The following is a 70,964-nucleotide window of genomic DNA, read 5'->3' as shown; positions in this document are numbered from 1 at the left end:
GCTAGTTGATATTCTTTTTGAACTGTATACTTGCTTCAAAAGCTTTATCCTATTTTTCCTTCCATGGCTGCTTGCTGCCCAGAGCCCGTGACCACTTGTTTCCTTATCTTGTGTGCCCCCTTCACTCTGTCCACAGCTTTTTTGGCAGCGAGCTCTGCAGACGCAGGACTTGTCCAAGTCCTCCTCCCAGCTCTCTCAGTAACCTTTGCAGGAAGAAGTGTCCCATTAAATGTGAGGTGTTAACTGTTCTCCTGCCTACATATTCCAAGATGTTTCCTGCTCATATTTCAGGAGCGGTCTGCAGTGTTGCAACCCCCACTGGGGCCGTTCTGTCAGTCCAAGCATTTAATTAGCTAATTACAACCTGCTGACATGAATACACAGAATATGGTGTTCGAAGAGCAATTTTTTTTTCAATTCATTTATTATTAACCCCCAGTAAACATCTGATATGCTCTTCCCCGAGGGGACAGAGTGGTAATTGGTCCCTTGAACACTGAGTTCCCTTTCTAATCTGCCTGAGCTGGAGCCGAGTGTCACCATCTGTCAGTGTTTGCATATACAGCCCACCGTGCGTTTCACGTGGTGAAAGGGGAGAAAGAGAAAAAGGAAGCAGGGAAATCTCAGGGAAGGGTTTTGAATGTAGTCAAGTCCCAGCTCCTCTGCCTGTCACTCACCGCTCGCACATCTGCACCATCCCGGTGGGCGGTACGAAGGACCCAGCTCAAACACCCTGCCCAGGGTGCTGCTCTAATTGGGCTGGCTCCCCTTGGCCGCACTTTCTTCCCTGCTTCAGCAGGCTTCTGTGTAATGTCTGAGGTAGGGTGGAAATTACTCTCCCCTCCAGTGCTCTGGCCAAAGCGCTACAAAGCCACAGTCACTGGGTTATGCTTCTGCAAGGATGCCTTACAAGTATAAGATGTTATGAGCATCTGATCCATGGTAAAGCATCGTATTTGGAGACTCCCTCAGGATCTACCAAATGAGGCTGGGCTGATCCACTTGGTACTTCTGGAAGGAAAGAAACTGATGTTTACCTTTAAACAGCTACTACAGCCCCCTTCAGTGCTGTTATTCATGGAGCTGTGGCAGTGCGAGTCTCACTGCTCAAAGAGCTGGGAAGGGCTCCTACGGCAGGCAAGCAGGCAGGCAGGCAGGGGGAATGGGGAACAGTGGGGCTGTCCCCGCACAGCAGGGTGCCTGCTGCAGTGCACCCAGCATGCACAGCCCAGCTTTCCCCTCTGGCTCAGCTGTCTTGCTCCCATCACACAAAACTGCTTCCACAGGTAGAAAGGCTCGAACCAATCTCCTCAGTATTGACTCAAAGAACCTCAGAAAAACTGCCAAAACACTTGTTCATGGTATTTTAAAGCACCTGGACTTCAACTATATCCACACTGCTTCAGTACCTGCTTTCTATGGATGCAGCACTGATTGCTAAAACACAGTAAAATGATGGGAAATATCTAGAACATGCAACATTTTAAACTTTGATTGTGCCAGTAGAGACATTTTTGCTTAATGTGATGAGAGTCATTCCAGTGGGTACTTGCCTGCAGCGTTTCCACCCTTGTACATGTTACAGTCCCACAGACGTACAGCATAGGCAAGGTGGAGGCTTGGAAAGAGGCAGGTGAATCTGGGAAACCACAGGAGTGAGGGATCTTCACTTATAATTAATAAAATCTAATTTATAGTCTCTTCAAATGTTCTCAAGATTTCAACAAAACAACACATCTGTTTTGGGCTTATAGAAATGTGATTTGCCCATGAAGAAAAAACAGCAAATCCAGAGGAAATAGGAAAATAAATACAAAATTAATACACAGGGAAAATAAAGTTTTGTGACAAAGGGGAATACAGGAAGACCAAGTACCTTGAGCTCACCGGTCAAAAGGCAGATGTCTGACTGTAGACAGCTTGTCTCAGTGCCATCCTGCACAGATGGGGGAAGCTGGTGGTTACCCAGAACTTGTCCTGTACACAGTGAATCAAGCATGGGCAGGTGCAGGTATCATCACTGAGCCTGACTAAAACATGTGTGTTCAGTGCTGGGAGCATAAAAAGAATTACAGTGCAGTGGCTGAGTGGTTTAGACAGAGTCTAACTTGTGGCTAGACTTCATTGTCTCCCAATGTCAGTTATATCAGTTCCCTGACTGACTACAGCATGGCTCTTTTTGTGGGTGTCTATGAGCACGTAGCACAGAATACACCACAAAGCAAATTAGCAGCACTTTCTGCTGCAATGTAATAAGTTCTAGTTATTTCTAGTGTAAAGCATATGATAAAGTTTTTGCTTTAGGAGACCTTGCTTTTTAGAAAGCTTAGTTCGGGTACTAGCTAGTGACATTTTGGCATCCGGAAAGATCATTTAAAGCTGCTGAGGGCAAAACCTCTGTCACACACAGTGCTCACGAGGAAAATCTAAGACCTAAAGCAGAAGGCCAGAAATGTTACTTTCACCCTGTGTAAAGTGCAGAGTCCACTTCAGCCTTTATATCAAGGAACCGGCTTCAGAGGCATTTGGGGGTTGGATGTGGTCCATCTCCTCCTGTAAAAGGGTCCATTCTGATATGTCTTTTTTTTGCCTGTGGCCCAGCATAGCACAGTGCATGCACGTCTGCCTTTGGGAAATGCTTTTTCTCCAGGACCCTGTGGATGGATGGCATGAGCCTCAGTGAGCAGGCTGGCAGCAGGACCTGCTGACAGGAGCCCTGTAAAATGTTTCCACCACAAGTGCCCTGTTTTGCCCTCCAGTGGAGCTGGAGAGACAGCATCCATTGGGAAAGGAGCAAGTTTCATGTTTTTGCCCTGGGGGAGGTGGCACATCCGCAGCAGTAGGCAGGGGCAGGGGCTGCCACTGATGGTGATGGCACGTGGGAAAGCAGCTGCTCCTGGCAATTCAGTAATGCCACCCTGGGTGTTGAGGCATCCGTGACACAGCTCCACAGCCCCACTGCTGCTCTTTTCTACATGCAGCTACCCTGGGGCTAAAGCAAAGGGATCTCAGCTGCCCCTAGAAGGCTCAGGCAGGCACCAGGCACTCACAGACCACATTTTTAAGCCTTCCTTCCAAGGGCTGGGAATCTCCATGCATGACCCTGGTCTTTCTGGGTGAGTAGAGGACAGGGTCCTTGTCATGGGCAATGGTGCATTTGTGTTAAGCAGGTTTTGGGTAAGTGCCATGCACAGATGGATACAAAGCATTTCAGCTGTTCCTGTGTTGTTTGCTGCAACAAAAGGACATAATAATTCCACTGAATCCTGCTGATAGTGTAGAAAATGTTTCTCTTTTTTAGCTGCTCTGGCCTTTTGTTTGTTTGTTTATTTGTTTATATACATTTTAATGCAGCATTATTCAAACAGGCTGGTCACTGACAACTGAGATCATGATGGCAAAGACAGTTTAAAAAATATCATGAATTAATTATTTTCTCCCATGCTGGCTGTATCACTTATCAGGCCTTCAATGGGAGCACTGGCCCAGCTCTCTTACCATGTGCATGCTAATGGCTTGCTCCTCTATTATCCCTTTTGATCAGACACAGGTGGACAACAAGGCCTCCTCCTTGTCTGTTGAAAAAGGTGCACACTGTTGTCAGGGTGATTATATCTAATTACATCCTGGTTAATTATCAGACATGAATAATTATAGCAGAACTACTCTCCTCCAGAGATAGGTGCATCTTCCAGATGTCACACTGCAGTCTCCACAGGGCAATTTCCCAAGACCTTTTGTCGGGGTGCACCGGATGCAGGAAGGGGCTGCCAGGGAACCGCTGCCAACCACTGGGGAGCAAACAGTCCAGTGGTCTTCATTTGCCCTCCCTGACCTTACAGCTAACAGGGCTGGTTCAGTTTCTGTTATTTACACTGATGGTAGAGTCACACACTCCTACAGCCAAGCTCAGTGCCTGTGCATGCACTGGGACATGCATAAGAGAAAATGCCCCCTTCATTGCCACACAAACACTGGCACACTGTTGGGCTCACTACCACCTAGAAGCTTGGGCACAGCCATGTCCCATGTCCCTTGTCACCACAACACTGCCCAGTGCAGGAGGTCCCAGGCCTTCTTCAGAAAGTGGAAACCTTGCGTTTCCTGGCGGAGTCGTAAAACAGGTCTAAAACCTCCAAAAAGACTTCTTGTTGACTGAACTATTGTGTTAGCTTGGTTATTACTGCTGAGACACTTCTTGTCTTTCCTTGGTCTCATCTACTGGTTGATAGCTGATAGTTGGTAGATCAGAGTATTATTTAGGCAAAACCTAAATAGGGAATGAATAGATGCCATTAACAATAGCAATGCCTACCTCCAGTTAAGTAAGTCTAAGGCGGAAGAATTGTCACTGCACATACTTTTGAGGTTAAGTGAAATGCAGCCATGAACCTGTCATCAAATGTGTTAGAGCCACCTACCATGTAGACACCCATTGTGCTGTGGGTATTCAATACATGCCATTGCTCCCACTAGAATGTTTTTTAAAACAATCTGTTGGATTTGGTGTAACATATGACTGTGCAATTTCAAAGGCTACTCCAGAGTCTGCACTGTGTACTAGAGCACTGAAGAAACAGCAGCACAAGGAACACCCTAGAAAGTTAGATAAACAAATGTATGTTAACCATGCACAAGTTTATCAAATCGCTTATATTAACCACTCCTGAATATTTCATTTCATGCCATAATTGACTGGCTATGAAGAGACATCAGAGACCTCTGTCTTCATTGGTCCTTAACCCAACATGTTACATCTTCATTTATTGGAAAAAAACCTCAAAACCCAAAGTAAAACAAAGTAAAAAGAAACAGGTATCAGCTTCCAAGTTTCTTTAATATAATTCTAACATTCTTTTTATAGTATAATTGTCAAGCCTCACATTGTGTCTCAATATGTTCTTGGGCTCTAAAGATACATCTACATGGAGATTGGGTCTGAGGTGTGCTTTTGAATCATTTCTCCTATGGTCCCCATATGCTAGACTTTGGTTCACAGTGTGGAGTGTTCACTTCTACCAACTAATGCATTTACTGGGTGGAAGTAACTCACAGTATGCACCTAAGGAGCACCACTGAGAAGTCACTGCTAATGGGCTGTGGGATCAGTGCAGTGCAAAAGCCCTGAGGTCACAATAGCATGGGTGGCAGGTCCCCAGCACTAACCATTCACTCCACAAGCCCACTCCTATCATGACAAACCACTTGCCACTACAGGCTTAGCAACTGACGTCTGATGGCATCAAAACCAATGATAAGTGTGCACAACTTTTTCTGTTCTTAATCAGCTCTGAAATTGCTACTTTTTCAATTCACTTACTCCACTCTTGCTCCTGAATTGGAACACAGGCCAAATAGGCTATCTGCAATCTGTATATGACAACCTACCTTTACAATTTTTATACCATATCCCCTCTTTTTCACCTTTTTTTAAAAGGCAACATGCAATCTTTTCAGTCTCTTCTGATGTGGGAAATTTTACATGACTTTCTCCATTCCTGTCACCTTTCTCTGAACTCTTTGAACTTGCTTTGGGGAAGGCAGATTGTGGAACTTGGGAGTGGTGGGTGACCAGTCCTGCATATATTATCCCAAATGTGAATACATCATTGACTTACATTATTAATTGCTTGCATTTTACACATTATTACCCATCCTGTTCCTTTTGCAGTCTAATGTCTTGCCTGACCAATAAATTAGAGCTGTGCTCTGCATCCAAATGATCACTGAGCTGTCCACAGTGACACTCAGCTGCCTTTCCCAAGCCACTGCAGGTAATTGAGAGCCCTGTAAAGCATATGAGCACATCCATTTTTTTCTCCCCTTCAGTGTGCAACACTTTGTCTGAACAGAGCTGAACCTTGCCTGACACCGTGTCACCCATTCATTTTGTTGGACTAGCCTCCTCCTATGTTTCTCACAGACTATTCAGAATTTGACTAATTCTGTATTCCTTGCAGATTTGGTGGATTCACAATCACCTTTTTCCAGATCTTTCCTGAATATCCTCAGCAACCCAGAAGGAAGCATGGAACCTCAAATAATCTGAAACGCAATTTTTTGCATTTTGAAACATAGATATTTAAGCCCACTTTTTGTTTTCTACTTCAGAGCTAATTAAAACTCTTGTATGAACAAACATTATAAGGGACTTTTGTATTCCTTTCTTTTTTTCCCCCACCCATATAGGTGCAAGCAGAGGAAACAAGGTCCATTAACATTAGCAAGAGGAGGAATTTTGCCCCAAGACCATTCCAAAACGCTAAGGATGGCTGTGGTTCCCAGTGGTATCCACTAAAAACTCTGTGCCTCCCAGGGGTAATTTCCCTTTATTCTGTTGTAATTAAAACACCACCATTTTCCTTTATTCCTCTGTCAGCCCACATTTGCCTGAGGATTCAGGAGCACTGTGTGTCTGTCTCTATTTTTACTTCTGTTTTATTCTGAGGGAAGAACAGTGCACGGTATGGTGTTGCCCAAGAGTGGCAGACTCAAACATGGCAAGGAAGAGAAGGACAGGAAAGGTGCCAAGCCTGAATTAAGCCTGCATGCTGCCAGCGCAATGCCACATCTTACAGATGTGTCCTGGAGCACGCACACCCCAGTGATAATTTCACAGAATTAATTTTTCCAAAATGAAAAAAAAAAAAAAATAAAAAGACAACAGCACAGAAAGGACGAGGCAAATTACCAGCACTAATCAGGCTCCCTCTCTCTCTTCCCTTTCCCCTTGTATGATAATTATGATAATTAACAAGCTAACAAGCTTCTAGTAAAAACAGTTCCAGAATTTCAATGTATAATTAATATTTACATCCATAACAAGATGTCATTTACGGTGCATGTTGATTTTCCTTTTTTTTTTTTCCAAGAGAAAATGTGCTTTAGACTCAGAAAAGAAAAATCCTTCTAGAACAGGCACTAAAAAGGCATCCCAAATTCAGAAACCTTGCACTTATTTGCTATTTATTTATAAGGGATATGCAAGTGGTTTAACATCTGGGTTTCTCACAAATTCTGAGTACATATTTGTAAACAGATGCCATTTTCTTCTTTTTCTTCACATATAGAAGGCAAAAAATCCACCACCATACACAAAATAAGAAAACAGATGCATCTACAATGCACTTGTGTTCCAGGTGGGTCCTCACACATTATCTTGTATCTTTATTTAGTGACCTAAGAAGCCAAGTTCAGACAACCGGTCATTTGCAAAAAAAAATATGGGCCCTTAGTATGCAAAACTGCTGCTTGGTGTTGCATATCTTCTCCAAGAAAGCTGGATCTGTAGTTTTCCACCTGCTGGGGAATACAGAGCAGGAAGCAAATGCTTCACTAAAATAGGCTCAAGTTTCTCAGTGTTCATGCTCAGATATCAGTGATGATGGACAAGAGCTGCACAGAGAAACAACAGCCCACAGCCATTTGAGTGTAAAAGTATCACCTGTGGGCAGCAGGATAAACTGGCTCAACAAACACCTTAAAATTGCTACTTCTGCTTTACAGCTGAGTCTATAACTTCAGAAATGAGGGTGATACTATCCAAAGAGCAGGTAGCAACTGAGTTCCTCTTACCCATCTGTATGTGATGACTGTCATCTGACCCTGTAGCAAATGGTTGTCCTCAGACCCTCACAACTTGATGGCATTTCAGAGGAGTAACTGAAGGAGACAGGACAACGATAGGACAACAATTTAAATTGCTTCAAAAAAAATAGGTTAAATGATGAGGCAAAGCTCTACAAAGATACAGAGAGAAGCAATGGGAGATACAGCCAAGTAAAATTCTGTAAGACTTACTATCCTTATTTGTTAACATTTGATCCAACAATGTATATTCTTGGGCCAGCTGGTTTTCAGGCTTTGTCTTCCCCACGAGTGCAATAACCAGATTCTCAAAGGAAGCATGGGCAGCTGGGTGAAGGGCTTGTTCCAGCAGCCCTGTGTGGGGTGGGAACCACCTTATCTCTAGCTCCCCCTGGTGGAGACCACAGCCCATGCTCCTGGGGTATCTGCTTGGCAGAAGGGTTGGGAATGGGGAGCAAGAGGAAGGAAAAGGGAGGGAATACATACCTGGAAAAACGAGGGTAGTTTGGCGTCTCTCTAAGACACAGGTATTCATAAAAAAGGAAAAGTACTCTATAGATATCCGCAGCCTACGGAGAAACTCTCAGAAGAGAGTCAACAAGTTGTTGTTTAATTTGGAACTGAAGGTAGATTTCTATGAAAGTGAAGTTGGACCTGAACTCTGGCATTACTTCTTTGCTAGATGACATGAAACATGGTCTAGATATATAGTCAAGTCCACGGAACCTGAACTAATTAAAACAATTAATTGAACCAGCTGCTCATACCCCAGCTGTGGAGGTGTGCATAAGCATTCATCTATACTAAGTCATTTTGCTGTACAATACTTCATGGGGGAAAAAAAGAGTCATGAGCTTGTGCTTCTTGCAAACTACAGATCCCTGCCGAATGTTGCTAGTGGAGTCATCTTGAGGCTGTTTCCCAAGTGAGTGGCAGATTTGAATGAATTCTCTCCAGATGGATTACATCCATCTTGTCTGGACGCTTGCACAAGATTGATTAAACATGCACAGAAAGAACAGAAAAAGGTGTTGTGTACAAACCCAGAAGATTCACTCTAAGCTCTGACTCCTGTAGCTATTTCAAGCCTGAAGGAGGGTATTTTGCCATGATGAAATGTAGAAGTATTGTACAGAGGATGCTCAACAGCTGTTGGACCACACATTTGATTAATAAGAGCAAAATAGCAACACAGGAGATTTAGACTTCTTCCATGAAACACTTCACCTGGTACCATATGGCATTCTAATTAAGAAACTAGGACACTACAAGGTAAAAGGTCTTAGATTAAACTTGTTAAAAATTAACTGATAGTTCTCAAAGTGCAATTTGAAATGGGAAGTCTTTACCATGGGCATCAATCTCCAGTAACTGGGTGTGATTCTTATATGTATAACATACATTATAAATCTATTTTTATCAGGGGAAAATGTGTTTTAACATTGCAGGTGGCATAAGATAACACTTTTCTATTTATCTATGTGCAATTTCAGAATTATGGTAGGAATTAGGCAGTTCAGATGGCCTTGTCAAGCTATAAAGTATTGTGATATACTGGAATCCCTCTTTGCTGTGGAAACTGAACCATTTCTCCACTGAAGAATCAGCTACTTATTGTTTCTCTTACTCTAATCATACTTACTAACTGTGCACTGATCCAACAGTGTTGCTTAGGCAATGAATAGTTCAACAGGGTAGAGCTATACAGGGGTAAATTACTAGCAGCAGAGGAAGGAAACCTGCTGTTGGTACGGAGAAGGTTGCAAAACTGTTTTAAGAGTGACTAAATAATAAGCTTCATATGAAAAAGAGGAAATACAAGCACACTTTCTTGCAGGAATTTAATTTGAATCATGTAACTCTCTAAGTACAGAGATAACAAGTCAACCTTGGCATGATTCAGAAGGAAAACTACCAACTTGAAAAACAATTTGAATGATTTAGAGACCTTCAGCCTCTTATGACTCTTCAGAAGATGAGAAATAAAAATAGGATGAAGATATATAGATGCCCTTATTATTTGTTCTGACATTTATCTCTTGTGTTCTGCTAAGTAGTTCATAACACTGTATTAGAACATGGTGCAAAGCTGGTCTGTGACTCTGTAGGGTCATACTGGGTCTGCCTGCAGCCCCAGGGTACCCTTAAGGATGCAGCTTTGGAAGGGACTGGGTGGGCAGTCTGTAGCTTGCAGTGCAAACACAAGACCCCTTCCTCAGATCCTGGAGTCACTGGGCTGTTAGATCCCGTTATGAGAAAATTCTGGTTTGAGACTATTTTGGCTCACATTGGACCGGCATTAAATCTCAAACACAAAAAAAATATCTCACAGGTGGATAACTGTGCTTCTTACTCAGTGGTGAAGTATAAATTTGGTATGGTCTCTATCATATCCTTGGAAGATGTCCAAAAAGCTTCACTTACTGCACATGCAAGCTTTATTCTTACAACAGGCAACACAATTTTACCAGGAGAAAGAAGGCCACTGGCTGCTTTCTTCATCCTGTACAGTTAAGGTCTTTTTGACAGCCTGGGCTCAGGATATGGGGACTTGGGAAAGAATGATTTGGATATTGAAATTAAAAGCCATCACTGAGCTGCATATCCAGATTTTCAAAGGGCCCCTGTTTGATTGAATGTGTTTTAAATTAGACTAGAGAAGGAAACAAATCTGTTCACACAATACATAAAACCTCTACTTTGTGTGCACAATGCAAGACTCAGAGAATCAAGATGTTCTCATGCAAGGACATGGTTGTAATAGGGAAATAGCTCAGTCATAGGGAAATAATGCACCTGAACATGTTAATTTTTTACTGAGTGGTGCCTACATTCAGACAGTTCTGGAGATGGGTTAAGTGAAGTGACCAAAAGGCTTTCTTTGTCATGTGTAAAGGCATCCATTTAAGGAGCTGATTCAGAGCATTGTTTTAAATTCACCCTCTCACATACACTCACTTATTTTGCAATAGCCTCCCCATGAGGACAGGTGCTGAGCCTACAGAAATGAAGAAGAGAGAATGGGCTTTATCTGCAGTTAATCTTAAACGCTTCTGGATCAATTGGACACACACGTATGCTTGCTCAGGGATGGCAGGACCTCTGATGGGCATGGGATGGGAATGCATCATGACACAACTGCCTCCAGACATGACAGTACAGTCTCCTCTTGGACAATTCCCAGCACCTATACAGAACCAGGAAGAGCCAATAGCTCTTGATGATCTTGCTCTAGGTGGAATTTCTATGACAGTGGCTTCCTGGAACCTCCCTTCTGTTCCCAGGAGAAGATGACATCTTCCCTGCCCCTGACTCAGTCCAAGACTAAAAACCATCCTTTATTCTCTGCTGGTGGTACCACAAACAGAGCTTTTAAGTTAGGAGCCCCTCATTGCTAACACATGTAAAACTGAACATATTCCTTAAGAATCAACATAAGTTTTTCATGTTAATATGGAGTCTGTGTACACCAAAAGCGGGAGAGAGGAGAAGAAAGGAAGGAAAGCAAGAAAGTCCATATCCAGAACCAGGGACCTTGACTACACCCTTCACAAAACATAAGGACAGGTATAATTCTCCTCACTTTACTCATGAGAAAATGAAGCTCTCTGTCACGCACATGCTGTTTCTTTCTGTTTGCTCCTCTCTCAGAGACTTCTTTCTCCAGTCAGTCATTCTTGCTGTAAGTTTCTTTAAATCATAATGGAATAATATTACAGATTCTGGAGTGCCCTTTGTCAGGGGAATTCCTGAGCATCCAGCCCCTGTTTGGTGGTGCTGAGAGTTGTCAAATTAACAAAGGATCATCTAAAGATAAGATTCTTTGTTTGTAGTAGAAATCCTGTTTTAGCAGCAACTACTTTTCAGGATCCCTACAAAAAAAACCCACGTATGTTTCTACATTCATGTTACTGGTTTTTTTAGTTTATGTCATATAAGATTCTGAATTTATGAATGCCATGACCTGTGCATGTGCCTCAGTGGGAATTTGAACTGTAAGCTGCAAGATTGCTGCCCTCAACCTTAGTAATCCCAAATGTGTAAGCACCATTTGAACTAATTTCTCCAAATCCATTCAATTTTTGCACTCTCAGTGTACAAGCAGCTCTTAGTCACATGCAGAAAGCTGCACACATAACAAGCGAGCTCCCACTAGAACGGGAGCACAGGAAGGTGACAGAGACGCAGATGCAGCAGATGCAGCCCCTAGCCGTTTGGCCATGTTTCCTGAGTGTGAGCATGGGCCCACTTCCCACCTGTCCATCTGCAGCAGGTTGTGCCTTCTGGCCTTTTCTCTGCACTTGTGTGGAAGGAAAAAACCCATTACCTTATCTTCCTACAGGCCATTTACATAAGGGAAATTCAGGAGCTTTTCATCAGTCAAGACTTGCCAGCATTTGAGTCAATGGCAAACCTGATTTATTTTTTCTCCCAGTAGGTAAGAATTACTTCTGTGCAGAGCAACAGAAGACACCCTCCACCACCCCCTCCTCGCTGCCTATTTGTTTTCTCCCAGTTAAGTCTGTGAGGAAATCCTCCTGGTAAAGCCAGTTAATAAGATTAGATAAATGTCTTTGAAACCAAAATGCTGATATAAAAATCCCAACAACAGAGCACCAGCTGGCTTTTCTTTTGCTCATTCAAAGGCAGCTGGAACTCCACAGCCAGTAACGTGCAAACTGGGAGTGATAATCAATAAGCAGTGAAACAAGAGCAAGATGCCTCTGGAGGAATTTTCCCTTGGTGAGAAAGATGGATTAACTCTAATTCTCAAGGCAACAGAACAAAAACCATTTGCCTAAATTCAGACATAATTTAAATACTGCTCCAGAGAAATGTGACAGCCTGAAATAGCAGTGAAACAAGATCCTTCAGTCACAGCCAATGATGTTATTTAATGTTGGTACTAGCCTTTTATTTTTAATGTTGGTACTAACCTTTTTTTAAGGGTACTACCTACAAGCCACAAGGTGGATGGTGTCTACAATAAGGAACACATATTAATGATGTATAATGATTAAAGGCTGTTTAGTTAAGGACACCAGGTGAGAGAATGATATTGCTGACTATTATAGCTCTGTGCATACAGAGGCGCACAGTTCTGGGCAGCTTATCCAGCAGGGTGTTGTGTACACAGCAAGCTGAAGACAGAAACATTAACTAAATCACAAGATTTCGGACCATTTATCTTATCATCACACAGGGGAAGAGTTTAACTTTCAAGCAGGCACACCTGCTCTCCCTGTAAAACTTCAGTCACACCATTACAGAGCATGTTCTTGTTTCTTGTTCAAACATGCCGCTGCAGGAGCAGCATGGAGCCAAAGGTGGGCGTCCATCTCTCTTTGAGCTATCACCAGCCTTGCATCTGCACATCCTCACTCACATGGGAACACCTGCCTTGGCTTGGGGCACCAGCGCATGGCAGCAGCAGACAAGCTCCATTACCTATTCACATATACATTACATTCTCATGAGAAGGGTGCTAGGCTAAAATTGAAGACGCTTTAGAGGCTTTTAAAGAAGCAACACAAAGTTGTTTGCACGTCTGTCCAATGGGATAAAGTGATGCAAATTAAATTTGTGAATTTAATCAAATTTGAGAATGTAGTGGGATGTGTTTATTTAGTGAACTGAGTTGAAAATCTCATTGACCTGAATTTCCAAAGAAACCTGAACTATCTTCAAGATAAAATTTATATGAAATGTCAAACCTCTGACCAAAGGGATAACTGCATGTACAGCATCAAACCCATGTGGATGAATGATCACCTTGAGAAGAGTACAAAATTAAGCGAAAACCACATAAATGCTGGAAATTTGGATTAGGCTCTGAAGAAGTCACATGAGAGATGAAAGTGTTCCATCAAAGTTGAAATTATTCCAGTTTATCTCACCTCAACCTTACTCAACAAAGCAAAGTCAAAAAAAAAAAACAGGCAATAAATATAATGGAAACCACAGAAAATGAGGCTCTTCAGAAGTTAGAGACATCACAGATATCCTAGCATAACCTGAAATCTGCATGAAGGCTTCACCATCAGGCATTGTGGGGAAGGGCAATGTAAAAGGTGGAAGCAAAGATAGGATGGATAATGGGAAGGAAGACACTGCATCCTGAAAACCTGTAAACTAAGAAAGGGACTAAGTAGGAGCCTAAAATAAAGCATCATGGGAAGCTGTAAGATCAGTGGCAACATTTTTAACAAGTATTTCAAATGAGAAAGGAGCAAGGAAGATCTAAATAAGTGCATGGCATTTTTTTTCCAGAACAAAAAAAACAAACCCTGCATGCTTACCTAAGGAAAGCAAAGAGGAAAAAGACCTTTATTTGTTAGATTATCATAGAACAACCAGGACACATCAACAGGAAATGCTACAAAGGCAGATGTGGTCCTAGTGTGCAGCACATGAAGTAAAGCCATTGCATGCAGGCAGGTGGGTATTTCTGCTGTTACGTTAGATGGCAGTGCAACCACCTCTGCAAGACTGGTCAAATGGATGAGGAACTGAAACCAGAACAGGTGCAGGGAAAGGCTACTGGGTATATCCAGGAAATAACAAACCTATTTTATTAGTGGACACTAAAAAATCTGGACTTGTTTAGCCTAAAAGTATAAAGACTGAAACTATATGGTTCCTTATTGTAAATACACCAAAGTGATGTGTAAACAACAGATAGAAGGAAGAGCTACCCAAACAGGGGACAATGCTGGCACAAGAACAAATGAATATAAATAGGCCATGAAAAAAAATGGATACTAGAAGAGGGTTTCTAAGCAACCTGAACAAGGTTCTGAAGTAGCACAACAGCAAACAGGAGAGTGGGAGACAAATGATTTCTGGTATTTGATATGGCTCAAAAGATAGTGTGCAATCTGGTTGGCTGTAACAAGAGCATACAGCACCTAGGAGGCCCCTTCTAGTCCCATCCTTGACATTTTTATTTTTTTTAAAGGCTTTTCACTAATTGGAGGGGAAACTACATATACAAAGGTCAGATTCAGGATCTTTGGAAAATTTGTATAAAAACACCTGAATAAATAGAACTTCTATTAGGCCAGTTTGTAAAAGTCAAAAGGAAACGATAGCTTCCTCTTGATTGCTAACAGCTGCAATCCCTACCATCCAGCAAGGGTGTTGGCAAGTGAATCCTCACCATCACAGACCCACCAACCTACATGGCCAGCACACTGATGCTCACACCCTGTTTCCTATGAGTCTGCAGAAGCCACAGCTATAGATCATCGTGCTGCAGATGCAGGGATGCAGGGCTCCCTCCATCCTGTCTTTCCGACAGACAGGACTGCACCTTGCTTGAATGTTAAAAAACATCCATGGCATAGATTTGACACAGTCCATGATAAATTTATCTCCATGAATCAAGTAGATGTATTTGCAGAGGTGGTTGTTCACTCCTGATCTGTACACAGCACCACACACTGATGAAATCACACATCACACAAACTGAGAGATCTAGTTCAGTTCAGGTGATATATAATCTCACTTACAACATCTAATCACAGCCACAGTGCAAATAATAAACAAAATGCAGTTGTAATGCTCAGGAAAGATCCCTTTCCTGAGACCAGTAATGTCTCTCTTGCTCCAGTACATTATCCTGATTTAAAGTAAGGGATGCTAAGAATTTCTATTGGGCATTATCTCGTATTACCTGGTACAGATAGTCAACCAAAAAAAAACCCAACCCAGCAATAAACCCCCCTGGATTTACACATATGCAAATCACATGGAAGACTTCATCCCTCCCCAAAAAAGGACAAAAAAAGGGAAAAAAGTAAAATAAGAAGGACAACTACAGGTCAGGTTAAATTGGCCAGTATTTCTAGCATGAATAATAGGCTGTAAATAAATAATCAACAATGGTGCGTGGTAAAGCTTTAAAGCTCACAATGTGATTCCTCATGTCAAGCAACTGCTGATTAATATGAATAGAAATTAACAGCAAACTGGAAGATAATTGTGGAGCAGCTCTGTCTATCCTGGATCCAGAGCGCAGGTGCTGGGCCACATCTGCCCCTGAGGGTAGCACAGAGACCATTATTCTTACCCAGAAAACACCCTGTCCCACTTTTACAGCAGAAGACTCAGGAGGACATAGAAATGCTATCAATTTGATGGCCATCAGTTCAGTAATCATCCCATAGCCATCTCCCCAGAGATGTATTTAGTATCAGATGCATTTTTCAACCAAATAAATATTCCAGACTTCAGTGTTAATACACTATTAAAATGACACCGTCCTGCTACATGGAATACGATAAATTAGACCTCAAATATAACAGGCGAGACAGAAATAGCTATTATCCTCTCCGCTGCCCTACTTTCTCCATCCCCACCTACCCTCCCAAAGAAAAATATTTGTAAATGAAGCAGAAAAAATGCCTCCTTGTAATAAAGCCTGTGTTTTCAAGGTAGACACTTGCTCTGCTGATGCAGGTCATTAAATATCAAGAAATGAGTGCTGAGAGGATATTTTCAGTTCAGAGTGTGGTGTCGAAGAGGTGAGCTGGGTTTGCTTTATCTTCCTCCTGTCTCTTCTTCCCCTCCCTCTTTGCCCACCTCAGTTATCCCTACCCCTTCCCTTTGGTGCTGTATAAACCAGAGGGCAAGGCATCCAGCTGCTTCCACGGCAGAACAATGTTTGGGCAGAGTCCATGTTGACACAAGTGTATTATATCCTGAAGGGTCAACTGCAGCTTTTTATTTATTTATTTGTTTTTGAGGTTACTTTTTCTTTACCAATTGTGTAGAATTAACATTCCACTCTTGCACTGATGCTATTGGTCCAAAATTCATGAGCTCATTATTGTCACAATGATTGCTCCTGCTGGTTAAAGAGTATTATTATTTTTTCCTATTAAACAATTAAAACCCTTTCCCTTTCTTAACATTTAATAGAAGTTACACCTAGAAGGTGCACCTCAGACTCGTTAGACAGCCAAGACCCCCCTTTTCCCATCTTGGGCTTTTCTGAGCAAGGATTATCTAAGCTAAATGCCAAACACAAAACTACAGTATATCAGCCTGTGGTCCAAATGCTGGCTAGCTAAGTACCACAGTATCTACACCCTTGTGAGGTGAGAGCTGTTCAAGGGCTTGGTATGCTGTTCATGACCCCCCTCCACAACACATCATGCTACTCAGTCCTGTGGTCCTTAGGAATGGTAAACTTCAAAAGGGAAAGCCTATAGAGTACAGCCTGTTTGAGAAGTACCTTGGTAAATGCATCATCTGACAGCTCTGAAGGAGTTTCAGTCACCTAGAGGCAACAGCCCATCCAAGACATTCTGCTTGACTGCCATTTCTGGGAAGCAAAAACATTCCTTGCCTTTATCAGAAAAGGTCCCTCTCCAGAAAAGGCACTTAAGGTGGAATTTAGCTGGTGAAATTTCTTGCAGAGAGGTGTATCAGACACAATTCCACCTATTAGACAAGGAAGTAGCATTACCAGTAAAGCTCTTCCCAAATTAGAGACTGACATTCTCAGGACAAGAGGCCCATGATCCTTCTAGCTATTCTATGCACATTTTCCCCACACCTTACATTTTTCTCCTCATGACAATATACTCCACAGTCTATTAAAAACCAGACTATGTGATGGTGCTTGCATTTTTCCTGCTTTAATGGGTTCTCTACTAAAATCAGCAAAAGGGACTTTAGAAACACACCCCCAGCCACCCCACTTCTAAATATTGACTGCATGTCAATAGTTCAGTGTGCAGACATTTCAGAAACAAACAACAAAAAAAATCAAACCAATTAAAGGAAAGATTTTTGGCTTTAAAGGAAACTTCCAGCATTCATTTTTCCAGGCAGTGTCTTTGTGTGTTCACTCTTCCAAAACACAATGCTGTGGTATCTCAGAGTTTCTGAAGTGGCAATGTAGGCACTGTACTCTTATGTCTCATTGAGTGCTTGTTCAAAACAGCTGTATGCTCTATATAAAACATGTTTACATAGTAAATGTACTTCCTGTAGACACAAAGAAATGTTAATGAATAACCGTTCCTGCATTTCAAATTTTGCAGGGCTGTGGGAAGGATCAGTGCATGACAAAATAGTTAATGTTCACCCACTTTCTGGCACATGAAATCTGTTACTACAACTAATCCCTTACACAGAAAAGAAAACATGGAAAACAAACTGGCACTGGCTGGTTCTGCTATGCTTTTCTTTTTTCTTTTTTTTTTTAGAGAAACTGTGAGATGCATATACATGGGAGAGGAACAGAGGAGGTATTCAGTGGAGAATGCCAGAAGGCATGGACTCCTTTTGGTAGGCTTTAATTGTATATATTGTCTTGGATTCTCACCTTCAGAGAAAAATGCCAGTTTGATCTCACCCAGTATTCACTACCCATATTTACATCCTACTGCCTGGGGCCCAGAGAAGGAAAACAACAGGCATTTTCATTTCAGTCAATTTCTATCTGAAAACCTATATGACTTAAAAGGCTTAAATAATAGACCTTTCTTTATCCTTGAAGATTTTTAAAAAGCAAAAATCAGATGACTTAACCTACAGTATTGCCTCTGAAAAAGCCTCAAAAAGAAAACTGATTTCTACTCTAGGTGAAGTTCTTTCTGAAACACAGAAATATTTAAGCGTCAAGTATTTGGTATAGAGCTGTTAAGTCCCACACATGATACTCAGCTCCCTGTGAAGTAAGCCACTAAATTAATTAGGCTTTGCTATACAGCAATTTTATCTGCAATATTCTTCCAGTTCCCTGAAAATACACAAGCCTGAAAAAGCAGCACAGATAGGAACCAATCCACTTCAAGGGAAACAAAAAAGCATGGGGCAGATCCTTAGTGGAGTAAAGGATCTGCACTGATGAAGATGGGAAAGGAATAGTTTATGCCAGCCAGCAATCTGCTCTGCATCTGCAGACCAATTTATGAAAAAAAGGTGAGACACCATACATGGAGCAGATGCATTATTGTAGTATAAGGCAAAACCAAGCTCTGCTGGGGATGTTCCAACATTCCTACACAAGATTTCACAGTGTACAAGTTACTTAATGTGAAAGAAAATCTTTTTTAACTGCAATCCCTCTTCATGGTTTGAAAGTGCTACTGTGGACAAGATTTTCAAAGGCCACCCAACAAGCAATGTTCAACTAATATCTTTTTCATAGGGTGGCATATGAATAGCACATTTCAGTTTTAACAGACTGAAAAATCATTAACACAGCAATAAGGCTAAGACCTCAGAGCAATTTTCTCAATAAACACATTCCTTGACAATTATTATTTTTGTTAAAAAATGTATTTTGCTTTTGAGATAAGATTTTTCATGATATCACAGCAATTAGCAAAGGACAATTTTGAGTTATCAATACCTTCATATGTTTTGTAATAAAACAGTAATGCGTAAAAATAAGCTTATTTATGAAATCCACTCTCTTCTCTATGAGGAAAGGGGCAGTTGATGAATTTATAGAAAAGCTGAAAACTTCTCAGCAAATAATGCAGTGAATGTGATAAACCTCTAATTATAAAAATGCTGTTTGCAAAACATTTTTTTTCAGAGATGTTCAATTTCAAGGATCTGAAACAAATGAAGAGAAAAAACACCAAAAGCAGTGGCCACAGTTAAAGACACATATAACAAAGCTGATGAAATCAGATGAAAACTTGATTTCTTCATACACATTCTAAGAGGTAAGAAAGATGTCAGGATGCAATGCCATTTTTGAATTACCAAACACTGCCACCATGTGTTCATTTCAAAGACTACCAGTCTGCTTGAAAAGAGCTTAATTATAAAGTATTAAAAGATATTAAAAGATAAAGCAGATCAAATTTGTTGCTCTATCTATTACATATTTCTGTATAATGCAATAGTGATGACAACCTCAAAAAAAAAGGTTGCAAGTACTTCTAGATACTTGTGTTACACATGATTATGTTTGTACCACCATCATGGAGAGCACCAACTAGAGCATGTTAGTGAGAGAATCATGGACAAGCCAGATGCCTACCATAACTGATGTTTCATTCTATTTGTGCAGTGCTCATCTCAGTAAACTTCTAGTTCATCTTTATGATTCGTAGAAGGTACCAAAACTCACAAATGTTCCCACAACTGCAACGTAATTATTTCAGAGATTGGCTTTTATTAAAATACTTATGCACTTATAAACAAAACCATTCATATAATGATGGTGACAAAGGACTCGGCGGACATCTTATAACATTAATTGTCACTCATTCTTATGCAAGCAGCAAAGGATCTCTACTCTTACTTGAAAACTATATCCATTCCAACTTGAATTAAGAGCATTCTATTTCTTAGTATTTCATACAATCTCTCCCCTGAAAACTCCCCTTGAGGTGTAAGGCAGGCAGGGGAACTGCACTACTGAAAAGCTAGTATGATTACAGATGCTTCTCTTCTCATCTAACCGGGATATTCAAGAAGAGACAAACGAATTCCAATGATTTAGTAAAAAAGATGGATACCTGATTTTTCTTTCTGACACGTTTTTAAAACTTCTGTCACAAATTATTTGACTTGGGATGTCTAACATTAGCTTGTAAGCTTGTGAAGTATGAGGAACAAGTATCAGCTAATTAATACATATGGACTCAGATATAAATTGATTAATTGAATTCAGAAGAAACAACTGAAGAATCTTTACTCCTTCATCAGCATCATCCAGGTAAATGAAATACTTCAACAACCTTCCTCAGAGGATGCTGTAGATTCCACATCTATGTGGAAGGCCAACAACTAAAACAACTGCAAGTAACACTTAGATGAAAGAACACCTTGTAAGAAAACATTCTTTGGTACAATTTTAGGTATTTGAAATTCGAATCATAAAATCACAGAACCATAGAACGATTTGGGTTGGAAAGCAGCTTAAGATCATCTAGTTCAAACCCTCTGCCATGGGCAGGGAAAACTGCAGGAAAGATTGAATTTTGAAAAAAGACTGAACAGCTACTTGAATGGCTAATGGATGACTACGCAGTTTTGGACAGCTCAGCTCCAGAATTCATTCTGATTAGGACAAAAAGAAGTCAGAACACTTGCATTTAAACACGATGTGTTTTGTCAGCATTACTCACGCGTTTATCCACTGGATGCCTTTGCTTATTCCAAGCTTCTTTTGCTCTTAGGAATACTGAATGTTCACAGTCAAGATTCTTTCTAATATCTTAAAACTCAGATTGACTCTACACAGATGGCAAAGATTACCTGTCATGGTTTAAACTGAAGAAGTCAGTTCTAAGTAACTGAAAAAGGACAAATCCTATGATCTTCACCATGTCTCTTGCAATCTGTTCTTCAATGTGCTTTGTAGAATATACACTTACTCTGCAGCTCTATTCTGCGAGTCTTTTAACACCAGGGAGAAACTATAAGCCCTGCATGTAGCTCTACTGGCAAATGACAGCATTAAGTCAGAATAAATTGGATTGTCCCAGCCTGTTCTAGATTTGTTCAATAGATGGTAGAAGTATACCCATCAGAGAGCTTCAGAGGTAGGAAAACAAACTGGAAAAGCATCATTGACAAAAATACCAGAAGTCCATCATGTTTCTTACTGCAGATTTAAAGTGGCAAATCCCATCCATGGCACTAATTAATAAAAGAGAAACTATCAATGTGCTCCATCTTAAGTAAAAGCATATGAAGAGAACAACATGCAGGAAAGTTTACATATAGGACAACTTATACTGTTGAAAATATACATCTATGGTTCAGTACATGAACATACTTCGAAAAGGAGAGGGCAGGTCAGCTGTTAATGTACTTTTAAACCATGACTGTGTTTGGATTTCTTGATCTCTTTCCTACAATAAATATGTAAAGCTTAAATATTTCTTTTGCCTTACAACATTTACCACCATCAAAGCAAGTGTCATCATAAATGTCCCTACCAACCTACACTTAGCAGATGTTAACATGTCTGAGCAGTCAATGGGTACAAAATAAGCTTGCAAAAATATAATCAGCATTTGCTAACTCAGACTTCAAAAAGAACTGAAATTTCAGACTGTGGCTCATATGCTGCATTTAATTCATTACTCCCTATTCCTAGTTTTTATCTTTCTTAGCTAGTTCACACTTCTTCACACCATGTATTTCCACAGTAACAAAAAAGACCCATGGAAAGTGACATAGTTGTATTCCAAACACACACAATACGTTGCAAAAGTAACATAAAGGAAGAGATATTCTCCATCCCCCACACCAAATAAACCAAACTAGAAATTCTCTCACTGTAATTTCTAGTCAAGAAACACTGCAAAGAATCTTATTAAAAAGCAATTGCATCTGCGATCCTTTGTAGAGCCAAACATTCTCCAGACATTACCCTCTGGTTTTACTCTCCTCAGGAGAAAGCAAATGGATAGAAATCGGTGGTCTTCTGTGAATCTGCTCTTCAACTGCTGCACTCCTTTGAAATTCTACTCTTTGGAGATGAGAAAGGGGAAGAATTCATTTTGAAAAAACAAGTTATTCAAATTAATGTTGTGTGCAACAAGACAGTAACTTTTTGAACCATAATACGTTTCTGACTGTGACTACATTCTGAAGGAGATTAACTTACTAATTAACTAGATATTTATTGGGTATGAGCAGATGAAATTAAAGAAAAACATATTGTGCAAAAGTTATTCCACCCTGTCTCCTTTAAATCCTAGTATATCAACAGCTGGTTACTATCGTATCAGCTCTCTCAGTGCAAGATCTGATTCTGTTTTGAACTAACAAGCATAGCTGCCAACAAGCACTACTTTCTGCTAAACGTTCATCATTTCTAAACCATCATTTCGATCAGTGTGTAACATAATTTCCAGTATATTTTAAAGCAAAAAATTACTTTTTGCATTTAAAATTTTCCAGAGCTTTTATTCATACAATTTTCTTCAATATTTTCAGTAGAAAAATACAATAATAACAATAGAAAATTACAAAACACCAACCAAACAACAAAAAATGCAAGTTACAAAACATATAAAGTAGAACCTGCATCATTCTGATCTAGATCAGTAAATCTTTTTCACTGGATTTAGCCAACAGTCCATTCTTCAGAAGCCTGATCATAACAACTCCAGTCTCAACAGTCACTTTCAAATAAAAAGAATAAATTTTGCATCCAAACTTTGACAGCGACTCATGATCTCTGACTTTGAATTAGACTCGTCAAACTTGAGGATCCCATCATTTTTAAGATATAACAATGTCCAAATAACCTTAAAGCCATTATGTAGTTAGCTGCATTAACATTAGCTTTCTGTCACTCATTCTCTTGATTTTTATCAAAGTCTTGTTTGTAAGCTCCAGGGTTTCATCCCACTTATTTTTCTCAGGGCTGGTGTATGTTACCAAGTTCTCAGTATACTGCAAGACTGACTTCAAAAACCTACAAGAAATAAAAGAAGAAAAACTCAAGAAAAAATTTAAAAGGAAAAATAAAAATATCTCAATGCCTAATAGAAAGCAGCTAATGTCTCCAAATTTCCAAATCTCCCTCAGGATGGTTAATACATTAAAGATTTCTTCTACTTCTGGAAGAGAACCACTCCCTCATTCCCACAGTACCAATTCATAATTTTCAGAACTGCAATTAAACACTGCCATAGAAAGAATGCAGTGATAAAATGTGTCATAGAATTTTCCCCAAATGGCTTCCTTTCCTTTCTCAGCAAATGTTTCACAACACCTATGGTATCCAACCAGCTGTGAATTCACACACAAGAACTAAACAATTTTAAATACGGCTTTTATATATTAAAATATTTTTTGAGTGATTGTTCTCTATCTATACTAAAGAAGAGTCTAGTAAAAATTAAAAATGTGAATAACTGGACCATATATTTTCAGTTAAGTCATTTCAGTTCTTAAGTAAACTTTGTCCGAGGTATGATGATGACTATAATGATAAGAAGGATAACAATGTACTAAAAGTCATGTTGTTCTTTTTATTTTCTTTCTCTACATAATTTGTATTACAGATCAAAAAGGAATGTGTAAAGTTTCCTGTTTTTACAAAGTAAACTTAAATACTCACTTTAGATACTGCTGATAATCTGAAGGATTCTTCTTACAAACCAAATGAATGTTGACTAGTTCCACAGTCATCAACACTAAGATGAGCCGCAACACTGGAGACAAAAATTTAATGCTAGAAATAAGAGAAAATATTTTAAAATAAACAAACTAACCCCAAAGTAAATACAAATCATTACAATAATAAATTCTTCTGCTTCCATCCTAAATAGCTGGATATTGTGGCAGACAAGAGCAGAGATGACTATGAAAAGTCCTTCAGCAAGGAGCAGAGCAAATATCAATACTATAATTAAAGACTATAAATGATGAAGCCTCAAAAAGAGGAAAAGGAAGAGTAACACATATAGTTAAGATTCCAAAGGAAACCTCACCAGCACCTATTAATCCATAGATAACAAAGTGGAATTCAACTGATTTGCAACTATGTTTCACGAGCTGTCAGTTTAAGCTATGCTTCTTAAATAAGATGGTTAACATTTTTAGGAACATAACCTGACCAAGAACACAATATTAACAATTTTCCCAGTTTTTAAAGTAGATTCATAAATCCCTGAAAATAGGAACAAAACTAATGGAATACTAAAAAATATCTTGTATCTATAAAGATGCTGACCCAGGTAAAATGATAAAAAGCAGAAATAAAGTAGGCACGCTGTTGAAAACTGTTTAACCTATTACATTCAGGTAAAATTTGAATGGTATTTATATGCTTAAATAGGAAAAACTAGCAACTAAAGAATTACACAGTAGCATTTATACTTTTATTTGAAAATTTATAATTTACAGTGAAATAATCTAGCAATGTTAAAAATCCCCACAAATTATTCTCCAATTTGAGATTTTGTTGTCATCTCAGTACTACTACAAAACAGATGTGTGGGTTGACACTTTACTCTGAAATGGTTAACAAGAGCAAATGAGCACTGTTGACGTTAAACTTCTAAGACAAACCACTGAAAGCTAGCAACAGCAGCACGCAGCCACTTTCTCATAAACCTAACCACGAAGTAAAGAAAAACCATCAGCCAACCTGCTCAACATTCGTAGATAGTTATGCCTCTGACGAGAGCGCAGAGTTTTGTTCATCCACTGTTTGTATCTCAACTCTGTGCTGGCAATAACTTGTTCAGACACTTGGTGGCACCGTGTGCTTATTTTACGGAGTACCACCAGTATTTCCAGAACAGGTCTCGGAGAATAAAGGGTGGAAATACGTATATCACAAAGCTCAATCAACAGCCTCCAAAACAGGAAAGAATTGTTAATTTCAATCTTTTGTTAGCTGGATTTAACATGAGATACATTTCAGATTCGGTGTGGTTTGATTAATCATGTTTTAACTCAGAAAACCTGGAAACAGGTTACTGCTACCTCATTGACTGAAAGAACACAAGTATCTATATCGATTTAGTAAGGGTCGTGATTGTGTTCTCTATCGCTTTACTGAATACACAACTGCTGGTGATAAATATGTTCCCCATTTCAGATCAAAGAAATACAACCACAGTAAACAAAACTGCCTGGCTGAAATGATATACTGAACACATCAAATCACAGCAGGGTTGTGGTTGAAGCCTCCCACCATAGTTCAATTCACAATGAATTAACATCCACCATAATAAAACTCATTCAAACAAATGGCATTAATCAGTCCTCCCGTTAGTGTGTGGTCCTTCTTCTGTGAAGAACAAGAAGCAGATTTCACATTTCACAAAATGCAAGTGGTGGAGCTATTGTTTTAATCAACACCACACCAGAATATGCTTTGTTGAAGCACTCAAGTATCTTTCTGCTGTCATATTCTGATCTGCTAACCTAATGTGTCACACATCACTTTAAATACTCTGTTCTTAGAGAAATGTCTCTTAATCTTCCTCATGATCAAATTATCTCTGAGACAGCAAAACATTAATGACTAAAAGTGATAAACAGAGAAAACTCTACAAATGGTTCAATACTTTAGTAATTGGGCTTCTTTTTCATAAATAAGTGCAGAATGGTAGATAGAAAGCAGAAGGCACAAATGCTATGTTAAGTAAAGCAACAGATAAAGTCTTCTTTGCACTATCCTGTCCATGCCTAACAGGTCTAACTAGGAGAGTTTTGTTCCAATGTATTTATCCAGTCACAGGACTCCTAAGATTTCTGTAAGAGTGACAACTAAAAGTGTTTTGATCATTATTCCAAGTCAGATATAATTGGAACTAACATACCTCCAAGTCTGACAAGAGTATAACAAGGTATCTTCTATTTCAGAATCTTGATACTAAAGCGTGTAAGAATAGAATTATGTAGCTTCACATTATTTTAAATGCCACACACAGCTGTGACACCAAGCATATTAAAATCAATTTCCGATGCAGTTTTAGCACACAAAACAGAGTAAAACCAACTAAATATAGTCAGCACATAAATATTTAGAGCATATAGCTTCCCCAGTTGGCAAGAATAATGGCCATTTTTCTAATGCAGATTTCCAAGCAAAATCTCTACTGTAATGATGTCCGAAATCTACAATTTTCATTTTGAAGATGATGCTTGGCTGCATTCTTAAAAAGTTTAGGTTAAATCAGCAGCAACATCAGAAAAGTGCATACAATATTTCAAGCATTGTTCTAAAAACAGGTCAATGAGTAACTCAGGTTTGAGAGTGCTTGTGTTGTGATATGTGGAGAAGCTGACAGTGGGAATCAGTAGGATGTGAAACTCACCTCTCTGTTAGGACATTATTGATTGGATCATCTGAACTACAGCAATTCTGGGGTATGTATTGATGCAACTGAGAAAGAATTTCAGATATCATAAAAATTAAAGTACTAGCTTCTGTATTTCCTTCCAATCTTAAAAACAAAAGGGAAAAAAAATTTGAGATTATAAAATTGTAGTACTCATTATTTCTCAAATAGCATAGATCAAAATGCAGATTCTGGGGACAGTTATATTCAGTGTTCACTGTCTGATATTATGATTCTTTTTCCTTCTACCTTATGAGCATGAGTTTGTTTCTCCAAATACATCCAACTTTTTTCAGTCTCAGCATTCTTTTGAAGCCCTCAGCCCTCTTAACACTCCATTCATCAAAATCCTGCAGTATATTGAGTATGTGGTAGATACACTGAATTTTCTTCTCTCAGCTATAAACAAGTATAATTTCCTTCAGTGATATTACTCTTGATTTCCTCCTTTTCAAATAACAAGAGAATATTACATTCTTTTTATGAGTAATACCTCATGTAAAGTCTTCCACTGATTAGGTTACCAAGCCCTTTTCAGAATCAGCAAATGTTTTCTGCTTTACATCTGGCACAACATTTTTTTTTAATTGTGAAACACTTAAGCTTTAGTTTAACTTCCTAAGAGACTCTTCAGCATCTTTTCAGAAATTGAATATGGAGTCACTAACACCTTTTTATGTTTCAGATGTCTTCTCATTCCCCTTAAGTTAGCATACTGTTGATTGTATAGTATCTGTACTGATGCGTATAGCACAGATTAAGCTAAAAAGAGCAAAGGGGTCTTCTCACAGCCCCTGTTGTATCTATTATCTACCTAGTAAAGTATCTGAAGAGACATTCCATCATCTCAAATACCATTCTTCATCACTACCTTGAGAATTATCTTTTGGGTTTTTTTTTTGCATATACATACCCTTTAATTGTTTGAACACGCTCCTCAGGCACTGTTGGCAATTCAGGCCATAAGTGAATGCTCTTCATACATTCCAGTACCTCAAAAATGTATCATGAAAAAATGTTATGTAAAGTATAGCCTTTGACAGACAGGACAATATATTTTATTTTCCTTAGTGGCATTTTTAGAAAAAACTGCAACAGGCAATAAGGTACTTATTCAGTAGTCATAACTGTGTAAGCTGACATCAGTTGTTAAGGATCATGTAAGGTCAAAATGTCTTGATGTACACTTTTATGCTAAAACATCATCTGAATAAACTGATTTACTACAGTTTCTTCCCTTTTTTTAATATAAACCCATGAATTTTGTAACATTCAGTTTGAATGCTGTCAAAAATTAAAAGCACAAAGTATGCTTACTGCAATTTCAATTCACTAGAAGAACATATTCAAGCAGTTTAATAATTCATAGTGATTAGCAGAGAACTGTCACAGCACTTGAAAGCAGATTTTGCTCCAATGACAGAATCTTAATCAGTTGGCTTTCATACACTAAAAACCTTAGTCACAGCATAATCTAAGATGACCAGTGACAGTGTTCTTAACATAAGAAAGCACAAGGAGATTAAGAAAACTACAGAACAGCAAATATTCAGGCAAGAATAAAACTATTCAGTGATCTATAGCACAAACACAGCATCAATTACATCAACAGTAGTGTGCTTAATTACATCTCATTTTAGCAACTGTAAATTCTGAAAGATAAAAATAAAAAGATTACAAAAAAATATGTAAGATTTTAACTTGATACAATCAAAGGGTGAAGACAATGATTTAACCATTCTTAGGGATTAGCAATTTTAAGGGCTGAAATGCTTTCACAGTTGGAAGTACATACCTGTTTCTTGAGTCGGGGAACTGGATGAAATCGAGAGCAGTAGCAACTTGCACAGTTCATCAGTGGTTTTATGACCATGTGTTCCTGATTTACAAAATCACACACAATACACAATGGTTTCTTTAAATTGTCCTAATCATATACAGACCTAGATTTATACTAAATTTTATGCAAGCCACCTATAGTACTGAAGTCAATAAAGACTTCCAAATGTCTGAGGGCTGAAAGCAGTAATCAGCACAGCAAGTGTTTAGTTTAATTTCTTTGACACATTTTAACTATGAAACCTGACAGCAGCTGACAGAAAAGCAACTAAGTACTCCTCTATTGCAGCAGCATGCAATATATCGTTACACTAACAAGAGCTGCAACTAATAAATGGAAAATTTATCTCACAGGTTGGTGTATGATATTGAAAGAAGTCATCCCCAATATTATGAGGAAAATAGGGTGAACATACATAATAATTGCTAATGTTGAGAAACATGCACTGTTAGACAAAAGGTGTTCACAAATTCAGAGCTTGCAGATAGATACAAGTCACACCTCCATTAGTGAGCCACCATTATATAGCGTTCCTGAGATGAAAAAATCTCAAATGTTACATACCTCTGAGGCTGAGCTACAGCTATTCTACCAGCCTTTCAGATAAATCAGCATATGAACAGGCTACGTATTGATACAATTTGAAAACAAAATTAAGTGGAATCACTAAAACTTCTGGATCAACCATATGAATCAGGAGTGTTTAAGTAAACAAATTAGGGTACAGTGAGAAAGTGTAATCTTTAGGAAAACTGCCTGTATTTATTTCACTACAAAACTACAAAAAAACATACTTTCATAATCTTTATGTTGAGGAATACCTCATTTCCAAGAAAAAAATGCTGTTCAGTAAAGATTCAGTCGTAAGACATTTTGAAATCGACTTGGTACCCAAAGCAAACGAAAAAAAAAAAAATCTGAGAACATACTGATCCTACCTTAAAAGCAAACATGTCCTCATCTGAGAATCTGCAGAGAAGAGTAATTGCAAATGCAACTATCTGATTAGCTACTTCTCTGGGAAATGCTTCTAGATTGATCTCTCCATGGCTTAAACGATCTCTTATACGAGGACCCTCTTGGTGGTTCAAGAAATCCCAAAGAAATTCCTGTAGAAAAAACAAGTGTATAGAATTCTATTCCATGTATATTCACACTGAATAGAATACATTCACTATATAAAATACCTCTGAAAGGTAAGTATGTGATCATGTCTATAAGAAAGGGGCATTTAGATAGAAAAAACAATGCAAACTGTACTTGTATTATAAAAAAAGAGGGGAGACTCACAAGAGAAAAATAACAAAACCAAACAAAAAAACTCCAAACACCCAACCAATAAAAAAAAAAACAAAACCAAAACCAACCAAAACCCCAACCAAATAACAAAAAGCAAAGCATAAACTTTTAAAACACTTGCCATGGCCGGCTCCTCAAGAACTGCGGGGAGCTGGTTGAGTTCTTCATTATCCAAATGCTTTGCTAGCATCTAGAAAAAATGTAATTTGAATAGAAGCCTATTATTGAAAGCCAAACACTCAAAGAGAAAACACCAAGTTAACTGGTTTCCCTAATTTTAAATAATTATTTCCACCACACAAGAACCAAGTTGCCTAATTATTAGTGACAGATAATTTGAGATAAATCAAGATAGCTGTAAAATTGAAGATTTCCGCTTGCAGTGTTTATTTACATTTATTTTGAGTAACTGAATTTAGGAAAAATGACAGAATGTTTCTGCGAGATGAAGAAATTAAACTCTGTTCATTAAAATTTCTATTATTTTTTATATTTTCTGTGAATTCCAGATTTCACATGTTTTCTGTTCATCATCTTCTGTTTGGAAAGAAAGTTAGAAATAATGTCTTATTCAACACAAGGAAGTGCTATCTGCTCTCCAGTAATGGGAAATATGCATGTGCTTAAATTCTGACATTGATCTATACTAAAAAAAAATTAAAAAACCCCACACATACCTCATCGAAAGTGGTGTAGAGAGCAGAAGACTAGAAGAAAAGACAGTGTTATTTGATTTTCAAATGAAAACAATTAACAAGACATGTATACCAATCTTATATTTATTAATTTGCATGAGATACCAAAAGTGCATGAACTGCAAATATATTAAATGACAAAAGGGACTTTGGATTTTGTGCAAAGTTTCTTAAAATATATATAACATGATCTACTTTCCATTCTAAAATAGTGTGTTTGAACACTAACCTTCAAGTGCTTTTTCAGACCTCTTTTACTGGTAGATATTTTTACAAAAATCATAAGAGGCATTCATGAACTCCACTGGAAATTTGCAAATAATGTTCCACAATTGACTGAAAAAATTTTGGGGGAGAATTTGTAAATGTTTAGACATTACACTTCTAGAATAATTACTTTGCAAATATTTTTAAGCACTAAACCAACATTGGCTTTAGACAGAAATTTTACCTCAGCTGTTAGCAATCGATTTGGACATTTGTTGGTTGTAGTGAAAAGCAATCTAAGTCCAACTTCCAGCTGAGGAAGTAAGAGAATCACACAGTCAGCATACCTGAAAAAATAACAGAGATAGCCAAAGAGGTTTTCCTCCCTTACAAATGCAATCCTAATGGAAATTAAAGCCATCCCAGGCTTATACTCTCAGGCCAAACAACCCAGACCAAAAATCCTCTGTAATGTACTTTATAAACAAACAATAAATGACAAGCTGTGCCCAAGAGAACCTGACCAAATTCAAATCAGCTCAGAGATAAGAGTAACTTACAAAAAAGTAGAGCATGAGTAAGGAAAACAAAATGTTAATAACTGCAGATTTGTTTCCACTTGTTTTGTAAAACTCCAGGTTTTTTGCTATATCTGTTGTAGTTCTTTTTAGGTTTCAAATAGTTTATAATACTAATTGGCATAAAATAAAGTCTACAAACTTTCTGAGACCACCACAAACAACAATGCATAACTAGATATATTGTTAAGTGACAGATTTAGCAAAAAACTTTGCAATCTAAAAGTGCTGTTATTATTCTTAAAATACAGAATATATTATTTTTACATTCTATTAAAAAAACCCCAAAACAACCAAAACTGTTACCTGCTTTGCTTGAAAGCTGTTAAAGCAGCCATCCAAAATGGTATCATTGTTTTTAATACGAAACTGGACAGGTTTACTAACTCTTCAGCTATGGAAACTGCTTCATGATTAAGATCTGCAAGTTAGCAAACCAACACTGAAAAACCACATACAATCTATGGTTTACTTATTAATTCTAATATTTCACTGAAAATGTAAGATAATTTCAGCATTTGTAAAGGGAGACTTGAAAGCTAACCAGTTTATTTTAACTATGCAAGTACAATGGTAGTCACATTTCAGATGAGGAACTGAATTTATAAGATTGCATTTTTAGCGATAATGTAAAATTACAGAGTAAAACCAGTTAAAAAGTCACAGCTGCTTTTTACTGAGATTAAAAGACTACACAGCAAGTGGATGCAGCTTGAGTTAAATTACTTGTTCTTTACTTATATCAAATACTTTTAAAAAGTGTAATAAGCATTAATAATTTTAATTCAGTAAGAATCAGTACAGTAGTAAGAACATTTGAATGAGAACACTGTTCCTATTTTATCAATTTTCTGTGCTGACATACAGCATAACAAATTCACACTTCGCATTTCAATATAATGTAATATAATGAAACATTTATGAATTCACATTTATAAATATCCAAAAGAAACCTTAAAATGGTAATTGCATCTTTATTACAGTAAGTGCTGTTTCAAAGCATATCAACAGCTACAGGACCTATAATACATGATGATTGGAATGTTATCAGATTGATCTGGTTCCCAAAAGCCCTATCTCAGTTATGTGAGCAGATACGCCAGTGGCAAATTGATGACATAGCACAAACTACATCATGACAACCACTGACACCAAGATTCCTCATATACTGTTACTGCTTTAAAAATAGTAGGAATAAACCAAAACAGGTCTTTAGCCAGATAGATGAGAAGATCTTAATCTGACACTTCAATTCCTTCCCTGGAAAAAAACATTAGTGCACTGAAGATGTGTCACCATTCTTTACTCTGTTTCAATACTACCTTCCCAGTAAGATGCAGGGCACTCCTGCTGGGACCCTTGCAGCTAGAACTTACTGATTTTGGAAAGAACTAGATTTTCTAAAGGCAAACTAGATGACTGTTACATGAAAAAGACTCTCATCATCAAAAACCTGGAATATATAGTTGGAGTCTTTTAGAAGCAGTAACACTACACATTTCAAATTGTTACAATTATTTCAGAATGTAGTATTTTTTGATTCAGTAGTCAATGAAACTGCCTATGTATTAAAAAAAATTTCACAGAATCACAGAATCATAGGTTAGGGCTGGAAAGTACCGTAAGATCATCTAGTTCCAACCCCCCTGCCATGGGCAAGGACACATCACACTAAAGCATGCCACACAAGGCTTCGTTCAACCTGGCCTTGAATACTGCCAGGGATGGAGCATTCACAGCTCCCTTGGGCAACCCATTCCAGTGCCTCACCACCCTTACAGTAAAAAACTTCTTCCTTATATCCAATCTAAACCTCCCCTGTTTAAGTTTTAACCCATTACCCCTTGTCCTGTCACTACAGTCCCTAATGAAGAGTGCCTCCCCAGCATCCTTATAGGCCTCCTTCAGATACTGGAAGGCTGCTCTGAGCTCTCCATGCAGCCTTCTCTTCTTCAGGCTGACCAGCCCCAACTTTCTCAGCCTATCTCCATACGGGAGGTGCTCCAGCCCCCCGATCATCCTTGTGGTCCTCCTCTGGACTTGTTCCAACAGTTCCATGTCCTTTTTATGCTGAGAACACCAGAATTGTGTACAAAACTGTGAGGTCTCAAGAGAGCAGAGTACTACTTGCATGACTGACTCATCTAATGCCAGTGTATATAGGTACAGGTATCTTTAAGATTCAATCTTAGAACTGTGAAAAATGCATTATTTTCAACTGTACTTTTGGACAATGAAAGAATAGAAAATATAGTATGATAAAAACTTGCTAATGGTTCAATACTTGCCTGGAAATATATCAAGCTCCTCTAAGCTAACGAAGATCACGTAAGGTCGATGTACTAAAATGCATTTATTTTGTAGAAGATACGTCTGTAACAACTGACCCAATCCTGCAGTTAAAAAAAGCAGCATAGCACAATATCTAGGGAGAATACCATAATATATTAGAAAAGCCTATTAAACTTAACCTTTTATAAAGAATCAACATTTCTGGGTTGAGGATAAAGTTTGGGATTTTCTTTTTATCTTTCAAAGGCCACCCAAAACCCGGGTTCCCCATCTCTTTTGAGTAGGGGTCATTAATACAATTGCATTCATAAGCATGAAAAAACTAGGCAGAATTAGGAAAAAAAGCATCACTGTATTCTATACTGGCTGACTGTTGCTCCTCCTCTCCCATTCCTCTGCCTTTCATTCTGAGTTATGCCTGACTGCTCTGACAGACAATGAACTAGGTTTCAAAAAAAGACTTTCAGCTTTCTTGTTTTTCCTGTTAATAAAAAATACACTGGACCTAAAACTGACCAACTTTATAATGGCTGAAGTATTCTATGGAAATCTCTTCCCAAATGAAGCAGCAGCAGCAAAGAAAAAATGTCAGGATACTGCCAGAGGCCTTAAAACTTGGTTTTTTTTTTCAGTACAAGCAGTACGTTTTACTAATGGCGGTTAAAGCACTCTCAAGTCTGACTGGTAAGAAAATAAGGTTCTTTTTGGGGACTTACTTTGCAGGAATTTCTTTTGGGGATGCAAACCCATGCCACAAAACATTACGAAGATTCAGACCATATGGAGATCCAATGAAGACCCTCAGTACGTTCATCTGATTAAAAAAACAAAGTGGTTACTGCCTGAAGTAATCTATTATTTATCACCTGTCTCTTTCCCTGACAGAAAATTTCAGAAGTTACTGAGAAACTACAATATCTATTGTCAAGATAACTGGCCACAGCTTGTCACAGTAATAGCAACTCTTTATTTGCAATTCCCAGGGTTCTCTAAAAGACAATCTTTCAACTTAATTGTAGATGCTATAGAATATAACACAGGAAGAACAAAACTAGTTATTAGTCATTCCAAACAGCTATTGCACACAAACAAATAAGATCAAGGTTAGGTCTTACTTCTTGTAGTGTAAATCCACTACAATTTAACACAAATTAATAAAAATACAGAATTTGTGTTCAAAGCTGCATCCTCAAATCACTATCAATCAAAAAGGGAAACTTTGTTTCTATTTTCTAACTGTAAGAATTGAGCTATTCCACATTCTATCAAAATTCAATAAATAATCCTTGTAACAACAATAGTGTCTAACAATACAAGCTTCTACAGTTCATATTCAATATTTTGTTCTAACAAAGAATTTGTGTTTGCAAAACTGTATGCGAATGACCACCTACTCTGCTTACACAGATTGGAAATTTAATATTTTAGTCTTATTATTATGCTTTTGCACATGAGGATGAACAAACTAATTTCCTCTATTTTGAAAAATTTTAGTGTCGTAAACCTTAGAAAGCATCTTACTACAGTGATGGTGAAGGGGAACACAGCTTATCAGAAACAATACAAGATGTGTATTTTCAAGCTATGCAACTCAGAAAGAGGCAGACAACTCTGCAGCATGCTCACCTCCTTGATAGATACGTGACATTTTACACATACGGGGTTTTTTCATGTAGAAAATCAAGAAAGAACTTATAATCTTGCCTTTAAAATATTTCAAATTACAATAGTCACTATTTTTCCCATATATCCCCAGACTGTAACATGTATAAAATGAAAGCTTTTCCAATATATTACAGAATTTGTAAACTCGTCTTCAGTGAAAGCAAAGGCTGTGCTTGGAAATCTGCCATTTGGCAAGAAGAAAACCAGTTCAACACTTATTATTCATTTCAAAACTATGCACTTACTACAGCTTGTCCAAAGACAACTGCAAGCTGCTCAGAAGCAAGCAAGTCTCTTAGAAGGAAAGGGCAATCTTTACCAATCAGTAAATACACCTATTAAAAAACAAACAAAGCAAAGCAGATAACGTCAGTAATTCAGTATACTTCTCTGTATTTCAAACATACAACTAGACTATTTTACCCATGCTGCATGCTCCTGCTTTCCTCACAGAAGTTACTACACCATCAAATCTTCTGTGAAAGGTATGCTGCTCCCTGTGTTAAGCAAGTCAGAGCAATAAGGACCTACTATACGTACACTGATTCAGTAACTTTGCTCTTTTTAAATCACACTCACACAAGCAACTCTAACAGCCCAGGTGAAGGAGTCCCAGATGTTTCCATTAGCAAAACTGGATCCAGAAAATAACGTGTGTCCTATTAAAAATGCAACTAGGCTACTAGTGTACTACTCTAGTACAGTGTCACTTCACTTTCTCAACATGCAACTAAATGTAAGAGCTTATTCTCTTCTTGTAAACCCAAACCTGAGATTGACTTCTCATGCTGGCACTTACATCACCCAAGGCTCGTTCCAGGCATGATGTTAGCTTCATTAATCCAAGGGCAACTCCTGTAGTTTGTGTATATTGTAGAACATCAAATATTTCAAGAAATAACTGTACGATGGGGGAGGAAGAATGCTGTGTTAAACAGTCAGAAGGAACAATCGAACGATCAAAAGCATAGAGAAAATTAAATATTCCTCTGTGACAGTTGCTATATAAATGTAGAAAGAAAACCATGACAACAACATGAAAATGTAGATGCCTGGAAAGAAACTGCCTCAGAGTACCTCTTGTATTTTTGGTTACAATGTATCTAGTGCCTTACATCTATGAAAATTATCAACAATAACTTTACACGGTAAAACTTGGTACTAAGCACAAATTATTAGAAAAACAAAATCCTACCATCTTAGGTTAGAATAGGCCCAGCACCTTATGTTCTCTGATTTAAAACCTAATTAGAGAGTCAGGAAAATTAGAAGCAACTATGTATAAAGAATGATAATCAGTTACAAATTCTAAGTATTTTCTTACATTGATAACTCTTCCATGTTCTGAAATTAAACTTCCCCAAAGGGTTCACATACCAAAATACAAATTGTCAACAGAAATCTCCATACCTCTGTGCAGTTGGTCCAGTGGAACCACAATGCATACTGAATTACAAATTGCTCTTTGGTCAGAGATTTGAAGTGCAAATAAACAGATTCACATACAGGTCCTAATGATCGTATACTTTCGATATAATCCACACTGCGATCTTAAATTGAAAAACAGAAAGTGATTAGAGTACCAAACCTGCCAAAGATCCAGTATTTTAAAACTCACAGGGAGTAAAACCTTGTGTGCTTATTTATGACAAAGAATTTTACCCAAACTATTTCAGCACAACTAATACAGTACCATTTACTACCCAAAACAGATAAGATACAGAAAAGTAAAAGTGTAGGGTGAAACCAGGTAAGATCAAGTACCTCCTTCAAAAAAAAAAAAAAACCAAACCAAAACCAAACCAACAAACCAACCAAAACCCAAAACACCACCAAAATCAACCAACCAACCAAAAACCAAACAAACTCCCCCTCACCACAACAAAACAAAAAAACTCAAAACTTAATGGAAGAGGGTTATTATGTTCTGATTTTGTTGAAATGGGAAGAACCTACCAGTGCACATAAATTCCACATCAAGATGGAAGCTAATGCAGGCTCAGAGGGATCAGTCAACTTGCACCACCTATACCCTTTAAAGAATGCAGATGGACATGATACCTTACAGAGTGGTACCAACTGCTCCTCTTTGGTGGGACACTTTTATAGGGAAGGAAATTCTTCTGATTTACTGAAAGATACTGCATGAGGCAGAAGCATGTATCATTTCTGGAAATTAGTAATAGAGGTTGTATGATGCAATTTGGCAAATTAAAATTCAATTAGTTCATCAGGGCATAAATACTTTGTTTTGATTAAAACAATTAACAAAAATAATTATAAACTGTTCTACAAACAGAAGGGGAACCAAACGGTACTTCCGTACAAGCTAAAGTCGGGGAAACAAAAAAGAGCCTAAGCAACAGCAGGAATACTGATGGCACCAGCATGTTTTAGATTTACTGGAAAAAAAAAAAAAGGGAAAAAGATATAAAGAACAGAGAAGGAAGCAATGATGAGGTAGGAGAGAAGCAGAACTGAACCCTTTATGTACAGGCACAGGAAGCTGAGAACCAAGACACATGAGAAAGCAAAGGAGCAGCTACTTATGTAGTACAGATTACGTGAATCTTTGGAGCCAGCAATAACCAAATACCAAATGTGGATGAAAAATTTAAAGCTACTTGTAGATATGAAGTGTATGTTTTCTAATCTGCAGCAAACCTAATGCTGTACTGTGATAAAATGCTATTACCAAGCTAGGATTGCTATGAACTGTACTGAGATTCTGCATTCATATATCACCAACCTGATTCAAGGTAAAACACATGCTCTGTAACAGCTTGCCAACATACTTCGCCATTTTCAGATAAAATATTATTAATATCATAGGTGTCTTTCTTCTCAAATCCAACTTTGCAAATCAGATAATGCACAGGTAGAGAAAGACAAGTAGTGACGGAGTCTGACAACGCCATCTACAACACACACACAGATAAATAAAGTCTTTGAATTAAGAAAGTATATGAAACAAAATTATCATTAAAGCATACCCATAAGCACAGACATACATATATCAATACAGCATCTGTATGCAAGTTGTTAAGGTTAACAATGCAACTTTCATCTATGCATATAATGAAAGGAACTCTGAGCAGAATCACTTTGTGGGAAACTGAGGGGAAGAACCACTCTACTTGCGTAACGCCAGGATGGTACGTTTCTCACTGTTCGATCTACTGAACTGATACCAAGATGGATTGAAGCAAAAGATCACAGTTTATATGTACCTGTTATGTGTAATTTCTGGGTTTGCAGAGAAAATGATGTTATTTCAAGTAAAACCAAGACCTTCAGTCCTTATGAACAGCAAAATCAGCGGGGGGAAAAGAGGGAGGGGGGAGAGGAAAATGATAAATTAAAGAATTTGCAAAGATAGAAATACTTATGCTAAAAAGGAGGAAACCCCTTCTGACTTGGTAAAAACAAACCAAACCAAAACAAAACAACAAAAACTAATAAAACTCATTAATTAAACAGAAAAAAAACAGAAATGGTTTGAAAATCAAGTATCACAATGAATATAAAAAGACTCCATTAAACATTTTTTTCCTCTTTAATTAGGTGGTGGAATTGACCCTCACAGTACACGATTTCTGAATTCACGGCGTTAAGAAGACATTATACATATATGTGGATAACAACACACAGTAGGTATGACAGTTCGTACCAGGAATTGACATTGGTTGCCATCAGGAGTATCCTATCTACTACTAAAAAAAAAAATACCTATAACGTTCACACAACATATAATCCACCTCTCCGCCTTACTCTGCGCCCCGCTCCCCATTTCAATGTCAGAGACAGGAGGCAAAACATGATCACCGCCGCCTTTTACTGCCTAGAACAGACCCAATACGGAGCAGGAAGCTGTTGTTTTCAGGAGCCGTGACCAAGCCCCGGGTTCCACCTGTGGCTGACACCCCCCTCCCGCAGCACCAGAACGCTCCCCACAGACCGGCAGCAATCCCGGGCCCAAAGCCCCCGATCCGCCCTCTCCCTCACAGAGCTCACCCCGCCATAACGCTGTACCACAGTTACCTCCGCTACTGCTGCACGCAGTACTACGTCACGACGCCGCGGTAGTGGGCGGTGTCACGCCTGGCTCGCGCGGGAGGAGCCCCGCCTTGGCCGAGGGCTGGGTGACTCCGCGGCGGGTGGGGGTGGATGGGCTTCCCGCACGTTAGCGGGAGCGGGTGGAGAGAGGAGGGGAGAGGCGAGGCGGCTTAGGTGTTCACTTCGCGGCCCCTCAGGGGAAGTGGTGCTGTTTGCTGCAAGCCCCAGAGATGTACTCCAAGGCGCAGAAGCTCGACGTTCTGGTGCGGCAGGGCTTGGTGGATAAAGGCAGCAAGAGAGGCCCCCTGGCAGCCCCGGCGGGTGAAGCCGTTGGCGGCTGCAGTATACCGGCTGTGTGGGAAGGGAACGGGTGTGAGGGCAGCGGTAACGGCGGCAACAGCAGCACCGTGCGCCTGCCGGGTGGCCCGAGCGCGGGCTGGGGTGGGGTACTGTGGCCCGTGTCCTCCCGCTTCGTTGTGCTCGCCTGAGGCAGGGGCTCTGGCTCAGCCTGTAGCACTTCAGCTGCTGGTGGAAGGAAGGAGTGCTGGGGCTTGGGTCCTTAGGAGTGCCGATGCAGTGGGCGAATGTGGGGCTTGGTGTGCGCTTAAAAGGTGCGTGTGATCTTGTGCAAACTTGTACCAGAAATGCTGCTGCCATCTGGTTTATACGAGGTTGGGAAAGCTTGTCCCCTTTCCGCTTGGTCACACGGCATGTGCATGTCAACCTTGCAGTTGGTATGCTGCCTCACGCATTGGGAGGCAAAGGTGTTAAAAACTTGTGAAGGTAAAAAGAAGGCAAGAGTGGGCCTCCCTTTAGTGGCACAGTCTTTCCAGCTCGGGGTGCTACTTTAGGTTCTCTATGTTAAGAAGTGTGCCCTCTTTTGAAGAAATAACCAAGAACTGTTTCTTTCATTATAAAGCAACTATTGATTGTTAAAACAGACTTACCACCAAACAGCATTTCTTTCAAATAGCAAAAGCTTTCTTCTCTTAGTATGCTTATTTCTTTGCGTCCAAGGTTAAGCCAATCTAGTAGAATACAGTAACATAAGAACAGACTTTAGTACAGTTATAGAATCATAGAGTAGTTAAGATTGGACCTTCAGATCATCTAGTTCCAACCCCCCCTGCCATGGGCAGGGACACATCACACTAAAGCATGTCACCTAAGGCTCTGTCCAACCTGGCCTTGAACACTTCCAGGGATGGAGTATTCACAACCTCCCTGGGCAACCCATTCCAGTACCTCACCACCCTTACAGTAAAGTTCTTCCTTATATTCAATCTAAACTTACCCTGTTTCAAGTTTTAAGCCATTACCCCTTGTCCTGTCACTACAGTCCCTAATGAAGAGTCCCTCCCCAGCATCCCTATAGGCCCCCTTCAGATACTGGAAAGCTGCTATGAGGTCTCCATGCAGCCTTATCTTCTCCAGGCTGAACAACCCCAACTTTCTCAGCCTGTCTTCATACGGGAGGTGCTCCAGTCCCCTGATCATCCTCCTGGCCCTCCTCTGGACTTGTTCCAACAGTTCCATGTCCTTCTTATGTTGAGAACACCAGAAGTGCACACAATACTCCAAGTGAGGTCTCACAAGAGCAGAGGGGCAGGATCACCTCCTTCAACCTGCTGGTCACGCTCCTTTTGATGCAGCCCAGGACACAGTGGTCTTTCTGGGCTGCAAGTGCACACTGAAGCTGGCTCATATTCATTTTCCCATTGACCAACACCCCCAAGTCCTTCTGTGCAGGGCTGCTCTGAATCTCTTCTCTGCCCAACCTGTAGCTGTGCCTGGGATTGCCCCAACCCAGGTGTAGGACCTTGCACTTGGCATGGTTAAACTTCATGAGGCTGGCATCAACCCACCTCACAAACGTGTCAAGGTCCCTCTGGATGGCATTCCTTCCCTCCAGTGTATCAACTGAACCACACAGCTTGGTGTCATTGGCAAACTTGCTGAGGGCACACTCAATCCCACTGTCTGTGTCACCGACAAAGATGTTGAATAAGACTGGTCCCAACACCGATCCCTGAGGGACACCACTTGTTACTGATCTCCAGCTGGGCACTGAGCCATTGACCACAACTCTTTGCTTGTGGCCATCCAGCCAGTTCTTTATCCACTGAGTGGTCCATCTATTAAACTGACATCTCTCCAATTTAGAGACAAGGATATTGTACAGGACAGTGTTGAACACTTTGCACAAGTCCAGATGGATGATGTCAACTGTTCTACCCCTGTCCATCGGTTCCATAGCCCCATTATAGAAGGCCACCAAATTGGTCAGGCAGGATTTCCCCTTATTGAAGCCATGCTGGCTGTCACCAGGCACCTTGTTTTTCATGTGCCCTAACATGCCTTCCAGGAGAATCTTCTCCCAGATTTTGCCAGGCACAGAGGTGAGACTGACTGGTCTGTAATTCCCCGGGTCATCCATTTTCCCCTTGAAAATGAGGATTATATTTCCCTTTTTCCTGTCATCAGGAACTTCACCTGATTGCCATGATTTTTCAGATATGATGGACAGTGTCAAATGCAAATGCTTTCACAAGGGATGCAAATATATAGAAAGGTAATTGTTACGTTGTGCTAAAACTTAGAATCACCATATTTGTATTGTGAAATAAAGAGGTAGGTTTATTTACAAGCCATTTGTGTAGAGGTATCAGTAATGTTTTTGGTTGTCTCTAATAAATTGCTTCTTGCACATGAGCAAATGATTATGAAGACTTCTGTTACTAATAGTAGTAGTTAAACTTGTAACTAACAGCATTGTTAGAAGTAATGTGCTATAGACATGAATTTTCTGCTGTCTGTACTGATACAGCCTGAAGGTGTTGTGACTTATGCTAAGCCATGTTAGCAAAGAATTGCTGCTTGCATTTTTCACGGGTTCATTTCCATTGACATGGATTGGAATGCTCATTTGAGCAGCTCAGCTGCAAAACTTTAGGTGTTTTTTATTCTTTTAGGAGACCTGTGATGAGCAAGTAGGGGTTGTAGTCTTTATAGATCTGAGTTTCAGTTAGAGGATAACAAGTATGCACAATCTAAGTGCAAATATGTTTGTTCCTTGCATTTTTAGTGCAGTGTAAGTACTATTTGGAGTTTGCATTGTTGGCATGGTATCAGCAAACACCTGCAGCTAGTTTGGCAGTCCTAGTGCAACATCACTAGTTTTCAACAGGTATCTAATGGTAAGGAACTAAAGGACAGATGTAGATAATCTCCACAGTGTTGACAGGGTATGTAACAGCATGTATGTGATCTCATAGAGAAGAAACTGCATTGCTTCCCTTATTCTCAAACTCCTCTGACTGAAGGCCTTGTGAGCCCCTGAGCAGTGCATCTTTTCCCCAGACTCATATTATCCGTAAGTGTATGATTGTTTTATTATACTTCTTAGTGTAAGCATTACACTGTGGTGTTATATCACCTTTGTGTTCTTTTCTGCTCTTCTGAAAAGGAACTGATGATTTTCTCTCACCTAAGTTCCAGCTGTAGTCAGGTAATTGAGCAAGAGACTGAAGAGTTAGCAGAACTTGAAAACAGTTAGTTAGGAAGCAGATGGTATGGAAGACCACAGTCTGTAGCATTTGTTGTGATCTCATAGGTTCCATGTGCTCTCCTCTCTCTTTTGTTTTGTTATCTTTTACAGTTCTGTTTTAAGCCAGCCACGGAGGAAAGCAGGTGACACATTTTGTGTGCATCATGACTTGCAGCTTGCATTCACAGAGGGCCAAATTTGATTATGATTGTTGAAGAGAATGATCATATACAAGCTGGATGGGAAGAAAATGTGGATCTTCAGAATTCTGATGACAAATAAAAAGAACTGCTCTGTTTTTAAGTTCCACGTAAAATTACAAAGCTCACAAACTGGAGCATAATTCCCTCCCCCCTTTATTTTTATTAATGAAAAATCAAGTCATTAATACAGGATGCATTTGTTTGGTAGCTTCATAAGGAATGAGGACAAGAATGACCATATATTAATCGACCATATATTTTATGTAGGCTGTTTGAATTAAAATCTTGAAGTTGTGGTTTACAGTTTTGGAGACATGTTAATGTCTGTGTGGTTTTACTTGGGAAGGGGAGCAGATTCAGAGTGCTAGTATGGTGTGTCTGATTGAGTTTAAATGCAAACTTCATTTGGGTTTTGGTTGAAAAGAAGTCAAATTTAGGCAGAAATTAACTACCGTTCTCTTTTTTTTTCAGTCAAAACAGTAGTGTCAAAACAGCCAGAAAATTATATTAATTTTCTAGCTTTTCTGTAACATGTTCCTAGACAAATTGTGGTGCTTTTTTCCTCTTAGCTGTAAATCATAAAGTAGTATTTAAACTGTTAAATGCTGAAATACTGACATGTGAAGTAGAGTTTTTTTATTATTTTTCACAGGTGAAAGGAAAAACGGCACAGTCTTATTATGAAGTTTCAGGTCTGGCTCCAGTGGAAGAAGAGCAAGCTAGTGATCCAGCAAAAACTAAGCTAGCATCCAAAGCTAATAAGGCAAATATAAGATACGCTAATACTTACAGGCTGGAGCCGTACAACAGAGTTCAGGACTACTTAGTAAGAAACAAAGCTCAAGCAATACTAACGGTATAGTATTTATTTAAATTGTCTGATTTTATTGAAAAGTAGTGTGTTTTGCAAAGATTATATTAATGGAACAGTGTAAGTTGCATAAACTTAGACATATGATAAGTCTGCAGACTTTGGGTTTTGGCACACAAATGTAGAATGAATGTACTCTGTTTTGTGAAGTGCTGGTGGCCCTCTGCAAGTTTAACACAGTGTGAGCACATGCTATTAAGATGGAGCTGAAGCTTCTTAAACTCTTAGCCATTTCCAAATCAAATTGAGCTATAGCAAAGTTCAGAGTATGCTAATCTATATCCAGTTATCAAAAGATCCTCACCTTGAATTTATGGGATTGTACTCCTTCAATTAGTTATACTACTATCACATGACCACAAAATATACTTGGTGTCCCTGACAGTCTGACTGCCATGGACAAAATTAAGCAACAATGAAGGAGAACAATCTGTTACAGCATCATAGAATGGTTTGGGTTGGAAGGGACCTTAAAAGATCATCCAGTCCTAACTCCCCTGCCATGGGCAGGGACACTTTCCACTAGACCAGGCATCCACATTCAACCTGCCCTTGAACACTTCCACATCTTTTCTGCAAAACCTCTTCCCATGTCTCACCACCCTCACTGTAAAAAAATTCTTCCTTATATCCAATCTCAATCTACCCTCTTTCAGGTTTAAATCATCATTCTTTGTACAGTCACTGCAGGTGCCGGTGCAAAAAGTCTTCTCTGTCCTCCTTATAAGGCCCATTTATAAATTGAAAGGATACATTGAGAGCAGCCTAGCAAGGTCTGTGAGCAGTTTTGTATTGAGCAGGAGGTTGGCCTGGCTGCCTCCAGGGAACCCTTCCACCCTAAGTCCTTCTAGGAGTCTACAAAAATTGCTGTGAAATTCTGTTTAGGTTCAGTCTTCTGCCTTTTCATGAGTAAAAGAGAAAAACAGAAATGTGGCCAACACAAGGATGTTCCTTTCTGCTGAAGCTCCAGGTTGTCCTTGGTTGTTCACCACACTGGTGGCAGAGGACAACATAATGTCTTGAGATATGTAGCTGTTAGTGATACCTTGAATAGATAAACCCAACTCTTGTAATTCTGCTGTCTGGAAGACGCGCCTTGGATATTTGGAACAGGTATTTGTAGTGCTGTTTTCCAGTGAACCAAGTTCAAATGATAGAGAATACACTCCTGTTTGATAAATAGAAATTGGCCATCTGTGTTTGTCACTTTCAAAAAATAGATAAAACATTTAACAGTAAAAATAGTGCAGCCTTTGCTGTTTGAGAGCACTGTCTATGTTGATTTTTGTATTAATTAGTTCTTCTAATGCTCTTGTAACAGAAATGACTGTAAAAGTTCTTCAGCAAAAGATTACCAGGATGAAAAACTTAAGATTTTTCAAATTGTTTTTGATAGAGTAAACTTCAGCAAGACAAATATGATGGAGCTTCTAGTCTATCCTTGTGTGCTTCGATCTCAGAAGAAATATTACAGGCTGTGAAGGAATTGAACTTTGATCGCTATAAGTATGTGGTATCGGTACTAATTGTGGAAAAGGCAAATCAGGCAGTGGAAGTGAGCAAACATATTACTCATCTCTTGCAAACTGAAAATAATTTTTAGAATTGTTGCTATCTCCTAGGCATTCATCTACATTCAGCAGCTTTAGTAGTTTGAGGTGGTCTTGGAGCCTTTGGGTTCTTTATGCGGAGCAGTAGGCCAGGGGAACAGTTGAAGGTGCTGCTGCAATTCTGCCTAACCCTTGTGGAAGTTGTAATCTGAGACTGGCAACAGTGGTAAGCAGCCCATGCTGCACTTCCCCATCAAGCGGTTATTTCCAGTGTGTGCTGTGCCAGTGCAATTGCACAACTGCAGTGAATTTCTTTTTCCAGTGTGTTTTGATCTCCACTTGGGTTGTCACATTCATCACAAAATGCTGTGTGGCTGCAGCTTGAGGTGATACAGAAAGGAAGGGGTGACAAAGAAAGGGATGGGAACTGTTTCAACTGGAGCCGCCACCAGACATGCTCCTGGAATTACAAATTAACATCAATGAGCTGAACTTGGCACACCCAAAAGAAAAGTATACTAGCTATTCCTATGCTTGTATATAAATGTACATGTATTGCAAGTTGCTGCTGGCATTCAGAACACCTTTAGGTATCTTGCAGAGTTTCAGACCACTTTTATTTGGGAGCGTTTTGACTTCAGCTCTTGAACCTGATGAAACCTGATGAGACTATATGTGATTTTAGTGGGTTACATGAAACAGTCTCCAAAGGGTTGTCATCTTCAGTACCAAAGCCAGTCTGGGGAGGTGGGGGGGGCCTGCTTTTTCAACAAGCCAATAACATTAGGACAAGTGGAGTGTCTCATGGCATGCTGCCCTGAAGTTGTCCTTTGACTGAAGAGCTGTAGGATAGAGCAGGTAACTGAAATGGTCCAAGTTGTTTTGTTTGGTTTGTTTTTTTTTTTTCTGCGGAGGAATGTGTTTATTCCAGAAGCCAATTCACACCTTTTAGCTTTGAAAACAGTTTTATCAAAAAAAGCTGAAAGCCCAGTGAATGGTCTGAGATGGACTGGAGTAAGCTGGAGTTGGAGGAGTGGGAGAAGTGACTTCTTTGTTACATGTTCCACAAACTGATGTCTATTTACCTGGCTTTTGAAGGGGTGCTATTATGGTACGCTAAAGTGCCAATAAGAGAACATGAGAGAATTGAAGTTTTGCTGTAGAGATTTTTGGATCTGTTGGGGTGTGAGCAAGAATGTGTATTTTAACATTGAATAGGACCTGTTTATTCTCACTGTGATTTTGCAGTTGTTACTACTTGTAAGTCTTGTAATGCAATTGTATCAGCATGTATATAATGTTGTGTGTTCTACAGAGACATACACAATCTGTGGTGTATAGAGATTCACAGATAGCTTTTTCTTTTCTTTCCCTTAGGTTGCCAGCAGATGGGTCTGGGATGTTCAGAGAGACACTTGGGTTTCAGCTGAATATGAAACTAACACATTTTTTGCATTGGCTTTGGTAATGGCTTGTTATTACGATTAATACTCTAAAAGCCACACCTGGTTTTGGTATATTAAAAAATTTCCAGAATGTCGTTATTTTAGCACTAATTTTTGCCCTAATGTGCTTGGTTTGTTGAAACTGATATACAGCTGAGATAATTTTGCTCATTTTTGTGTTAAAAAAAAAACCAACCCAACAAATGAAAGGATAGTTTTGAAATGCATATGAGTCTGTGCATATGAGCTTCAACTGCTGGAATGTTCTGCTGTGGGAGTTGAAGCAGCTTGGTAGAAGACCGAACTTTGCCAGATTTTGGATGTTGCTTCTCACATGCCTAGGGTTGATAATAAAAATTTACAATAAATGGCAGGTATTGCTATTCTTAAAAACATTCTCTTTGTAAATAAAGGCCAGTGTTTCAGTCTTTTTCTAGATGTACCTATGGTAAAATGCCAGTTTGTGTAGAAACCTGGCCGGGAGGGCAGCTATGCTTCGCACACCTAAAAATTTGTGGCTATTTCCAGTCGTTTGCCTCGCATGAAGTGTGAGTTCAGTCATCGGCTTCCCTGATGTCTGAACTTTCCTGATGTGCCCTTCATGTCGAGTGTCAGCTGCGTTGGGGCTAGTGACTGAGTGCTTAATCAGGCAGGTTTGATGATCATTTTGATCTTGTGGCTTCTGATGGCGATGGCAGGATGATGGTGTCAGTGTCAAGGTTATTGATAACGGTGACCATATTTTGAAAAACGAGACTTTAGCAGATCTGTTGGGTGTGCAGACATCTGCTTTGGAACGGCCGTCCGTGGAAGCAGAGCCCCAATACCTTTTCCACACCCCTTGTATTGTGGAGAGCTGCAAGTGAGCGTGTTCGAGCACCAGTGGGCTGTGGTGCTTCTGAGCCCCCCTTGGCCTGCTCGGGTTTGGCCGCATACCGGCAGAAAGCGATGGGAGGGGGACCGGCCCGAGGTGCGGGCGGCGGGTTGCTGGGTGGGCGAAGCGAGCCCGTGGGGGCGGTGGCTGGGGAGCGGCTTCGCGCTTTGTTCGCCGGAGCGGGGGCCCGTGCGCGGCCACGGGGCCCGGCGCGTGCGCGCGCAGTAGGCGGTGGCGACAGGACGGGGGTCTTGGCTGCCGGGGAGGGGGTGTCCGTGCTCCGCCTTCGCCCCGCCACTGCGGCGGGAGCGGGACGAGGCGCCGCCCGGCGCGCAGCTGGTTCGGCGCTTCCGCGCAGCGGCGGGGCTGGCTGCGAGCGCCCTCCTCGCAGGGGCGAGCGCGCCCCCCGCCCCCCGTGCCCCCCTCCTGCGGGGGCTGATGGTTCACAAACGTAGCTCGTCCCCGGCTGACGTTCCCGGAGACGGGAGCCTGGCGGCAGAGCAGCCCAGCCCTGCCGCGTGCCAGCTCCCGCGTTGGTCAGCGGCGGCGCCTGGCGCTCACCACCGCGGGGGGATGCTGCCCCTGCGCCCCGCGCTGCTGCCCAAGCGATACCGGGGCGGCTCGGCTCCGCGCTCGCGGCCGGGCCGCGCGGCCGCCCGAGCGGCGGCGGCCGCAGGAGGAGGGCGCGGCGGCGGCGGCAGCAGCAGCACCATCAGCATCACGGGTGGCGGCGCCCCGGCGCTGGGCCCGCGCGGCGGCGTTGGCCCGGGCCGGCTGCCGGTCCGGCGGCGCGGGCCGGGGTCGCCGCGGGCTGCCCGGAGGGGGGCGGAGCAGGAGCTGCGCGAGCCGCCGCGCTCGTGCGCGAGCTGGCCGGTAGGGGCCGTTGCCACCCCCCGCAGGGGAAGGGGGGGCGGAGCCGGGCGCGGCGCGAGGCCGGGTCGCGGGGCGGCCGCGCTTCTCCTCGCTCAGCCGCCGGCGGGCCCCGCGGCGGTCATGGCGGCCGTCCTGTCCCCGCGCCTTTGCGACAGCGACCCGGCTACGCCAGGCGCACAGTCCCTCAAGGTGAGAGCGGGTGGCGGCCGCGGCTCTGCGGACTCAGCGCGGAGGCCTGGGGCGGCGGTGGAGCAGCCGCTTCGGTGGGAGGCCTCGGTTGCTCCCCATTACTCCCGCGCGAACTCCGTGACCCCCTCCTTGGGTTCACCTCTCGCCTCCCAGGGGATCCGGGCGGCGGGTTGGCGATCTCCCCTCCGAACTTGCGCTGTTTGTCCAGGCTGGTAGGGGGGAAGGCCCCGCTGGGTGCCCGGAGCCGCGCTCAAAGTCCTGAGGCGCCTTCCTGGTGCGGCGCCCAGGAAAGTTTGTGTCTAGTGGCAGGCTCCCTGTGCAGGCCCGCGGAATCACACCAGCGCTTCCCAGGCAGCTTGGCTTGCGGTGCAGAGCACTTGCTGCTCGGGTGCGGATGGGCAGTTACTTTTTGAAAGACATCTTGGTCATTCAGGCTTTCCCATTGCATAATAAGGCATCGTTACGTAGATTCTTGTAGTTGATAGGCGTACCAGGAATGCGTAACGTAACCTTGTTTTGGAAGGGCTAACAGAAACTTGCGCTTTCAGAGGAAGAAGAGGCCTTTTTTAGCAATGTTTGACTTTCGGTGTGAAGAAAGTCACAGACCGTCCCTAATTACTAGTCTTGTTTACAGTAGCAGTGGTTGAAGTACAGTGTGTCTTTCTTAGACCGCAACGCAAATGTTTTCACCTCGTTCTGCAAAGTCCTTTGCAAGAAGCTGCCTTATTTCCTGGAGCGTTTTATTTGTGAGCCTGTGTGATAGAGTTTGCTGACGTTTTCAGCAAATGAGAAACCGAAAGTGGAAATGGAGGACATTGCTCTTTCCTGCGGTGTGGATGTGTACATTTTTAACAGTACTGGATTTAATAAAATTTCAAAGCAAAAGGAGAAATTGATGTGAGGCACTTCCTCTTAATTGTTGAGTTTTATCTTTTAAAGATGTTTTGAATTTTCTTGGAAGCTTTGGTATAGCAAAGCTTGGCTTTGGCCCTGCTCAAGTTTTTCTCTGTCAATTGAAAAAGTTTGGCATGCATTTATATTCTGTGTGGGAAGTAGGGATGAACTACTGATGAGGCATAGCTGTGTCACAAGTTACCCTGGTGCTATACTGTTTTGATTGGGGATGGCTGCTTGGCTTGTCTAGTTGGGTTTATACAAGGTATTCTCAGCAATAGTGGGAAATAGTTCTAGTAGTCATACTGGTGGAGATGCTACTTACCTGATTATTTAAGTATAGCTTCATTAAATTTTCATTCCAGTTTTTTGTTATTGTATGAAATATACTTATAAAATACATTATTGCTAGACCACAAGAAAGAAAGAAAAAGTATGAAAAACATTAAATAAACTAAAAATACAGGAAACAAAAGCCTGAGGCCTGTCTTGGTTATAGTACTTTTAAATGTTCTTTATCAAAAGTAATATATTCTCATATTTCAAGTAACATGTAAAACATACTAGAATGAAGACATTAGCTAAGGTAGACCTAATAATTGTTCTTGTTATTTATTAAATAAGTATAATTTGGCTTCATCCATTTATTTCTGGTAGGTTAATTCTTTCTTAAACTTTTCTCAGAAGCTACAAAATGTGACTCTTTCATAGTGCTCCACTTCAGAGTTTCTATTACCTAAAGAGCTATCCTGTTCTTGGCTCTGCTACTGGTTACAACCGGTGATTCGCTTGAACACTTCTGCCTTCTGTTTCTCAATTATAGTCACTAAGTGCTTTGAGAGTTGATGATGTAGGTAGGAGTTGTATAGTGTTATTGGACAACAAAGCAGTAAAAAAACAGAATCCTCAACTGAATCTTGGTCTGTGTGATTTTACAGAACTCCTTGTTTTGTTTTGTTTTCTTGTAATTTTATTCTCTTTCTTTATATAGATCTCATGAAATCTGAATAGTGACATCTGTAACTTAAATTCTAAATGTTTGCCTGTAATAGATTTGTTCTCTTCTATATCTGCTGCAGTACAACTTTTTTGTTTTGTTATTTTCCCCACTAAAGACAAGTCTTTGCTGTTTGCTGTAATCATATCTTTTTGTAAACTGTGTACTAGTCCTTTAATTTTAACTGTGTGTCCATAATATTTTCCTTGATTATGTGAGCATCAGCTCTGAGCAAAGGCTTGGTGGTTTTGCTTTGCACTCGCTTTTGCGAACTAGTTTGATTAGGTGAATTAATCTTGTCTCTAGCTATCATCAGTGAGGGAAGTGTGCTGTGTCTACAGCTCTCTGGCTGTGCTGATGCCAAGGTAGTTTACATCAAGAACAGTGAACTTGGTGGTCAGAGCTACAGCTCTGTCTATTCAATGCTTCACCTACATCACAGGTGACAAACTACCTAATCCTCCTTCTGTGCGTGTCAGACAGCTAGTTCATAGCAAACAATAATTTGCTGTGTAAACTGTTCTATGAGTTGTTAGTGAAGAGCATTACTCAATAGCTTGGTAGTTCAGGTATATGTAAAATCTGTATTGCCTCACAATATTTTGTGATGTTTTACATTATCTGCTGATTACTCTGAATTTTTTTAATGTTTATCTTTATTTTCATTTTAGGATGACACAGAAGAAAATTCCAATGATGGCAGCCAGCCGTCCAAAAGACGACGCATGGGCTCAGGGGACAGTTCCCGGAGCTGTGAAACTTCTAGCCAAGACCTTGGGTAATATCTTTTTTTTTTTTTTTCCCCAAAGAATTCCTACTTTTTTATTGCTAGTCTTACTGTATTGTTTGATATGCATGAGTATGAGTTCCTCCTCCTTTGCTTGTCTTTGTTTTTCATACACGTTACTGAATTGAGGCAGTGTCCTGTGAGTAGCCAGCTGTATGTTTCTCCCAGCGTATTTTAAGAAATTTTATTGTAAAACAGCACAGAATGCGCTGCATCTAATTTACAATCAGAGGCACAGCTTACATGTTTTAAAACGTTACATAATTTTTAAACAATTCTGACACTTGAGTAGCTGCTTTTCCTGGTGTCCTGTCTGCTGTCATGGGTATCCCTTTGTGTTCTGTCCCTCAGCATATTGATGAATGCTGGTTTGGAGAAATATAAGTGAAGTGGAGTGTAACAAATTGACTTTGAAATGGATGAACAGGATGCAGTGTCCTAAAGTGCTTGTCCAACTTAATATAAATAGAAATTACTGAATTTCTAGAAATATAAGTGTCCCTCTTAAGGATTCTTTGATTTGTTCTAACATTGTTCTTAGATACAGCTATTTTCCTGCTGAAAACTTGATAGAGTACAAGTGGCCACCGGATGAAACAGGAGAATACTATATGCTTCAGGAGCAAGTCAGTGAATATTTGGGTGTGACTTCCTTTAAAAGAAAATACCCAGGTATTATTTTTGAAGCCTTTCTTCTAAAAAATCTTTGTATGTTTTGGATGTAATCTGTGTCTCTTTGACTATGTAGCATGAGCCAACTGATTAAAAAGACCCTGAATTATTTATGTTTGTATTTTTATCTTATAATTTGTTACTGGAATATTGAAAATGTATCCCATGGTTTTCAAAATAATTTAAGACTTCTTGGTATTGCTACTGAAAATCTGTAAACAAGTCTGATTTGGGGGTTAAATCAGCAAGGGTCTTTTGAAAACTGACCTCAGTTTCATTTTTTGACCTCAGTTTCATTTTTAAGTATTCTGTTGGTGATTTCTTACTATATAGCTGTATCTCTATATTCTGTTTTGTGAATTGTGGCAACAATTAGATGGGGACATTCTAGGATTTGAGCCTTCGTTATTCAGAATTGTCAAATCTGGTTCTTCTGTCATGGAGTTAATTTCTAAAATGCATATTAAAAGAAAAAAATACTGTCAGTACTTGATAATATTTTTCATGTCTGAGCTCATGTGTCAGGTTTCTTTGGTATTTCTTGAAACCATAGCAGCGGGCAGGGTACTCAGAAAAATTGACCATGTCCCTGCAGTACATGCTTAATTTAAAAATAACTTATAAGATTAGCATGTTTGTAGAAATAGTAGTATAATACAGACTCTCATGGCCTGGAAATAAAATTGTCAAGATACTTTGACCCTGCTTATGGGTGAGTTTGAGTAAGTGCATACATTTTTACAGTTCTCTTTTGTTTTCTTTGGAGATTTAGAAAGACGAGATCTATCTCACAAAGAGAAACTCTACCTCAGAGAGCTAAATGTTATCACAGAGACTCAGTGCACACTAGGTAAGAAAACAAATTGTTAGATTCCTTCTTAGCATATTAAAAATATGACACACTGAAAAAGTGATTCAGTTTGGTAAAGAATTGCATCACTCTTAACTGAAAACAAATTTTGAAATGAAAACTGAATTATTATGAATTTGCATGAATTCGCCACAGGGTATCAGGGTTCCAGATTTATTGTAAGAAATAAATTTTGGATCTATTTTAATTACTAAGCAAAATCCCTTCTGTGTTGGAAATTGAGCTTTAGAACCTTTTTCTAGAAAAGAGAACACCATTGAGTTTTCAAATTGAAAAGTGCATCAGTCTTGTTTTGTTGAGTTAGTTGGAACCCAGCAAATATTGTGTATCTTACGTGGTTCAATTTATATGTTTGAAGTTAGAAGGGTGTTTATTAAAGCACTTTAATGTACTTGAAATTGAATGATCCCATTGGTTTGGCTTGTATTGAAAGAGCTTGAAGTATTTTTTTCTTCTCTGCTAGTATACATGCCTTGGAGCATGTTAAAGACTGAATGATGCCCATCGCATCTTTTTTTCTGTAATTGATGGGTCTGTGTAAATGCAGTGTCATTTTATATACTGGCAGTCTTTGGAATACCACCTTTATGTCTCTTCTGCCAGCCCTCTTGATTACTTTTTTTTTCCTTTAACTTAAATATGGGGGAAAGAATAGTGTCTGATCTTTATCAGTAGAAGTAAAATACTCTATCCTGCCTCATATATTCAGTAGAGATGTGTGCTGAGTTAACTATCCCTATTTTTTAAGGTTATATTTATAATTGGTGGTAGTAACATAAGTCATCCTCCATTCTATAGTTAATAATTAGAGAATAGTTGTGTTTGAACCTTTAAAGGAGTTCTGCATTGTAGCTACAAACTGAGGCATTTTGCCTTCTGAATTTCACATGATTTAATTTGGAGTCAGAAGTCTGTGTGTGATTTGTTGCCCTGAATTGCCCTCACACTGATTCTTCCTTGATTTGTATGCAGAGGTTATCTCTTAATTTCAGTTAAGGTTCTGCAAGTTACTGAAACTTAACACCTCACCAATACTGGAAATAAAAGCTACGTTCCATTTTACCAGGTCCTGCTCAGAACTAAAGTTCTGCCTCACACAGGAGTTCAGTAGCTGCCTGAGTCAATGTTCAGGGTTCTGTAGCTGTAAGGAAGAAATGAATCTTGACTCATTGGGTAGAAGCAAACCCATAATCAGCCTTGAGAACTAAATGGCACAAGTTCACTCATACTTCAGAGAGAGAGAAGCACTGTGCAAAGCAGGTGGTTGTTTCTAGCTGCTCAAAAAGTTAAGCTGATCATTGTGGGATATAAATAACCTACAGATAGTTTTGCCAGATAGCATCATTATTGCTTTTATCTATTTTAGGTCTAACAGCTTTGCGTAGTGATGAAGTAATTGATCTTATGATTAAAGAATATCCTGCCAAACATGCTGAGTATTCTGTTATACTGCAAGAGAAAGAGCGTCAGCGAATAACAGATCATTATAAAGAGTACTCTGTAAGTAGCTAGCATATAAGTGAACTAGATCTGCAACATGTGCAGTATAAGAAAAGGCTGTTCTCAGGCTGGTAGTGAAATATATGTGAATTGATAAAATTGTTTTTATTCCAGCAAATGCAGCAGCAGAACACACAGAAAGTAGAAGCCAGCAAAGTTCCAGAATACATTAAAAAAGCTGCCAAGAAAGCTGCAGAATTCAACAGCAATTTAAACCGGGAGCGGATGGAAGAACGCAGAGCCTATTTTGATTTACAGACACATGTAGGCAGATTTAAATTTCTTATCAATCTCAATAGGTATCTCCTTGCTTGTTTAAGGTTGAGTTGGTTTTCATACCATTTTTAACTATGATTGTCAAGGGCTTTGATTAGTCTTATTTCAGTCATGTAGTGACTTAAGCAGCTTTGCTGTTAAATGGGTAATACTGCTAAAAGCAATAATTTAAAGTACATTTAATGTAAAGTTTTTATCTTTTACTTTTAACCTGAAAACATTTGTCTTGGGAAGCTTTAAAAGTTTCAGTGTAACGTTGTTATCATCTGCAGGTAGTACAAAACTTAAGAGGGAGGCTTAAGTAACTAAGAAGTTTCTGTTACTGTTTTATCTATTTGTATGAATGGCTAATTCTGTTTTGAAATACCTTCAAAATTTTGTCTAAACGATACCTAGGAAAAAAAGTAAACTATTTATGCCCTAAGAGTCTGTCAATTTTATGCCTTTGTTTTTGTTAAGTGCTATATAATTTTTGTGTTAGATAGGTTTAATGCTTCAGTGCCTGATTTAAAAAAAAATTTGCTGCCATTTCGAAGCAGGACTGTCCTGCTCATGTGAAGACAGTAAAAATCTTCTCAGTGCAAATTATTACATGGTAGTCTATTATGTTTTTTTGGTACTGACCCATGTTAGAGACAAGATAGTGGATAGTTAGTTTTATTTTTTTTCTAAGGGAAAGAAGATGTCTGGTAGGCTTCTCCTTTCCATTTATTTTTTTTTTATTAGTGGTATTTTTTTAATGCTGCGATCTGGTTTCAGAATTAGATGGATGTGTTCTTGCTGCCTGCTTCCAGTATGGACCAACAATGTTAATTCATGCTAAAGATGCCAGTCACAAAAGTGATGTTTACAGTTTCAATTGTTGGATTTTAATTTTAAAATTATTTTATGTAATATATTATTAGAAGTAGTCTTAACTAATAATTGTTCAGTTCACTAGATACTCAGTGATTGGATTTAATCTGTCATACTGTTTTGTGAGTGGGATCTCTTACCATTTTAATTAATTAATTTCTCATGGGAGAGCTTGGGTGGCTGTTGAAATTCAGCAAAACTGACTAGTCAGAAAATGTTTGGGGGAAAGATGGTGAGGAAGGCTCAAAAGTTTGTGTGTGAAACAAAAATGTCTTTGTTTTGTCTTAAACAATACAGATTATCCAGGTGCCTCAAGGAAAATACAAAATCTTACCTACAGAGAGAACAAAGGTTAGTCCTTATCCAGTGGCTCTCATACCCGGCCAGTTCCAGGAGTACTACAAAAGGTATTTTAAAAGCATCTTAACTGCTGATTCTGTTGCACTGATCTGTTTTCTCTGTATCTAGCAAATGGAAAACATTTGAATGTATTTCCTGTAAGGTTTTGAATTTTTATGTTTGAGACACTTGCTAGTCTAAGAGATGCATAGTGTGACAAGAACTGTCAACAAAACAGTGCTAGTTGCTAGGGGGATGTCCCTATTGATGTGTTGCAGTGTGTGAGGTGTGGCCTACTCAGATTTTATTGTGATAAAAGGAGACACTGGTTTCATTCTTGCCACCCTCATGTGTTTACTGATCATCTGCATGAATGCTAAGATTAATGTTACTATATCAGAATTTTGTAATGCTGGCTTGTGATCGTGTTTTCTGTGTGACAGTCTTGCTGTTCTTCTTTAGAAAGTTCTTAATTAAAAAAGAAAACCAACCCTGATTGTTCTTGTGGGCTAAGTTTAATGTTGGGTTTGTGAGTGAGAAAGGTATCACTAGCTGGATCTTTGTATTTCATGAAAAATGGGTACCTGACTGTCTACACAAATCTAAGACTTTTCCAGTGGTATGATCCCATTTGAGAAATATACACTGATTTGAAAATTGTTGCTTAAGTCTTACCATCCATACAACAGAGACACTACTCATCCTGTACCTGCACGGTTTTCTTGAGAGAAACTATCTGTAAATGCCTTGCTTATTCCAGTGTGTGTGCACCACCCCAAATTTGCATGTTACAGGACATTCTGAAGGACTTACTTTTTATGAAATTAATTGAATTAAAGATTTTGAATTTAATTTTTAATTAAAGATTAAATATCTTACTTATTTTGCACTTACAAGCTGCAAGTGGAACTGCTTATCCTTGTTAATGAAGGACACAACTTTTCAAAATACCCATTAAAATAATATCCTATTCCTTACAATGTCTGTCCTTAATAGTAAGAGGACTTTCAATTTTTTCTTAGTGTTCCAGGTTAAAAAAAGAAGTATATTACACCTGTTAAGCTGTATTTGTTTATAAGCAATGTGATTAGGTCTTCAGTCTTCTGAAAATGTATTTTCATATGCACTTTTTGCTCTCCTTCAGTAATAAGGAACTTGGATGTATAGCTGTATTCTTACGTACTTTGCTTTGGACCCTAGCTGTTCATGTGCCTTGTGTTAGAACTGTTGTGCATATGATATGTGGACACTGTACATTTATAAATGAAGTGTATCGCTGCGTGATATTTAACCAATATGGATTGGTTAAAAATTTTTAGGTTTTCTGTGGTCTTTTATGATTATGTAGGTTTGGAATATTGCAGAGATACTCTTCCTGCATTCCACAAATACCTGCTATACAAAGAAGGCAAATACTATAAGGTACCACATTTGGAAGGAGAAATTAATGTTTCCTTTATTTTCAGAATTGCACATTTTTACGTGCTTCCCTGCAAAAAAAGGAGCTTTTCTTGCTCTTTTTCACTGAAGTCCTTGTACGCTGTGTGACATAACACTGATGTGTCAAGTACACGTGAATTAAATTTATTTATCTATTAACTTTAGATACTCTCCAGATGAACTTCGTTATTTGCCATTAAACACAGCTCTTTACGAACCTCCTTTGGATCCAGAGCTGCCTGCGTTAGATAGTGATGGAGATTCAGATGATGCAGAAGAAGGACGAGGGGATGAGAAACGGAAAACCAAAGGCAATTCGGTGAGAGAAATTGAAAATATTCTTCAGCAGAAAAATCCTTTCCCTTCACTTTTGTTAGGTTCAGTAGAATCTTTAACATTTGCAAAATGAAGGAGAATCGTAAATTGAAAGTGTACTCCCTGTTCTAGTGCTTCTTTTTGTTCTTATAACATTGCTTTCCAGCTTTCTGTTCTGATCCGTTTTAAAGTAAATTGAACAGATACTTGAAATTTCAGGCTCTTTCTCCCTTGTTTTTAAAGAAATCTTGAAAAGCCTTCCCAAGTCCAGCTCTGCTATGCCTTTTTCCTCAACGGGAAGTTACTGGCATTTCTGAGGGGAATGAGCCTTGTATTTCAGGCCACAGTAAATTTTGCTATTCAAATCCCACAGAATCTGTCACTAAAGCCAAGGTGTTGGTAGCCTGGTAATTTTTTTTCTTGTGAAGTAGAAGCAGGAAGTATTCAATACAGAAACAGATACTTTATTCCAATTCAAAAACAAGGTGAAAAGCACTAGTTTTTTTTGCTTTACAGCACATCTTAAAAAGATGCTTGTATTCTCTCTGTGTATGCAAATGCCAAATTAACTGTCGCTGGAAGTTAAGGGAAACTTTCACATGCATACCTTGGCAGTGTTGTAAATGCTTAAGAGCAGCTGAGCTTCAGATGAGCTGAGTACAACTAAACCATTGGTCTGTCGGAACAGTTAGTATGTTGGTGAAAACCATTTTCCAGAAAGTTAACCCTAGTTTTAAGAGAAATAGAACATAGAGTCACTGGTGCATTGAACAATTGCTGGTTCAGTTTACAAACATTTTAGATGGTGGGTGTATTTAGTGCTAAATTTTTCCATATAAACATTTATTTTGTTTGAATATTCATACGATGCTCGTAACTAAAGAAGAAAAGAAAGGGTAAGCTTGTAGCCTAACAAAGGAGAGATTAGTGTTAATACACCTTTTTTGCTTGCATTTTTTGGAGAAGGAGTCATATAAACTTAGCAAGCTAAATGTCAGCTCAGAATTTTGATTTCACTACATTCCAGCTTTTTTACAGTTGGTCTTTAACTATTTCTTCCCAGTCCCTTTTCCTGTAACTTTCATTCCCCTTAATGGTAAGGAAAAGTAACTGGACCACACAGACTGTGTTCTATTTTTTCAGAGAAGCTCGCAGTTTTGGTGACAATGCAGAAAGGAAAATATGCTTGTGTTGGAAAAGCATAGGGAAAATTTGAAATGAGATTCCTGTGGAGTGCAGTTTGACTATGGGAGTAGGGGTTCTTTGCTAGTCATTGGGGCATACTGTTTGGGAAAAATACCTGTTGAACACAGAAGTGGGCAGCTGTCAGGCCTCAGTTTTGTGCTACCTACCATTCGTCAGATCTCCCTGGTGAGTCCTACTATATGCCTTATGCTTTTTCCTTTCACCCTGCCCGTTGGAGTCAGGTGGCAGTTTGCCTGTTCTATAGTCTTTTAATGGAACTGTCATAAATAACCCCCTAAAATAATGATGAAACATACCATTTCTTCCTGCCACAGTTTGCTTGCTTTTGTATTATACTCTTCCCTTTGCCCCTGTGTCTTTTGTCTGTTTTGATTTTTAATCTCTGGGATGTAGGCTGAATACTGTTATGTTTGTACAGAGTGCCTTTTACTGTAAGGCACCATTGTTATTTGGCCTCTTGGTTTTTATTGTAATCAGTGTTATTAATTATATTGCTTTCTTCTGGAGCTTCTTGGAGGCCTTTGTTAACGCTTTTCTAAGAAAAATCTTGTGCTGCTGCTATTAATTATGCTTACATTGATCTTTTACCTTCTTTGAACCTCTTTCAAGCCCCTCTTTCTTGCCTCCTCATTCCTCAAAACAACAACAGCAAAAAAGCTTTAACTGCAGCATATATTCATAAATTCTATTGTTTGGTTCTGAATTAAATATTGAATTGTGTTTTGCCTTTGATGGCACTCTTCTGCTGCAATCCAAATTAAATATTTAGATTGCTCCTGGTGAAAATAGTAGATGAGGGTGGCAGAAAAAACCTTCACATGTTTAATTCAAACCAGTGCTATTTTGTAGTACACTTAAATGCATGGCAAGGGCACTTTTAACTTTTTGCTGGCCCTTTGCATTGAAAACGGTATCTCACATATAGTTGTTTTCTTGCTGACTTTTAAAGGAAAACGGTTCAAAGAACTATACTAATGTGCTCCCACTCTGGTATCAAGACCAACTGGAAGGCATGACTTTTACTGCTGATGCCAGTCTCTGAGCATAAGAAAAAAATAGATAATGAAGGTTATAAGCAAAGGTGTTCTAGATTGTAATGTACCCTATGCTTTTGCAGAAGGAAAGATGTATCCTTCTCTTACCTTAGTTTGCTCTAAGGGGCATAGGAAAGACTTGTCTGTCTATCCAAAAAATAAAAAAAATAGCTATGATATTTTTATTATAGGACAATTCGTCTGGCAATGTATCTGAAGGTGATTGCGCCACAGAGAACCAGGAGGATTCTTTTCAGGGAAGACAAAAAACAAGAGACAAAAGTGCTACTCCAAGAAAAGATGGTTCCAAACGTTCTGTATTATCCAAATCAGTTCCTGGGTACAAGGTAGAAGAAAAAAGCCCCTGATGGAACTTCTTTACTGACCAGCCTCTCCCTGAAATACACGTTTTTAAAATAATATGGAACTTCTGCTTGCTGTATTTCACTAGCTGCTCTCTTGTGTGCTCCACCTGTTTGCTTCCTTACTTTCTTTTTGCTTTTATTTCATGTGGGCCTTTCCTTTACCCTAGCAATACAGTGGCCTCTGTTTCTGTGAACTTCTCAGATTCCCAGGCAGTAACATCAGAAAAATCCACTGTGGTTTTATCACTGGAGCTCTGCATCTTTCTGGCTGCCTTAACATAACAGTCAAAATTACTTGCCAGTTCAAAACTAGCATTCAGTATCATATTTTTTTCTACTGTTTAGTATGGCAGTATACCAAGAGATCAGTGCTGTAAAGTGCAGCTATGTGGCTGAACATATTGTTATGATGTTCATTTTAAATACAGCCTTTCATCCTGAGATGTTGCTATGTATAGCATGGAAGGCAAGAAGCTTACTACAGTTGTATAGGCAACACTACATAACCACTTTAACAGTATATGGAAAATAGCTTTTTATGTAGTTCACACTATGTAGAAGCATTTGTGGGCAATATGCTTATATCCGAGCTAAAGACTTGGTGAGGATGTTAAGACATTTCAGCTGTCAAGAGGTGGTTGCCAAACTTAGGGCCCAAATCTTCAGTATTACTGTATAATAATTTCAAAAATTAAGGTAAAATAATAATTTTCAGAGGAAATGGGAATTGACAGGCATTATTTGTGTTGTTTTTCTGCATATTAAGGGAGGACCTGAATATATGTAATGTATGAATATAATGTAACGCTTTTGAAGCACATTAGTGCTAGTTAGGTTCCAATGAAAGGAATGACAATTTTCTGTTGACTTACATGGGAGAAGGAATAAACATGTATGTAAAGAGGTAAAACACTACATTAAGATAGGGCTTAGTATTTAGCAATCAGGAGTGCTTGTTAAGAGAGGTTATGGGACAAGGAACACCTGGGTCAGGGACAGGATCATGCATATGGAGAAACTGTCTTAGCAAAAGCAAGCTGTTGATCGCTTGCATTTGATGTTCATAAATATTTACTATCGGTATTTACCAAGTTGATAGTAAGTAAACTATCACTTATGTTAAGAAGGTAGTTTCCAGCAAGAATTGGACAGCTCTGATAAATTTTCTTCACATATGATATCTATACAAGAGAAAGCACCAGCTGTGTTTTCTCTTTCCCGGAACTTACTCAGAAATATGCGAAAATGGAGATTTAGACTGTGGTACTATATGTATATTTTTTTATATGTGACTTTGCAAATTGCTGTAGACACAGACTGCATACCAATATTCCCATGAACATGAAATCCAAAGACGGAGCTCGAAATTATTTTTTAGCTTTGTTTAACTTAACTTTAGGGACTGTGTGCCACTGGTTTATTACAGAGGTTTCAATTAGCTATGAGATGTCAGAGTGCTTGATCAGTCCAGTGTATTTAGTTGACATTAAGAAGGCATAGAGAGAACTGGTGGAGCAGAACTTCCTGTAAGGTTCTGAAATTCTAATTGTAGAAGAGCAATGGTAGCATTCAACATTGCGTTTTGAAAATGGGATGTGGTAGCAGTTGCTTATTGGTTTAAAATCAGTGGCTGTGTTAGTGTTACAGTAACAAGGTGTTACTGTAAATGTACAGTGCAACATCTTGCACTGTGGCATGCCAGGCCTGCAGCAGTCATCAGGCTGTTGGTAAGTCAGAGGTGGTGATGTTGTGTTGGGAGGGTGAGAGAATTGGCTTTCTTCTTTGTGGGAACGTTTGAATGCTTTCAGTTATCCCAATCACATGAGCTGTTTTAACTGGTAAGACAGATTCTTGTTTGTTAGTCATAAAAACGCCAGATACTGATACACCAAACGTGCCTAAATGTTAAGGCACTTTGAGCTGAAGGCTTAACTCATTTAAAATGTCATCCCTATGAACTCTAAGTCTTTGTAATACTTCTGTATTGTTCTCTAATATTTGACTATTTTTGTAGGACAGTAATTTTTCATTACATGTAGTTAAAATTGAAGGATAATTGCTATGGCATCAACATGCAAATGTATAGTTATAGCCACATTATAAGTATTATAGAATTCACACATTTCCACTGAGTTATTTTTGAGTAAAAGAATAATGTATTTTATACGGAGGCATTATTATTGTCAGTTCTTTAACAAAGAACGGCTAGCATGTTTTACATTTTATCATGTTACAGATAGCGAGTCTTTGTTGCTGCAGTACTCGCTACTACAGTTGCACACACAGGGTACTGTTGAAAGTACAGGAGATTTTTTGCACATAAAACTGAAATGTATTGAGAAACTATATTTTGCAACACTTCTGTTTCAGGTCATTATATATGAAAATGGAACGCTTTGCATTGTGAATAGGACCTTCTAAAAGTGGTGTAGTTGGAATGCTTACTTTGAGAGCTGCAGCACAACATCATGGAAGCAAAACCTTAAAGAACAGGCAGTGGTCACTTTGTGCATTCATTCCCTCTCCATTCCTCATCCCAGTGAGATGAGGATGTAGAAAGCAAAGTTTAATTTGATGGGATATTGTAACTTCCCATTTGGATTTTATAGACTTTGTTCATAGTGTTTCTAAAAGCCATTTATGGTGGTAGAACTTGAACTGGTTTGAAATGTGAATAATACTGCATTCTTTTAAATTTTTTAATTTTTGTAAAAGTACTTCCATTCTGTTGGAACTATATTATTAATAGGCTGTGATTCTCACCCCCCCCAACATGTACGATTTCTAATGAACACAATTTAGTGAAGCAAAACTAGAAGCACTGTTGGTAAATACACTTGGGAGTTCTGTGTACCAGAGTGTTAACTCCACATACGCTAACACAGGTTAACAGTGACCGAAAAGCAACTCACTTTAGCTTTCCTTAATTACCAGGGAGTATGCTGGTGTGTATTAAAAGCAGTCAGATATAAATCCGTAACAAACTAGAAGTCTGATTAGAAAAGTGCACTTGCTATTCTAGAAAGGCTTGGTTTACTTAGAAATAGATAAAAACACAATAAAATTAGAATTTAGCCTAATCAATGGAAGGGTAAATGCTGCAACACTGACGAGGTTTAAGCATGTGCCACTTTTGTTGGGAGGAGCAGGGTATGAAGGTATACATGTAGGACACATAGTAAACCGTAAAGGAGTTTGTGTGGTATTGCTTTCATTATATTTATTATTTTGTAGAGATGTTTGTGAATATTAGACTTTTCTTATTGTTTTATTATATTTATGTATAAAACAGGTTGACTCTGCTTTTTTAAAATAAATAAGCAAAAAAAGTCTGCTTGAATGCCTCTGTCATCTTTTGAGGGAAGTCACCTATAAACATCTGGTGTGGTGTTCTGGTTTCATAAATAAACTGCTTCAGACAATTTGGAGCAGACTGTAGCCATGTTTTATCTTCAAAAGCAGAATGAAAGCTTCAGAGAACTCAAAGCAATGTATCCTGACTGCTCTAAACATGAGTCAAGATACTAATTATCTTGCTAGGTGCTAGAAAAACTGCCTGGGGATATAGGCACACTTACAGGTAAGTTGTAATGCAGAAGATCTCACTGATTTTATATATTTATCTCTATATATATGCACATATATATTTGATTCTGCTTCTAAAATTTATTTTAAAATTAAACCTCATTCATCTCCCCACACATGGTTAGTAGTTGACTGGAACTCTTCTTGGCTACTGACAGACAGGCTGTTTAGCTCCTTTGAGAACAGGTTGTTCCTTGAGCTCCTCTGTTAGCTACATCTTTGCAGCAACATTGGGTTTTAGAACTCTGGCACCTAGTCTGTTTAACACCAGTGAGTACAGTGTTAATTTTAAACCACATTTCTCACGGATTTCATTATGCAGTGGGCAGAGCCGAACAATACATTTCAGAAACTTGCAATGCCTTACTCTTTCCTTGTCCTCATTAGGGTTTTAAACTCCCATTGGTTTACCTCTTGGGTTGGCATACAGAATATGTACACAGCTGTTACTCACTGCAGCAGCCTGCTGTTTCTCCTTCTAAATGGATCTCAGGAACCCAAATACACTCCCCGTGATAATTTAGACAGATGATGAATGTAACATTGTAGTTAAATGCAAGGCTGTGTTTCTTACCACAGTTATGGCTGGGTACAAGATAGAGTGGTAAAACAACCAGCTGTGTGCAGCAGACCTAACCAGGTATTTTGAAATTAAAGATAGAAAAATAAAGTTTACTGATTTTTGTAATTATTTTTGTATATTCAGGGACAGATGTATTGCAAATGGAAAATTTTATTTCCTCCATAAATGGGAAATCTGCAGGAGTATCCTATATTGGAAAAAAATGACTGTTTCATCCTCTCACAGTTAATTTACACTGAGGAGAATGTTAGCTGATGAATTCATAGGAAGAAGCAGGTACATGCTTTTGCTTCAACTCATCTACATATAATTTGCCACATGTGCCAAATGCAAAATCTTACATAGTTAACTACAGTTTTTTCAGTGCCACTGCTTGTCAGTGATTGTCCTGTTTTAAGGTTCACACATTCTAACAATTAATTTTAAGAGTTAAGGAGTTCTATGACATTTCCTGTTAAATCTGTCAATTCTTGCGGAACGAATTTATAGCCCTCTTCTACCCTTCCAGCCAAAGGTCATTCCAAATGCTATATGTGGAATTTGTCTGAAGGGTAAGGAGTCCAACAAGAAAGGAAAAGCTGAAGCTCTTATACATTGCTCCCAGTGTGACAACAGCGGTAAGTATCTGCATACACTAAGCAGATTCCTGAGAGAGTCTGTCTGTCAGATCTGTTTGTGGAAGTACTTAGTGTACTGGGCTTGTGTGCCAACGGTTCAGCTGCCTTTTCTGTCCTTCGTTAAGACTCCATCTCTAGTTAACATTACGTTCACCGGCACATTGGGTGTGATATGGGATCTCACCAGGAGGTGAGCCAAGATTCAGCTTCTGTAAAAGCAAATATTCTAACTAATTTTAAATTTCATTTCAGACATAGAAGTAATAATACTGGTTTTAATCTAGGCCACCCTTCTTGCCTTGATATGACCCCGGAGCTTGTTGCTATGATTAAGACTTACCCTTGGCAATGTATGGAGTGTAAAACATGCATTATATGCGGGCAGCCTCACCATGAAGAAGAAATGATGTTCTGTGATGTATGTGACCGTGGTTACCACACTTTCTGTGTAGGACTTGATGCCATCCCTTCAGGTAATGAGTTAATTGTTCCCACTTTCTTGGAGTTCTGGGCTTTCTCTGTCAGAGTTAATATACACTTTGCTTTTGAAAGAATAGTTTAAAACAAGCATGATGGGTAGGAGTGAAAAGTGCTGTAGGAAAGCACACCATAGGACACAATTTTTTTTAATAAGCTTTATCTCAGTATATTTGGTTGTGCACAGTTTAACCTGGCCATTCCTGTATAGGAAATAGAATTGGCTTTTACAACAGAATCCAAACAGACTCACTCAGAACTGGGGTTTTTTTTTCCCCAAATCCACAGAATACTGAGATTACCTCTCTTCATAAAAGAAACCTATAAAAAGGCTGTATTGCTGCATATTGCTGGAGTATAGCTTTCACATTAACAAAGTGTTTGTGCTATCACGTCAGTTTCTAAATTAAAAAGTACACTCAATTTAGTATTTGTAAATACCTTTTTAAACCCGTTCCTTCCCTTTTTTCTTAAACATCAAAGCTGGAATGCAGTACCGAGATGTCAGGCAGCCAGTACCTTTAAATTAGTCATTTATTATCAGCTGGCCAGCGTAAAGAAAATAACTGGTGGTACTGTTGCTTTTTGTGTAATACTAAATCCATAGTAAGTAAATTCATGAATAAGTACACAGTGCATGTGAGTTGTGCAGAAACAGAATCCCCTGTAAGTACTCCAAATATGTGGTACCCATTCTGGGAAGCACTGACACTAGCTGTCCCCTTAGTACAGGTTCTGTGGCTCATTTCAGGCTGACCTAAGGACAGAATCTAAACAAAACAGATTATATGCCTGCTAGACAATGAAATTACCAAAGCAGCCCTTATGATTCCAGCTGCTCTAATACAAAGAGTTAAATGCTTCTGGTCTTTGCTCCACCCTTTTTTGAGGGTCAGTAATTTTCAGTACAGTGTCTAGTGATGAAGCCCTGCCAGCAGTTGTCTGTGGTGCCTGACTGCACTCAGATAACAGGCACTGGGGTTTGAGGAACAGGACCCCATACCTGCAGCAGGAGAGCAATGTTCCCCGGCTGCTGTTCGCTCATCCTGGGCCATGGTCATTCATGTCAAAACAGAATTTGGAAACTAAGCATTGTTTGTCAGGTTGTGTCCTAATGATCCACCTCCTTAGTAGTGCTTGTGCTTCCTGAGGTCCACAGATTGGTGTAGCCAGTTGTTACATACCGGGAATCCACCAGGGAGGGCACACTGCACACACACTGCTTTCGGGACCTTCTCCAAAGGTGTTTACGTTTCAGCAAAGCACTGGCTGTTTACATTGAAGGAAGTACTGCAAACAGATGAGCACTGATTCAGAGTGGTGAAAGGTGTATAACTAGGCGGGTGAGTAACAAAGTTTCCCAATAATCGATAACTTTTTTTTCTTAGGTCGCTGGATTTGTGATTGTTGTCAGAAAGACTCTCCCGTACCAAGAAGAGGAGGAAGAAGAGGGAAAACCAGCAAGGAGGGCTAAAACCCCCCAAAACTTGCTGTCCAAAACTGCACAAACTGAAGTGATACTTTGGTGCTATTTAACCAACCACTCTAAGAGGAACAATACCACTTCTTTTGGGGTTATTTTTTTTTCCTTTTTACCAAATAAACTCTTAATTTTGTCTACATAATGACTTTTTTCTGTGATACAAATCACTAATCCTATCCTGTCAGATGTCTGGATAGAGACAGACAAACCAAATTCCCACTCAAAAGGAGAAGGCTTTTGGTAATGAAATTTAAATTGTACATGCACCATTTGCATAAAGTTATAGTAATGTACTTGTTTATCTCAGTGCACTCATCAGTAAGCTCTGTGAAAATTACAGAGCAACTGCAGTACCCACTGTTTGCATAGCAACTGGTTATTCTGAAAGACTCAACCAAGGCAAAAACTATTCCTGGTGAAACCGATTTTCAACAAAGAGTGGGCATAGCCTGACCTTCTTACACCCAACTGCACACTCAGCAGAAGGTTTCTTTGCAAGCTCATGACTTATTCATAAAGATGTTCTACTAAAAAAAGAAAACTAAACAATCAATCAAGCTATCAGGGGAGGTGTTTTTCCCAAGTTCAAGATACCTTATAGTGCATTGCTTTTAATGAGGAACAAAACCACCCTACTGACAAGTAACAACAGCTGACAGTGACAGCAGAGAAGTGACATGCACTCAGTTTGGATGGTGGCTTTGCAGAGGTGATGAGTGACCGGACAGATCTCTGCTTGGCATGATGCAGAGCACAAGCAGGCAAAATATAGATCATCTATCCCCCCCAGACGATTGAGAGGTTTTTCCTTCTTTCATCCTCAGCTTCAATACACTCAAGCCTCACTGCTAATTATACTGGAGATCCTTGCTCAGAAAAGATTTTTAACCACATGGTAGATTGAGAGTGGCCCTGAAGTGCAGCACTTAATTTCACTTTTCTTTATAAAAAAACAATAGAAAATACTGAATCAGAATTGATTTTTCTAAGCACCTGTTTAAAGTTAATTTAACAAGATCCCAACTGTACATTCATTTTTAAGCCCTGATCTCTGAAGAACACTGCAAATACTGTGCTTGCTGCTCATTTTATGTATAGGGGAGGATTTACAATATAAAATTAAATATGGCTTTTTCCCCTACTTCCTTTATGGTTTAGGAAAAGTAACCTGAATACGTCTTCAGGAACCATAACAAAGTGTATTAAATATCACAGCAAGTCATTCGTGTTCGATTTCACAGGCTGAAATGTGACTTAGCCCAGTGTGCGTCAATTTAAAAAAGGATTTCAAGTATTAATTTCAAGATTCCAATCAGTATAGTCCAGAAAACAGACTCCTCATCCTGAGACTCATCTTCTGTAGACTGCGAGTATTTCTGGTTGGCCTCCATCTCTTCAGGGTTGTAAGAAGCTTCACCAAATGGGTACTGTACAACTGTCCGATCATAGTACACTTTCATTTCAAACTCGCTCTCCAAGTGAGAGGGGTGGCCATAAATCCCTATTCCCACTGGGCGGCGGAAGTGCGCCGGTATGTGGACGACATCCTGGCCACAGGTTACAGACTGTAACTCATACTCGTCAAAGCTGGGGTGAAGTGTCATGTCAGATACGTACAAGTCTGCATCACCTTTTAAACTCCGCATCTGAAGTACAATCTTTCCCTCGTGATTTAGTCTCAAATAGCTGTAGTTGCCTGCTCCAATCTGACCTTGAACAACATGGAGAAGGACCCATTCTTCAGGTACATCCTCTTCCTCGAAGGCATTTACCATAACGAGTACTTGAGCTGCTACAAAAATGATGAGGATTCTTTTCCAGCATGCCGCCATCGTCTGGAGCTATATTCAGACTCTTCCTTTCTCCTGTTCTTGTCTCCTCCTGAATACAAAGCATAATTCAGATTTCAGTATATACCCTCCTTGGAAGGAATAAAATTTAACTTGGTAATTTTTATAAGTTCTCTCCACACAGTTAAACAACTTTAATTATGTTTATTAACTTTTCTGGTTTTAATAGTAAGAAAACCTCATTGCTAAGATTCAGAGCTCTGTCAGATTAAAGTGGCCTCAATTTCTTAATGAAGTTAAACAGGAATTAATCAAGCAGGTAGATGTTTTATAATCCAGGACTGACACAGAGCCATTAGTTTTATTCTACCTGCATAGCTGCTAAATTTGACCAAGATGAGACCCAATAATTATTTTAGCCTCAGTTTAAAAAAACCCCACGCAGTTAAAAAATGCTGTTGCGTGCTTGAAGAAATTCAATGTTGCATCAGATGTATGGGAGATCCTATTTGTTCCCCCATCCACTCATTTAACTTCCAAAGGCAGTAAAGGTGCCTAAACTTGGTGACTAAACTTGGCATATTACCCGTGGAAAAAGGAATTTCTTAGAGATCTTGTTGCCGTACAAGCATTCAGCTCTTTGCAGCACAAACTTAATGCAACTGTTCAAAGATGCAACTTGTGAACCCTGCTGACAGCTTCCCAAGTACACAGCTGACTGTGTACTTGACTGTGACATGCGGTCACACTCAAGTATGACAGCCACACGCAGACATACCCACTTCCAGGTTTAAGAGAAAGAATCTCATCCTTTCGTTCCTTCCATTAGGACACTAGAGTTATCTCAAACATGAAAGCCACAAGCTGTTTTGTACCCTGCTGGCATCGAAACAAACTGCACTGCTTCCACTGCGATGTCACTTAAACCTTAAGAGGTTTTACAGCTAAACACAACAAGGGAAAAAGCGTAAGAGTATTGCTCTAGCTCCAGATTTTCTGTCCCGGAAGCCTCTATACAAGGCCACAATTGAGCACGAACGGCATAAAAGAAGAAATTCTCACAACATTCGCAGAATCTGCATGGTCGACACAACACCCTCAACAGCGACATTTAAAACCACTCTTCTGCCTCCCCATATCGGGGGACCGACTCTCGGCCACTTTTAAACCGAAGCGACGATGAGATACCCGAGTGGGGAGCCGCACGGCTCCGCTCCTGAGCGGCGAACGATGAAGTTACCGAGGGACACCCGGCGCTGTTCCGGAGTGCAACGGCACCTGCGAGGGGCCGCGGTTTGGAGAGCTGCCCGCTCCGCTGACCCCCGCCACCCTCCGCCGACCGACAGCTGGGGCACGGCTCACCTCTGACCGGCCGAGGGGCTCCGGCACGGCGAGGCCGCGGCGAGGACAGCAGAGGGCTCCGCGGACGTGCGGCAGCGCAGCACGGCCGCGGCGCCCTGGAAGAGCCCCTCCCCGGGGCGGGCTGACACGGAGGCCGGCCCCGAGGAGCCGGCCGGCCACTGCACACCCCGGAGCCGAGCCCGGCCCCGCACTGGCGGCTACCAGCGGAGGAGGCTGTTGGAGGCGGCGGAGGGAGGCCTCCGCACCGCCCCCCTCACAGGCCAGCGCGGTACCACTCACAGCCACTAACACCAAGCACTCCAGCCCCAGCCCGCCCTCCTCCCCGGAGGAGGGGGAGGAACGTTCCCATCTCTCCCAGCTATCGCGAGAGCAGAGGGCCGGGGAGGGGCCATCCCCACGGCAACGCGGAGCACCCGACACACACGCACGGAGCCCGCGGAGAGGCGGGCTGTAGGGGTGCGGTTGCTCTGCCGGAGTGCGGCGGTAGGAAGGCTCTGCAGAGGGGATGTGGCAGGACTAGGTAATGATCATCCCTCTGTACTTGACACTGGTGAGGCTGCACCTCAAATACTGTGTTCACCCTCACCACAAGATAGACAGTGAGTTGGTGGAGCAGGTCCAGGGAAAGGCAACGAAGCTGGTGAAGGGCCTGGTGCACAAGTCTTACAAGGAACGGCTGAAGGACCTGGGGAGAGCTGGAGAAGGCTTGGGGGGACCTTATTGTTCTCTAGAACTACCTGAAAGGAGGATGGAGTGAGGAGATGGCTGGTCTCTTTACCTAAGTAACCAGCGATAGAGCATCTTTAAATAATGAGATTTATCAGGTTTAATATTTCAATGTGTACTAAGCAGTTGATAAGCCTGTTTGAAAGATTTAAATTGATTTTAATAAAACTCAGATTTAACAGAATCCACATTTGACAGGTTTATGCAGCCTGTTAGTTTGAGGTA

The 70,964-nt window shown here is 39.8% G+C and overlaps 4 protein-coding genes across 13 annotated transcripts; 2 read left to right on the top strand and 2 right to left on the bottom strand.

The window, feature by feature from the left end:
• Nucleotides 1-21,737: 21,737 nt before the first annotated feature.
• ERMARD (ER membrane associated RNA degradation) lies at nt 21,738-38,999 on the bottom strand. 4 transcript variants are annotated; one of them, XM_005148601.3, is made up of 18 exons: nt 38,972-38,999; nt 37,707-37,875; nt 36,368-36,507; nt 35,757-35,858; nt 35,203-35,292; nt 34,009-34,106; nt 33,289-33,425; nt 31,307-31,421; nt 30,667-30,769; nt 30,198-30,227; nt 29,642-29,710; nt 29,160-29,330; nt 28,177-28,260; nt 27,295-27,374; nt 26,358-26,486; nt 24,677-24,886; nt 23,645-23,758; nt 21,738-22,996 (listed from the first exon to the last, which is right to left on the bottom strand). In XM_005148601.3, exons 2-18 carry the CDS (start codon nt 37,873-37,875, stop codon nt 22,837-22,839), a joined length of 2,001 nt encoding a protein of 666 aa, XP_005148658.2. In that variant the 5' UTR covers nt 38,972-38,999; the 3' UTR covers nt 21,738-22,836. The 4 variants fall into 4 exon arrangements, with proteins under 4 accessions (XP_005148658.2, XP_033916776.1, XP_030904388.2 ...); XM_034060885.1 differs by lacking the exon at nt 38,972-38,999 and adding an exon at nt 38,188-38,257; XM_031048528.2 differs by lacking the exon at nt 38,972-38,999 and adding an exon at nt 36,914-36,990 and having other exon boundaries at nt 37,707-37,721.
• Nucleotides 39,000-39,243: 244 nt separating this feature from the next.
• DYNLT2 (dynein light chain Tctex-type 2) lies at nt 39,244-46,672 on the top strand. The gene is made up of 4 exons (XM_031048480.2): nt 39,244-39,276; nt 43,416-43,619; nt 45,031-45,189; nt 46,562-46,672. The coding sequence occupies exons 1-4, from the start codon at nt 39,244-39,246 to the stop codon at nt 46,670-46,672; spliced, it is 507 nt and encodes a 168-aa protein (XP_030904340.2).
• Nucleotides 46,673-48,432: 1,760 nt separating this feature from the next.
• On the top strand, nt 48,433-66,998 carry PHF10 (PHD finger protein 10). Of its 5 annotated transcripts, none has more exons than XM_031048473.2 (12): nt 48,433-48,565; nt 51,128-51,234; nt 51,785-51,915; nt 52,688-52,765; nt 54,153-54,286; nt 54,401-54,550; nt 55,715-55,824; nt 57,362-57,515; nt 59,943-60,098; nt 64,793-64,901; nt 65,186-65,374; nt 66,767-66,998. In XM_031048473.2, the coding sequence occupies exons 1-12, from the start codon at nt 48,497-48,499 to the stop codon at nt 66,850-66,852; spliced, it is 1,473 nt and encodes a 490-aa protein (XP_030904333.1). In that variant the 5' UTR covers nt 48,433-48,496; the 3' UTR covers nt 66,853-66,998. The 5 variants fall into 5 exon arrangements, with proteins under 5 accessions (XP_030904333.1, XP_005148659.1, XP_030904330.1 ...); XM_005148602.3 differs by having other exon boundaries at nt 52,682-52,765; XM_031048470.2 differs by lacking the exon at nt 59,943-60,098 and having other exon boundaries at nt 51,791-51,915; nt 52,682-52,765.
• Nucleotides 66,999-67,456: 458 nt separating this feature from the next.
• C3H6orf120 (chromosome 3 C6orf120 homolog) lies at nt 67,457-70,143 on the bottom strand. Of its 3 annotated transcripts, none has more exons than XM_034060340.1 (2): nt 70,014-70,143; nt 67,457-68,742 (listed from the first exon to the last, which is right to left on the bottom strand). In XM_034060340.1, exon 2 carries the CDS (start codon nt 68,691-68,693, stop codon nt 68,136-68,138), a length of 558 nt encoding a protein of 185 aa, XP_033916231.1. In that variant the 5' UTR covers nt 68,694-68,742; nt 70,014-70,143; the 3' UTR covers nt 67,457-68,135. The 3 variants fall into 3 exon arrangements, with proteins under 3 accessions (XP_033916231.1, XP_005148660.1, XP_030904334.1); XM_005148603.3 differs by having other exon boundaries at nt 69,892-70,015; XM_031048474.2 differs by lacking the exon at nt 70,014-70,143 and adding an exon at nt 69,840-69,988.
• Between the last annotated feature and the right edge of the window lie 821 nt (nt 70,144-70,964).

Source organism: Melopsittacus undulatus, chromosome 3 (genome assembly GCF_012275295.1).
Source record: "Melopsittacus undulatus isolate bMelUnd1 chromosome 3, bMelUnd1.mat.Z, whole genome shotgun sequence".
NCBI classification, from domain to species: Eukaryota; Metazoa; Chordata; class Aves; order Psittaciformes; family Psittaculidae; genus Melopsittacus; species Melopsittacus undulatus.
Note: the sequence above shows the minus strand (reverse complement) of the source record. Positions and strands in the feature narration are given on the sequence as shown.

Bases quoted from the DNA above. Each gene is read 5' to 3' on its own strand.
- PHF10 (XM_005148602.3), top strand. From the start codon at position 48,497: ATGGCGGCCGTCCTGTCCCCGCGCCTTTGCGACAGCGACCCGGCTACG. The intron at 54,551-55,714 runs GTAGGCAGATTT...TAAACAATACAG, and splicing joins ATTTTGATTTACAGACACAT to ATTATCCAGGTGCCTCAAGG. The intron at 60,099-64,792 runs GTAGAAGAAAAA...CTACCCTTCCAG, and splicing joins AATCAGTTCCTGGGTACAAG to CCAAAGGTCATTCCAAATGC.
- C3H6orf120 (XM_034060340.1), bottom strand. From the start codon at position 68,693: ATGGCGGCATGCTGGAAAAGAATCCTCATCATTTTTGTAGCAGCTCAA.
- ERMARD (XM_005148601.3), bottom strand. From the start codon at position 37,875: ATGGCGTTGTCAGACTCCGTCACTACTTGTCTTTCTCTACCTGTGCAT. The intron at 33,426-34,008 runs GTAAGTCCCCAA...TATTCTCCCTAG, and splicing joins CCAAAAGAAATTCCTGCAAA to ATATTGTGCTATGCTGCTTT. The intron at 28,261-29,159 runs GTAGGATCAGTA...TTTGTAAATCAG, and splicing joins AGGACATGTTTGCTTTTAAG to GAACACATGGTCATAAAACC.
- DYNLT2 (XM_031048480.2), top strand. From the start codon at position 39,244: ATGTACTCCAAGGCGCAGAAGCTCGACGTTCTG. The intron at 39,277-43,415 runs GTGCGGCAGGGC...TATTTTTCACAG, and splicing joins CGCAGAAGCTCGACGTTCTG to GTGAAAGGAAAAACGGCACA. The intron at 45,190-46,561 runs GTGAGCAAACAT...TCTTTCCCTTAG, and splicing joins AGGCAAATCAGGCAGTGGAA to GTTGCCAGCAGATGGGTCTG.